A 72,089-nucleotide genomic window follows, 5' to 3' on the forward strand; every position below is an offset into this window, starting at 1 on the left:
ATGGTCTTGGTGATGGTAATGATGGTGAAGATGATGATGGTAATGATGACGGTGTTGGTAGTGATGGTGATGATGATAATGGTAATGATGATCATGACGGCAATTGTACATTATATCACTTGTACTTCACTAGAGTCCAGAGACATTGAGACAGTTTCTTCAATTCTCAGAACTAGTGAAAAGATGAAGGGCTGGCCGAGTCCATAGTCAGTTTGGTGCTCTTTCCAAACACCCTGTTGCCTTTTCCTGATGTTCATTTCAATTCTCAGCTCCCCTCTCATATCTGTTATTCCTTCAGCAGCTCAACACAAGTCCTCCCCTGTCTATCACGATTTCATTCACTCTTCCTTCCTCCGAGCATCACTGCACCTGACCTTCCTCACGCAGCCCCAGAATAATGAGGTGCTGCCATGAGGAGCAGCAGAGTGTGAATAGCCAGGCCTCTTCAAATCCTGAACATCTGGTCCCTCAGAACTCTGAGAAGTTAATGAAATACGCCAGGCTGCCGCTACAAATTGGGATTCAGAGGCCCCACCCTCCCTTCCCTTTCAATTTTCTTTTTGAGAACTTAGTTCTCCAACATCAATTTCTGGTAATAATAAATATTTAAGCACTTTGTCTGCCAGGCTTGCAGCATGGGAATGCACTAAGCTGACAGTCCCAGAGCCTCTGGCCACCCTGTCCAGGACCCCACCAGGGAAACCTCCCCCTGGACTCAGCTGGGACACTGGTGTCCTCTATTCCTAAGGCTACTACAAAGGACTCCTCCCTTTGGCTTTGTCTTCAGTGTCCAATCAAGGGACTCAACCCACCTGGCCAAGATTACTGCCACAGCCTCCTTCTTTTTTTTTCCTTTTTTTCTTTTCCTTTTATGACCATGCCTACGGCCACAGCTGAGGCCTATGCCATGGCCACAGCAACACTGCATCTGAGCCATATCTGTAAACTACACCACAATTTACAGCAATGCCAGATCCATAACCCACTGAGCAAGGCCAGGGATTGAACTCACATCCTCACAGAGACGAAGTCAGATCCTTAACCTGCTGAGCCACAATGGGAACTCTCAGCCTCCTTCTTGATTTCCATGCCCCCAACCGCTCCCCTCCCTGCCCCCCGCACACTCCTCACTATGTCAGATTCAAATCTGACCTTATCACTCTCAGCTTGAACTCCTACAATGCCCCCCTCAATACAAAGTCTAAACTCATTAACACCCTACTTCAACTTCTGTGTAACTTCTCCCACGTCACCAACTCCATTCCACCCTTCCTCATTGCTCAGCGCGTGTACGCACACACAAACACACACACACACAGAGGCTGATTGCACTTCCGGGCTTTGCCCCACTCTACCTCTGCCTGGGACCCGCACCACTGCCGCCACCCACTCTGGGCTGCCTGGCACATGGTCAAGATCCAGCTCATCCTCAGCTGTCAACTCCCCATGGAAGCATCCCTAGCCTGTCTTTCCCAGATCTGGGTACCCCTGGGCTGAGGCTGGGCTGGGCACCCCTCCCCTGTCCTCACCATCCAGCCTCCGATCATATGGCACAGTACCTGCCTAACTGTTTCTCTGTCTCTCCTACTGATTATGGCCTCTGCCATAGCTCAACAAGAGATGTAAGACCAGAGTAACTGGCTGCAAAGCTATGAGGAAGCACGCTAAGAATTAAGCCTCAGTGAAGCCTGGTCTGGGACACCATTCCATGCCCTCCCCACTTCCCTGCTCCCCTTGACTGCTCAGTGCTCCCCAGCCTGGACTTGCCACTTTTTTTTCACCTCTTTAGTCTTTCTGAAATGTAACTGCAATGCCCTAAATCTTTGGAAGATTTGTGCTCCTGGGTGTCACAAGGCTCTAAGGAGCACAGCCCATGGGCCAACAATGGATGGATATTTAATGAGGTGAGACAGAAAATGTGTGCACTCATTTTCCATGTAGTGGGTCTTCAGTCCCAGCAGCGTTCTTATTTTTTTTTTTTTTCTTTTTGAGCTACGCTTGTGGCCTACGGAAGTTCTCAGGCCAGGGATTGAATCTGCACCACCATATAGACAATGCCAGATCCTTAACCTTCCATGCCACAGTGGGAACTCCCCAAGCAGCTCTCTAGTCAATAACCTCTTGCTGTGGACAAAGGAGCCAGGATCCCAGAACAACCTATATGAAGCTCAGATCATTCAGCTCAGAGGCCAAGGTGCATCTGTCCCACAGACAGAACAGGGGTCTCTTCCATCATGAGCAAAGGAGGTGGACAGCCCCTCTTTGAGGATGCAACCCAGCCGCACTTGCTTTGTCTGGGTGTGGAGTGTCCACCACCTGTGCAGCAGGCGGAGGGCTCCATGTAGGGAACAGCAGTGTCCAGCCAGCACAGAGAGCTTTGGGACACTCTCACAGGTTGCCAAAGGTATGTGGAACCCACCCCCCTGCCATTTTGCTTAGGCTGACCACCTGGGCCCAACCTGACAGCTAAGTCAGCAAAAGTTCAAGGCCTCTTCGTCCTCACCGGCTCCTCTCTCTAAGACAGGGCAGCTGTAAATGCAGTGAGACTTGGGGAGGATCCTCCCCACTGAGAAGGGCAAGAAAGGCAGCCCAACCCCAGGAAAGCTGTGGGGCCTGGATCTCAGCTCCCCAGCAGGCCAAAGAGGACAGGGGAGGCTCTAGTGCCAAACCCCAGTCTTCAGCAGGTCAAACCAAGGTGGCAAGTGAAAAAGCTAGAGAGCCAGCCCCACAGGGCACATGATGGAGAATCCAGGCTTCCTCACCAGCTGGAAGCGGGGGAGGCAACACAGGTCAGCTCAGCCTGTAGGAAATGGACTTTGCACTTTCCACCCACATCTGAAATCATGAATGGGTGTGTTCATGGAAACTTAAAAACCAGATGGTTAAGCAGCCTGGAGCTCAGAGAAATGTTCACCCAGAATCCAAAAGTGAAACCCCAGGGGGGCAGTGGCTCTGCAGGACTTAGATGGGACCGCTGGTCCCCCTGCCCCGTCCACTGCACTGTCAACCCATCAGCAGCACTGTCATTGAGGGAGCTGTGTTATCAGCCCCATTTTAAGATGAGAACACTAAGGTTAGGAGAGCTTAAGAAACTTGACCAAGGAGCCAGACTCATGTTTGAATCAGAAATGGTGAATGGTGGGCAGTGAAGAACTGGGTCTGCCTTACTGGCCACATGGCTGGGCCTCCCTGCAGCCCGGACCTTAAGGCTGCAAGCTGTAGGCAACCTCACAGGGCTGCTGAGAGGACTAGCACAGAAGCCTACACAGTCTCCCACAACAAGTTCAGCCAAGACCCCCTTGGGCCAGCGCAGGCCAGGGTAGAGGCACTGGGGATACAGTAGCTGAATGAACAAACCAAGCCCTTGTTTACATGCTATTCCAGATCCCATGCAGGGGTGACTCAAAAATGCCAATAAGTAAATGAATATAAGCTGGACCTCAAGCAGTGTGCTCACAAGATCAGGTGGGCCTGAGGCTGGGGACAGGCTAGAGGGAGGGCCCATGGGGCCATAAACACATGTTTGAGACCTTGGGTTTCACTCTGGAAGTGGAAGCAGAGGAGGCCCCCCACATGGCTCAAGTGTGACAGCATCACTCTGGCCACTGTGCCAGGTATAGATAGCAGGGGACAGAGTGAAGGCAGCATGGCCAAGTGGACAGCCATGGTGGTCACCTTGGCCAGAGAGGCTGGACACTTGGGCCAAGGTGAAGTGGGGAAGAGGGAGGAGGGGCCCCAATTTTGGATATATTTGACGATATGAAAGGCCAGAAAGAAAGGGGGCAAGATGGCTGGAGACTTTGACCCAAGCAACTTGAAGGATGAAGATGGTTGTCTGAGATCCACAGCTAACATCAAAGAGATCCTGTTTCTTCTCTCCCAACACTAGCCGTGGGGGTCATGTGCATGTGCAGACAGCCCCAACTGGAAGCTGGGAGCCAGGCCAGCCCGGATCCACCACTGCTGCCCTGTGGGGCGTGGCCAAGACAGGTGTTGTCCCCTCCCCCACTTCCTGAGCCTCTGGGCCTTTGCATCTGAGCCTCCCCAAACCAGCAGCTGGCCAGGTGAGTTCGGAAGGACCCATCAGCTGTCCTTTTTCTCACCAGCCCCACACTGCCCACCTCGTTGAATTACATGAGATGATGCACCGAGAGGGCAGGGCTCCACGCCTATCCAGGATCTGTCTGGTGGGAAGCATGGACTGACAGTGTCCCAAGGCTGCCACCACAGTAAAGCTGAGACAATGCTGAGTTCACACCTCAGTCAGTATCGGCAAATCCTCACCTCACCTGAAAATTCTGCAGGTGTTGTGCACCGTATCATAATCAGCTTAGGGCTCTGCAGCCAGACCAGGGCATCTGAAATGCTCTGGTGATGAGCTGTGTGCCAAGACAAGAGGTACATGGTCCTGCCTGTGTTTAACGCCTCTGGATAAAGCCATCTGTGGCCCAGGAAAAGTGCAGCTTAACCAGAGCTGCTTCAGTGCCCTGAAAGCCACAGCCATCCTTCTGGAGTAGTAGTGGTATAGACAGGCTATGAACCTGTTAAGGTGGGTCACTATTGGGCCTAGTATGGAGGTGGTTTTCTTTAAAACTTTCATCCAGTTCTTTTGGTTCTAGTCCTTCCCCAACATGCCCTTTCAACTCTAGAGCCCTTCTGGAGTTTTGTACTAATAACAGATGGTCAGCTTTCAGCTTCCTTGGATGTCTGCAAAGCCACTTACCCCTTTTCAGTTCACGTGCGGGTTTCCAAAGTGTTCCGAACCCCTCTCATCTATTTTCATGGAATTTCTGCTCTTTGTACTCCTTTACTGTCATCGAAATGGAGTTTTGATGGGGACAGAATAGTGTGTAGATTCCATTTTCCTTACTTAAAAAGAAGTCCCTTCTGACCTTTTGGAAAAGTTTCCCTAAGGTTTATTTTATTTTATTTTATTTTATTTTATTTTATTTTATTTTATTTTATTTTATTTTATTTTATTTTATTTTATTTTTACAGCTGCAACTGCAGCATATGGGCGTTCCCAGGCCAGGGATCAAATCAAAGCCGCATCTGTGACCTACAGCAAAGCCAAGGCAATGCCTACATCCTTAACCCACTGAGTGAGACCAGGGATCGAACCTTCATCCTCACTGAGTTTGTGTCAGGGTCTTAACCCACTGATCCACAATGGGAACTCCTCTCTAAAGTTTTTGATTGCTGTGCTGGGCTATCTAGCCCACACACATCAGAGGTGCTGCAAGCCCCTGTGCCAGGTGTGAGGGGGAATTTAGAAGGACTCACAGCCTAGGGAGTGGGCAGAGATGGGACAGACAGCTTGATGCACATGGATGAGCCCCATGGGCAGCTTCACTCCTCTAAGTTAGGAGGTGGCCAGGGGACTGGGCCAAGACAGAGAAGCTTAGGAACCTGCCATCCAGGAGCACTGGCCCCTAACCAGCCCCATCAGGTGGTCTGTGTCAGACCCCAAGGCTGGCCCAACCTGCCTTTGGGATGTGAGCCCCTCCCTGCCAGCCAGTCCACCGTCTCCCTGGACCCTGCAACTGCCTCCAGGCCTCTGCACCTGCTGTTCCCCCTGCCCATTACCATCCCATTTCTTTCATATCCAACTCTGCCCTGCACACCCAGACACCCTCCTACCTGACCACACAGCCCCTTGTGCTTTGTCCCACCCAACCGTTGGCCAGTGGAGCCATCCTTGTCTGTCTATACCATCATACCATCCTCACCACCCAAAGCTGCATCCCCCAGGAGGGCAGTGTGGAGCTCAGTGCCAGGCTAGTGTGTCCAGAGGACAAGACACGACTGGCCCTTGCTGACTCCAGGAGATTTGGAGCCAGAGTGACTCCAGGAGATTTGGAGCCGGAGGCCAGGGCCAGCATGTAGACAAGGGGCTGGACATGTCTCTGCATGAGCCAATCCCCAGCCCAGCCCCCACACAGGCCTCAGGACCAGTAGGAGCCGGACACATGATAGCTCCCGGTCACTGGGGTGTCAACTCTCCCCTTGAAAGTCACATCATGTAGTGTGCGCTGTGCTGAGTGTTTTGTGAGCTATTTTCATTAGATGGAGGATGCAGGCAGAATTTTCTTCATTTTAGCTTCCAGACCCAGCAAGGCAGAGCTGCTGTTTTGGTAAAATAACTTGTCCACTTCATGCTGCCCAGCTCCAGGCTTCGCTAAGGTGGAGGACTTGGCCACCCTGGTCCACGAAGGAGAAGTTCTAATCCTGAGCTGCCCACCTGGCAGAGGAGCCCCATCAGGGCTGTTGCCCCCTGGCCTGGAAGCTCCCACAGAGCAATCCCCATGAGAACAATGAGGACCAGTGGCTTCATCTGTCCTTGTCCCAGATGGAGGGCCCAAGGCCACAGAGGGCGGCAGGGACTGTGCAGAGCCTCCCCCAGCTCTGCAGCCTGAGCACCCAAGCAAGGGCAGGAAGGGTCCATACCGCCTCACCCTTTCAGAAGGGGAAACAGGACAGCAGTGGAATCCAGGACTGGGCTCCTGCTGTCTGGCTGGCGAACCTTCTATTGCTGCTTCTGACCACACCCACACCCACCTCCTCCACAACAGACACCCATCACTCTCTTCTCTGCCCCTGGTTCCACTCTGAGGTTTCTTCTTGTTTTCACCATGACCTCTGGGCCAGCGGTCTCTGCTGAGCCCCGCATCCCAGGGGCTCCTGGAAGGGTCCTCAAACTCACTACCCAGGGAGGCCCTGGAGGCCAGGGTGCCTTGTGTGCAAGGCCAAGCCGGTGGGGGTCACATAGCACTGTGGGTCTGCATTTCTAGTCTGGAAGGTCTTGGCCTTAGGCTTGGCTACCCTTTGCTTTTCTGACAGCCTCCCCTCCCCCTCTTTCCTGCTGCTCCTTCTAAATTCACCCACTTGCCCGCCTCTCTTCTCTCCCACTTTCTTCTAAACTGGCAGAATGTTACCTCCATCCTCCTTGGGAAGGAAAAAAAAAGAAAAAGAAAGTGTAGGCGAGGAAGCCAGTTCCTCCAGACAGCCCAGGCAAGATGCCCGGGCTGCCTGTCAAAATTGATTTCGAAAGATGATTCTATTTTGAGCAAAAGAATAATGAAAAGACATCCCTAGCTGGCCTGGAAATAGCCTGATTCCCCTCATCTAGGGCATTTGGGCCCCACTCCGCGCTTCCCCGTTGGTATCCCTCTGTGCTCCCCAGGCGGTCACCACGCTGCTCTGCCACCTCTCCCCAGAGCCCACGCCCACTCCTCTGTCCTCTGCGAATGTGGTGAAAAATGATGGAGCCAGCCATGACCACCGGCCTCTGTGCGGGGATGTGCTTCAAGGGGCCTCAGCATAGAGCCTGGCAACTTCAGCTGGCACCTACTGAATGCCTTAGCAGACTCACACCAGGTGCGGCAATGGGAGGTGCATTTCCTGTCACACCAACCAGGCTTGCTGGGTTATTTGAGGACGAAAGTGAGAAAGCACGGGAGGCCTGGAACCAGAAGATCTTCGTGCAGAAGCCCAGTGCTCACCCTCGCCTCTCCCACGGCCCCCACCCCACCCCAACCCCGCCACCCAGCAGCACCTGATGAGGGCCTAGCCATCGCCGCCCCTTCCTCACATTGCCACAGTCTGCCCCTCCATCCTCCAGGACACTGCCCTGAGCATCGAATGCAGGGCTTGGGAACTCAAGGAAACAGTGAAGAGGCACGGGTGTGGAGGAAAAGATGTCTGGGAAAGTAGGGAAGTAGGAACTCTAGGGCAGAGGGTTGGGGGGCAGGATCCAGGCCACCACCCCCCGCATACCCAGCCCTTCTCTGTGCACTTTTCTGCACCACACTCACCACCTGCCCATACCCCACACCATTGCTGGCTTGGACTTTGCTTCTCTGCCTCCCTCTAAGGACTTCCACCTTTCTGAGAGCAGGGAGCCTTCTTTCTTCTGTTCACTGTTGCATCCCCAGGGCTGGGAATAGTGACAGCAACCTTGGGTGCCCACGTGGCCCAGTGGATGCCAGGGCTGGCAGGAGGTCATGTTCTGCTCCTTGCAGTGGGAGCCCCACTTTCTGAGAGGCTTTATCCCAGACATGCCCCCCCAACTCATCCCTCCCGTGAGCTCTGAGAGGAAGGCATTATCCTTCCAGCCTCCAGACCGGGACACTGAGGATCCCAGTCCCTGAGCCCCTCCCCCAGGCATACAGGTGAGCCACAATGGGAACTCCACTCTTCTCATTTTTGAATGATTATATTTATTTCCTGAGATCTACTTATTATTCTGGCTAATTCAATGGATGGGCTTATCCCTCTGTCTCTTGGGCCATCCACTCTGGGAGTGAGGGAAAAGTGGGCACCCCCCTGCTTCTTCCCATCTTCCTGCCTCTGTCCCCCTCTCAATTTCTTCAATTATACCAATCATTTCTTTACATGCTGGGTGGATAACATCTACATTGTATTAAGCATTCAGTGAGGTTGCTACTGACCTGAGGTTGTTTTTGGACCTATAACAGCCAGAATTGCACTAAAATTAAAAATCCCAGGAGTTCCCATTGTGGCTCAGCATGTTAAGAACCTGACTTGTTTCCATGGGGATGAGGGTTCAATGACAGTCCTCCCTCAGTGGGTTAAGGATCCTGTGCTGCTGCAAGCTGAGGCATACGTCATAGATGTGGCTCAGATCTGGAGTTCTTGCGGCTGTGGCATAGGCGACAGCTGCAACTCTGATTGGACCCCTACCCTGCCAGCACCTAAAAAGAAAAAAAAAAAATTAAAAATCCAGGAGTAGAAGGACCAATACTACACCCTTAGAGAGAAGGTGGAGCATAAACACACCCCTGCTGCATAGCCACGTCCGGTGAGGTGTGCTTGCTCAATATGGTGGGTCCAATACCAAGGGGGGGTGGCTGGGGGGGACAGTGGCCGTGTCCCAACTGCCCATTGTTTGGAAGCTCATGCTCACTGGAGGAAATGTCACACTGGGATAAGGAAGACGACATTGATCGTGGCTTTCTTCCCCTGCCCTCTCTTCCTGCCAGGGTAGAGGGCTCCTCTTTCTCAGGGGCCGTGTAGATGGGTTGGGGGCATCCTCTGAGCTGAATGCTCCAGGGTCAGGCAGGCAACTGTGTGCCCAGGGAGGGGCTCAGGGACTAATTTTAGTGGCTGCTTAATACTTATCTGGGCCATTTAGTGGGGTACTTTGTTAATTGGACATAACTTTTGCTATTGCTCAATATGAGGACTAAAATCACTAGGAAAAGGTTTAAAATATTTAACAAGTCTTATTTACAGCTGGAGAGGAAATTTCAAGAAAAATTAAAATTATAAGCGGTTAAAAGAAATGGATGGGCTAGGAAGTGGGTGCTGAAAGAGGACTTTTGCTCTTTATTTTCTTTTCTCTTGGACATTTGATCCTTTCTCTTTGTACGTTTTTACAATGTTCGTGTAGTGTTTTGATAATTGAAAACAATGTCAAATATAACAAAACTTCTTCTATTAAGTTCAGTGCTAGAATTCAGTGTCATTTAAGTGCCCTACTATATTGCCCGGATAAGATCATCTGCAGCAGCCACTGCAATTATTTTTATAAAGTTACAATAACTATGGAAAAGACTTCTGTTGTAACATAGGATTAAAAACTGCAGAATGTGAAATTTTATATGGAGTATGGTCACAACTAAGTAAAAAAAAACCAGAAAGCAATAAAATCATAACTAGGTTTTTTTTAATGGGGAAAAATATCCCAAAATGTTAATAGAGATTGTCTTTGGTAGGAGGGATTATGGGAATTCTAAAATTCCTCTTTCTGATTCTCTGGCTTTCACATTTTTGTTAATAGAAAACATGTGTTTTTTGGGTTTTTTAAATGAAGGGGAAAGGAGACATTGAACTACGAATTCATAGCAGCAGGAACTAAGGGCATAATTTAACTTGGCAGGCTTTGTCTCACACATGAGAAAAGCATGGACACAATTGGGTGATTCTGTTTATCCTCTTTGCTGCCAACAGAATTGAGATGATGCTCAAAGCATTTTGAGTCCCCCACAGTCCAGAGTCACAGTCCAGAGGAACCTCAAATGATCCTAATAATTCCTGTCGCTTATGTGAAACACTTCTTTGCGAGGGTGGAACTCTTCACAGCATAAGAACAAACATAGCCTCAGAAACCCAGAGTCGTGAGTCCTACATCCAGCTTTCCCACCACCAGCGCCGTGACCCCATTCCAGCCGCCCTCCCTCCCCAGGCTCTGCCAGCCCAGCCCTCCCTCCCGCAGGGAACTGCGCTATCTCCAGGTTCCCCTTGAGATTGAGATTGTTGCTACCCTGAGGAGGTATAACCATAAGCATGCTGGTGACTCACATCCACCACTAGGGAAAATGTATTCCCTGAAGCAAAACAACTCCATATGGCAAAATGCTGCCCAAAAAACTGAGTACAAGACACTGTTAATCTACCCATCCAATGCTCATGCCATAAAGGGATTTGAGCATAATTCAGAAATAACCCTCATGTTATGGCTTATTTCAACTAAGATACATTCCATAAAATGAGGGAGGGGAGGTGGGTTCCAGTGAGGATGAGGAGTGGGGAGTGGGGGGGTGCTATTAACACCGACTAAGTTTCCTAGTACTTCGCATATCTTATTTAATGTTTACAAAACAGGGATTGAGAGGGAAGGGAAGCTTGGCTGACATGGCCGGATTCAAAAAATCCAAATGTGCCATATTCAAAATCCAATGCACCTTTCATTCTATCTTTCAACATCCCTAACTATGATTCATTATGTGTGTGTATACATGTATTAGAAGTGAGCAGTTAAATGGATTTACAGTGTGTAAATAAAACATTTGCAAAAGCGATAATTTCTGGAGTTCTCTTGTGGCACAGCGGGTTAAGGATCCAGCATTGTCACTGCAGCGGCTTGTGTTGCTGCTGTAGCGTGGGTTCAATTCCTGGGCCAGGAACTTCCACATGCTGTGGGTGTGAAAAAAAAGTGATAATTTTTACTCATTTGTGGTGAAACCACTGGTTGGAACTTGTCATGACTCACTGACAAATTAATTGCACTAAAGGTAAAAGAAAACTCTAAGCCTAAATAAGAGAATTATGCTCTGACTTTTAAGTAATAAAATTAGTTTCAAGGGTTTTTGAAGACGAGAGCTTATTTGCAAAGGTAGGACAAGTTGAAGAGGATGGGAATTTGAACCTCTCCAACGCAGCTCCTGAAGGTAGCTTTTGTCTATTTGCTTTTTAGGGCTGGACCCACAGCCTATGGAAGTTCCCAGGCTAGGGGTCAAATCAGAGCTGCAGCTGCTGCCACAGCCAAGCCACAGCAATGTGGGATCGACCTACACCACAGCTCTTGGAAATGCCAGATCCTTAATCCACTGAACAAAGCCAGGGGTCGAACTGACACTCTCATGGATACTGGTTGGGTTCATTAACCACTGAGTCACAACGGGAACTCCTATTATTCTTTCTTAACAATTTTATTTTTGCCCCTCTTTCTTCTACCTGCTCTGTTTCTTTTTCTTTCCTTCTTTCTTTCTTTTTTTTTTTTCTTCCTACTGTTTAACAAGTCTTTACACTTTTGTCAGGACCCTATGAGTCTTGCTTAGCATTAGTGGCCCTTGGGGCTGATGAAGAATAGAGCAGCATATGGCTGATCAAAACCAGGTTGGAACTACTAGTAAGTATTTTGTGTGCATAATTATTATTTGATTTTTTGATGAATGGTCCCTATTGTGCCAGAGTTATTAGTTATGGCTTTGAACACTTACACAGCTGCAATTATATAACTTAGGGGAAGACACCCTCATATACATAGATTTGTAGGGTTCTAAATTTGAAGATTTCCCTTCAAAAAGCATATTTTAGCTGAGTCTCTGAGAAAACACACAAACCATCCTATGACATTACTGCTCAAGCTAAATATCATTAAAGTAAATAAAAATAAAACAGAAAGCAAAAACAAACCATACTTTCTGTTCTTTCTGCCTCCAGAGGCTCTTTACTGAAGAGTAAAATATCATATCTTACCTTATTTTGTATGCTTGTGTCTGTTCTATGAATGACCTACAATTGTATGTGAAACTGTAGAGGGTAAAATAATTTATTTTTCATTTTTCATATTAATGTCTGAATCTAATCATTTGTTAATAAAATATAATATGAAATGTATTTTATAAACAAATATTTAAATGTCAAAAAAAGGCAAGATAGAGATGTATACTATGAAAATTAAAGTGACCACAAAATGAAGTTAACGAAGAAGATAACATAAATTAATTTCTAAAATATTTAATAAATCCCAAAGAAGGAGTTCCCATCACGGTGCAGCAGAAATGAATCCAACTAGGAACCATGAGGTTGCGGGTTTAATCCCTGGCCTTGCTCAGTGGGTTAGGGATCTGGCGTTGCCGTGAGATGTGGTACAGGTCCCAGACTCAGCTCAGATCCCACATTGCTGTGGCTGTGGCATAGGCTGGCAGCTGTAGCTCCGATTCGACCCCTAACCTGGGAACCAACATATGCCGTGGGTGCAGCCCTAAAAAAAGAAAATAAGAAAGATAAATCCCAAAGAAGACAGAAAAATTGGAAAAAGAAAGCAGAGAATAAATGGAGAAAAAGAAAATAGCAAAGTGGTAGATTTAAACTTAATAAAATCAATAATTACATTAAATATAAATGGATAAGTATTCCCAACTAAATGGTAGATATTGTTATAGTAGATGAAAAAGCAATTCTCACACACTGCTATAAGAAATACATTTTAAATAAATAGATAAATACATTAAAAATAAAAGGATGGAAAAAAGATAAATCCTGGTAACACTAAGTAAAAAAAAAAAAAAAAAGAAAGACTGGAGGGGCTATATCAAGATCAGATAAAGTAAATTTCAGAGCAAAAAATATTACCATGGGCCAAAATGATTATTTGATAATAATAAAGCATTCATTTCATCACATGCCATAAAAATTGTACCCATTTATGCCCCAAATATAAGAGCTTCAAATTACATGAATAAAAATCTGATAGAATAGGATTGATAGAAAAAAGAGATAATTAAACCCAAAGTAAGTAGAAGAAAGAAAATAATAGAAATAGAAAAAAAAAGAAAGCAGAAAATCAATAGAAATAAATCAATGAAACCAAAGCCATTTCCTTGGGAAAAAAGTAATATTTTTAAATGTCTACTCAGACTTATCAGAAAGAGAGAGAGAAGTTGCAAATAACCAAAATCATCAGTGAGAGAAGAGGCATTTCTACAGATTCCACAGGTAATAAAATAACCAAAATCATCAGTGAGAGAAGAGGCATTTCTACAGATTCCACAGGTAATAAAATATTTTTAAATGTCTACTCAGACTTATCAGAAAGAGAGAGAGAAGTTGCAAATAACCAAAATCATCAGTGAGAGAAGAGGCATTTCTACAGATTCCACAGGTAATAAAAGGATGATAAGTATGTGCTTGTTGAATATTGGAATCAAAAATCCTGTCTAGGTGAGTTTCCATCGTGACACAGTGGAAATGAATCTGACTAGGAACCATGGGCTGTGGGTTCAATCCCTGACCTTGCTCAGTGGGTCAAGAATCTGGGGTTGCTATGAGCTGTGGTGTAGGTCGCAGACACAGCTCGGATCTGGCATTGCTGTGGCTGTGGTATAGGCCAGCAGCTACAGCTCCAATTCGACCCCTAGCCTGGGAACCTCCACATGCAGCAGGTGCAGCCCTAAAAAGGCAAAAAGACAAAAAAAAATTCCTGTTTTCCTGACACCTGTCAATGTGACCTCATTGGAAACAGGGTCTTTACAGATATAATCAAGTTAAGATAAGGTCATACTGTATGGCGTTGAGCCTTAAATCCAATAACAAGTGTCCTTATAAGAAGAGGGAAATTTGGACACAGAGAAACATGCAAGGAGAATGGCATGTGAAGAAAGAAGGAAGAGATTGGAACAAAGCACCTATAAGCCAGGAAGCACACAGGATTGCCAGCAACTGCCCAAAACATGTCCCAGAGGCGTGAGACAGAGAACCAACCTTGCCAACACCTTGATTTCAGACTTCTAGCCTCTAGAACTGTGAGACAATTCATTTCTGTTGGTGTTTGTTTTTTTTTTTTTTCTTTCTTTCTTTTTTTTTTTTTTTGTCTTTTTGCCATTTCTTGGGCTGCTCCCGTGGCATGGAGGTTCCCAGGCTAGGGGTCGAATCGGAGCTGTTGCTGCCTACCTATACCAGAGCCACAGCAATGCAGGATCCAAGCCACGTCTGCAACCTACACCACAGCTCACGGCAACGCCAGATCCTTAACCCACTGAGCAAGGCCAGGGATCGAACACGCAACCTCATGGTTCCTAGTCGGATTCATTAACCACTAAGCCAAGACAGGGCTTCCTCTTTCATTTTTTAAAGTTTTATTGAAGCATAGTTGATTTACAATGTTGTGATAATTTCTGCTGTACAACAAAGCGATTCAGTTATACATATACACATATCCATTCTTTTTCAGATTCTTACATTTCTGTTGTTTTAAGCTGTGGTAATTTGTTACAGAAACCTAGGAAACTAACATAATTTCCTAAAGTAGCCAATATATTTAAAAATGCAGAAGAGATGGACAAATTTCTTGAAAGAAACCAACTACTAAAGCTCAGTCAAAAGGAAACAAATATCCTATTTATTCTTATTTCTATTAAGAAAACAGAATCGTGGTTTAAGTTTTTCCACAGAGAAAATTCCAGGCCCAGATGGATGCATTAATTACTTCTGCCAAAAATTCAGGATACCAGTTCTACACAAATTTAATCCAGAAAATGAGAATGGAATACTTCCCAACTGGTTGTATAAAGTCAGCGTTACCCTGATACTAAAACCAGCTACGGTTTTATTTTTTTTACAAGAAAATAAAACTATAGCTCAATACTCCTTGTGAATATAGATGTAAAAATTCTTAATAAAATTTTGGTAAATCAAATCCAACAATACATAAAAAGAATAATACATCATGACCAAGTGGGATTTATCTCAGGAATGAAAGACTGATATGGCATTCAAAAATCAACCAATGTAATCCCCACATAAACTGAAACAGAAAAACCATATGTTCATCTCAATAGATGCATTTGAAAAGATCTAACATCCATTTGTGATTTAAAGAAAAAAAACACTCAGCAAAGTGTGAGTAGAAGGGAGCTTCTTCAACCTGATAAAGGGTATTCACAAAAAAAAAAAAAAAAAACCTGTAAAAACATCATATTCAATGGAGAATAACGGAAGAAATTCCCCCTGAATCAGGAATGAGACAAGGATGTCCATTCTCACAATTTCAACTTCACACTGGAAATTCAAGTCAGTACAATGATAAAGCATCCAGATTGAAAAGGAAGTAAAATCAATCTCTATTCACAGGTGACATGATTATCTATGTATAAAATCCAATGGAATTTTTGTTTGTTTGTTTTTTCTAGAGCTGCACCTGCAACATATGGAGGTTTCCAGGCTAGAGGTCTAATTGGAGCTGTACACTGGCCTACAGCACAGCCACAGCCACAGCCACAGCAACACGGAATCCAAGCCGCTTCTGTGACCTACACCACAGCTCATGGCAACACCAGATCCTTAACCCACTGAGCGAGGCCAGGGATTGAACCTGCAACCTCATGGTTCCTAGTTGGATTTGTTAACCACTAAGCCACAACAGGAACTCCTGAAATATGTTTTAATTACTGGACCTAATAAGTGTGTTTAAAACATTTGTAGGTCACAAGAGCAATATGCAAAAAACAAAAAAAAACTGTATTTCCATATACTAAAAATTTTCTTAATCATTAATAATTTAAAAATACCACTCATAATAACATCAGAAAATATTAAGCACTTGGGGATAAGTCTCACAGAAAGATTTAAAAATTGTGAAACACTGTTGAGAAAATTTAAAGGAGACACATATCATGTTCATGAATCAGAAGGGTTAATATTGTTAAGGTATCAGTTCTCTCCAAATTAATCCAACATAATCAAAATCAAAATCTCAAAAGGATTTTTGTGCATATTGACAAACTGATTATAAAATTTATACATAAAAGCAAGGGACCTAGAACACCCAAAACAATTTTGGAATTAAGGACAAAGTCAGATAACAAACACTCCTTGATTTGAAGATGGACTATAAACTACAGTAATTTGAAGACAGTGTGGTGTTGTCATAAACAGACAAATAAGTCAGTGGGGCTCTTGAGAAGCTGGGAAGACAGCCTTAGCAGTGGGTCATGGGATAAAGATGCAGGTGCAACTCAAACATCTCAGCACCTGCTTCTACCAAGCTCAGGCCTTTCCACCCAGAGGCCAAGGGCAGTGATAAACTCCCTTCTGTATTTAAAGAGTCACCTCCCCAGGGTCCCAGGGACTTGATTTCCCAATGCCACTGACCAGATGTTTGGTCTTAAAGTCCTATGTACTCATGTGGCCAAGAAATGTCCCTGGCCCCACAGGAGTCACACAGCTCTGGGTTGGACTGGCTTGACCTTCCAGAGTCCTTGTGGGTGAGCATGAGGGTGAGCATGGGTTCCTTCCCCACACACCCCAATTTGTGTAGTAATGCACAGACAGAGGAAACTGTCCACTGCGATGTGACTGGAAGCAGGTAACTGACCTGCCAGAGCCTCCAATTTAGTAAGGGAGACATTTCAACAAGCAATGCCAAGATTGACAACCAAAGCATTATAGAAGGGGAGGTGTGGACACTGCCACAGCCACCAATAAAGGACCAAACCTGGCCGAAGTGGGTCATGAACTCCCTAGAGGGGTGGCACTAACCTGCGTCTTCAAGAACAAGTCTGCTCAGGCTGCATTTAAGCCCTTTGGACAGAGTGCTGCTTTTTGGGAGCAGTGATGGGAGGAAGCTGAGGTAGAAAGAGAGGAGTGGTCAGTGGAGCAGGGTGGCTTTGTTCCAGAATAAAAGGCAGGGTGTTGCAATGTCACCTGAAGAAAATACACAACGTGAGAGCAATGAGTTAAGTTTTCTCCTGGGACATTACAGAGGACTATAGCCTGGGAGACTATAGCCTTTCAGTAGCTCTGGGGAACTTCTCCAACGAGTTAGGGGACAAGTCAGGATATACAGGAACTGTTTTCAGCTTGAAAAAACATGTAATTAAGCATAAAAAGATTAGATTACTGCTGATCACAAAGAACAGATATCTCAAGTTAATGATTTTAGTGCTTTACTAAGTACAGGAGGATACAAGATCTAGAGTCATTGAAATTCTTCCTGAGCTATGTATTAAATTAGCTAGGGGCTCCATTTATCCAAAGCACAGGGTGCTTCCCGGATTTCTCTATCCTGACCCCCCCCACACACACACACACAAGAGCACACTGTTATAGGGTTGGTGAGAGCAGTAGGGATTGACTTGACCCCTGTAGCGCTAGGTGGCAGGAAACCTTTTCTTCTTTATACCTATGGGAGATGTGACAGTAAAAGCAGAGAACTAACTGCCCATAGAAAGACACACAGTAGCCTGCTGGGCCGTCCAGAAAACTCTCAAAGGCCACTCTTTCATACCCTGAGGTCTGGTTGCAGCCCCCCACGCTGGAAGCCACTCCTCCTGGCCACCCTGTCCCCCCTGCTATTGGAATTGAGGCCAAGATGGGAGCCTGAGCTTGAGTTAGGGGAGCATGGCCTCTGGCAGCTCACAGCTAGTACAGGACAACTGTGAAAGCCCGACCCCTCTTCAACACCCCGACCCCCGCCCTGGAACCTTGGGGAAACCAAACTATGTCCAGAGAGCTTCCTGCATGGAGCCCACCCTTGAAGTTTCTTGGAGCAGTGCACTCCCTGTGGACCATGGCAGGGGGTGGGGGGTTTTCCAGTGGAGCAAGATTCCTTGATTCACTACCTCCTCAGTTCAGACACGAAACAAATAGGTTCTTGCAGGAGTCTCGAGACAAAGAGCAGCAATGAGAGAATGCTTAAAAAATAAAAGCAGAACCCTTTGCCTCTCAAAGGCATCAACCTCCATCATCCATCTACAGCCTTTTCCCTCCACCAGGCAAAGGCGTGAGGTTAGGCTGACTCCAGCAGAGAACACTGGCTCCCAACCCCATATATTTTCCTGGACTTGATTAATGGTCCTATTAGTAGTTTATTTGATTTTCATTAAATTTGGGAATTGAGTTTACCAATTTGGCCAGAAATATATATTTTTTATATATTTCTAAAGTTCTTTATGATAACAGCCCAGAACTGAAGTCTCGGATTCCCTCCCCATCCATTACTCTTACTAAATTTAAGTTTTGAGAGGAGTTCCCTTGTGGCTCAGGGATTAAGTATCTGGCATTGTCACTGCTGTGGCTCTGGTTATAGACAGCTGTGGCGAGGTTTTGATCCCTGGCCTGGGAATTTCCACATGCCACAGGTAGCGCCAAATACAGTATTTTTAATAAATAAAAAAAAATTATGTTTTGAGAGAGTGAGTTTATTTGCTTGTCTGCCTTAAAGCAGTAGACATTCTTCACGTCTAAGTGTTATGAAAGAGTGAGAAGGCTTCTCTTCCTCAAAGACTGTGCTGCTTATGCCTTTTTGTAGACAAATTTTGTGTAAGATTTTTGGGATCCTTCTTGACTGCTGATTGGTAGAATTATTGATTCTCAACTTGCAGAGGTGTCTAGAGCAGATGAGGCTCCCACTATAAATTACAAAGCGACCTTGGAACAATTACTTGCCAAATTACTACTAGCACTGAAGAGATCTGGAGATGGAACCCACACACCCATCCTCTTTATTTGTCAACTGAGGTGGGGTCCGGGTGGGCACCTGACCCTGGCTGTCCCTGAGGCCCTGTAGTAGAAACATAGCTGCTAGTGACCATGTTAGTGACATGAACCAGGTTCTGGGTTCAAGGCTAGTCTGTAACCCATCACTGAGTCCTAGAGGAGGGAACAGGGTGGGAGTAAATTGATGGGATGTGGAGGGGGATTGAATGAAGAAATCCCCATTCAGTCAAGAGAAAGCCAATAATAAGTCCAGATTTCTACAGTGAACAACAAGCAATGAGGACAGTGGACTCAGGCCAACTGAAGAAGACAATGGCTCCAATTTTGGACACTTTGGGTCTGGGCTTCTAGTGACATATCTCATGGATGCCAGCTGGTATATGAGCCATCAAGAAGAATAGGTCATGTTTTAACAATATAGATTTGATGGAGTTTCCGTTGTGGCTCAGTGGAAACAAACCCGAGTAGTATCCACAAGAATGCAGGTTTGATCCCTGGCCTCAATCAGTGGGTTAAGGTTCTGGCATTGCCATGTGCTGTGGTGTAGGTCGCAGATTTGGCCAGCTTAGATCTGGCGTTGTTGTGGCTATGGTGTAGACTGGCAGCTATGGCTCTGATTTGACCCCTAGCCTGGGAACTTCTATATGCCCTGGGTGTGGACCTAAAAAGCAAAAAAAAAAAAGAGAGAGATAGACTTGAGAGCCAATAGTTCTCTCTCATTAAACAAACATTTATTGAAGGCCACTGGAACATGAGGATAAGAATAAGAAATTCGGGTGGGGGGGGTTGTTTTGTTTTTTTGCTTGCCATGCCTGCAGCATGTTCCTGGGCCAGGGATCAAACCTAGGCCACAGCAGTGACAACTCCACATTCTTAACCCACTGTGCCACAAGGAACTCTGAGAAATTCTTGTATAAAATTAGCCCTGAGGTTCCCATCATTGATCAGTGGAAACGAATCTGATTAGTATCCATGAGGATTTGGGTTTGATCCCTGACCTCGATCAGTGGATTAAGGATCTGACGTTGCTGTGGTTATAGTGTAGGCCAGCAGCTACAGCTCCAATTCTACCCCTAGCATGGGAACCTCCATGTGCCACAGGTGGGGCCCTAAAAAGAAAAAAAGAAAAAAAAAAGAATAAGCCTTGAATAAGAAATTAATCCCTGACCTTCCAGAGCTCATACTGTGAGTAGTCAGGACAAATGCACATGTGGCGCTGAGTGGAGATGGGCACCTCACCCCCCTGAGAGGCTGCAGGGATGAGGGTGAATGTGATCTGGGGGAAGCCCAAGGGGGAAGAGGGGGAAGATGCACATGCATGTGGGTCATGGTGTCCTCAATTAGCACAGTACGGGAGGAGAGCAAAGTCTCGGAAGATGTTTGAGGACACAAGGAGAAACAGCTCAGGAACAGGGTCGGAAGGGGAGGGTGAGACACATGGGGGCAGGCGAGGAGAAGATCAAAGAGGAGGGCCAGAGGAGCGGGGTTGGCCGTGGGGGTTGGCAGTGGCCGCACATATGGAATGGAGTGCACTGGGAAGCAGGAGTCACTTCTCATTTCTCTGCCTCACATCAGCTGGAAACTAGGCAACCGTTGTGGTGTGGTGGTGGGGGGATGTCTTCTGATGGGAGGTGGCAAGGAGCAAGTGAGAAACTCCCTTCCTCTCCCTACCCCCCTGCTTCTCCCCAGCTGATGTAGACAGCAAGGATTTTTTCTCTGGCTGATTGGATCTCTTATTTTTATACAGATGTGGTAACATCCTCTTAGCACAAGACCAAGATTCATAGGTTAGATTTGTTCTTGCATGTTTAATTTGAAGAAAAAAAAAAACTTTCAGCTTATTAAGTAATAACAAAATATTTACTGAGTCAATCCAGTCAAATAAAATTAACTATTAGTTACCGATAACAGGATGACACATTATCTAATAAAGGTGAGGTTTTTGTTTTTGTTTTTGTTTTTGTTTTCCCACCTCTTATCCTTGATTGCAAAAACAAATTAATTCAGGAGTATTGCAGAGAAAAAGAAAAGGTGCTTTTCTTTCAGACTTTGCCAGGATACCCCTGGAAGCACCCACACTCCTCAGGAGCCTTAAGGCACAGGAGGGTCCCCAGACCTGCCCCTGAAGGGAGGAAAGGAGGGAGGGAGGGTCTACCTGTGACCTCAGCCAACCGCAATCATCACCCAGACGGGACCCCAGGTTGGGGGTGGGGGGGAGAGGGAAGCAGTGGAAGAGGTCCAAGTGATCAAAACCTCACTGCTGCTGCTGCTGCTGCTGCTGCTGCTGACCAGACCTGCCTCACCCAGGGGGCTGCTTAGAAATGCAGGTTCCCAGGAGCCCCAGACCTACTGATCAGAATCTGCATTTCAGTGCGAACCCAGGAGATTCTTATGCACCTTGCAGTTTGAAAGTTTTGGACTAGAAAATGCCCTATATCCCCCAAACAAAGCCCCTGTAATTTCAAGGCTCCCAAGAGAAAACTAGCCTCAGAGAGGAAACCTAATTCTCAACAGCTCTCAGTAACAGTGCTCATTTAAGATAAACTGGGTGATATGCTGACCGTGCCTGCAGTATTCCAAGCAACCCTGAGACTGAGTATATTACTATGCCCTCCTCAGCCAGGTGGAAATTAGGAGGCTTGTAGAAGTGAAGGAACTTGCCGAGTTCACACAGCTTGTATTCCGTAGATGCCAGGGATTCCCTCAAACTCAAATTTATTCATGTGGGTCCATGGCATTAGGTACCTAGGTGATTCTCCAGAACAATGCTAGACCACACCATTAGTGGTTAAATAAATTTTACTGCATCCATTAGATGGAATAAAACTCAACATTCAAACATGATGTTTTTAAGACTTGTCAATGATATGAGGCAATTTTCACTGTAAAATAGTTCTTGAAAAAAACCAAAGTAAAAAAAAAATTATATAGATACACATATAAAAACTCATATATCCACTACTCACAGAATTGATAAATGAAACATTAATATCTATTCAATAAAACACTATTCAGGAGTTCCCGTCATGGCGCAGTGGTTAACGAATCCAACTAGGATCCATGAAGTTGCGGGTTCGATCCCTGGCCTTGCTCAGTGGGTTAAGGATCCGGTGTTGCTGTGAGCCGTGGCACAGGTTGCAGACGCGGGTCGGATCCCGTGTTGCTGTAGCTCTGATTAGACCCCTAGCCTGGGAAGCTCCATATGCCACGAGAGCGGCCCAAGAAATGGCAAAAAGAAAAAAAAAAAAAAACTATTCAGCACGTAAATAAAACTAGATCTCAGAGTTCCCATTCTGGCTCAGCAGGTTAGTAACCCAGCATAGTGTCTGTCAGGGTATGGGTTTGATCCCTGGCCTCCCTCAGAGGGTTAAGGATCCAGTGTTGCCACAAGCTGTTGCAAAGCTTGCAGATGCAGTTCCCATACCACATTGCTGTGGCTGTGGCATAGGCCTCAGGTGCAGCTCTGATTCCAGTCCTAGCCCAGGAACTTTCATATGTCCAAAGTGTGGCCATAAAAAGAAAAAGAGAAAAAAAAAAATCAACTAAACCTCTATGCCATTGGTATTTCTCAAAAACATAGTGTTTAATCACAAAAAGTTGCAAAATGAAAATTTTAGTATGATATTATTCACATACATTTTTGAAGCATAGAAAACAATATTCTACATTACTCATAGATACCAGTATGTATACAAGCCCACAAAAAAAAAAACAAATTGAAACAGTACTCATGGGGAGTTCCTCTGATAAGGATGGAGTAAGCACAAGTAGTTGTAGAAGTCCAAATAAGGGACCATGGATAGAAAAACCTAGGGAACTGTGGGAGATCACTGCAAGTTAATAACTGCTCAAGAGGACTATAAGAACAAGGCAGGCTCGCTTGACTAGTGGAGGTACAAAATACGCCACAGGTCATTGGGTGGGAAATGGGTTGAGGCCTGCATTCAGATTCAGACCAAGGCAGGAGTTTAAGGACAGCCTTTCTGCTGATTTGAATAAGCACCACGACAGTCCTAGTTTGACCATATAGGGTCAAATACTCTCTTACCTGATACCAAGGAGGAGCTACTACTCAAAGAAAGAGAAACAAGGTGTCTTTTCCCACCCCCACTCCCCTTGGATGATAAAACCATAGCCCCCTACTCCTCCGGGCAGAGCCTCTTTGCCTGGCCCCTTGCATCTCTCCAAGTATCCTATCTTAATATCTATTTCTTGCCTATCACTTTGTCTCTTACTGAATTACTTCTGCATGGAGGCATAAAAAAACCTGAACCTCAGAAAGTCCAGACACCAGGTGAGTGATTCTTATTTAAAATGTGGGTTCATGGAGTTCTCGTCATGGCGCAGTGGTTAACGAATCCGACTAGGAACCATGAGGTTTCGGGTTCAATCCCTGGCCTTGCTCAGTGGGTTAAGGATCCAGCATTGCCGTGAGCTGTGGTGTAGGTTGCAGACGCGGCTCAGATCCCGCGTTGCTGTGGCTCTGGCATAGGCCGGTGGCTACAGTTCTGATTCGACCCCTAGCCTGGGAACCTCCATATGCAGGAAGCAGCCCTAGAAAAGGCAGAAAGACAAAATAAATAAATAAAACGTGGGTTCAAGTCCAATCTGGGTTTTGTCTGGGTTTGAGTCCTAGCACAGGTGTTCAAGTCCCATTCTGGGTTTAGGCTGGGTTCAAGTGCCAGCATGTGGATTCAAGTCCCAATCTGAGTTCTGGCTAGGTTCAGGCCATTAATGCTGTCAGTTTCACCTCCATGGCACAGTGAGTGAAGAATCCCACTGCAGTAGTTCAGGTCACTGCAGAGGTGTGGGTTTGATCCTCAGCCCGGGGCAGTGGGTTAAAAGATCCAGCATTGCCACAGGTGGGGCATAGGTCACAACTGTACCTCAGATTCAGTTCGCTACCCAGGAACTTCCATATGCTGCAGGTGCAGGCATAAAAAAAGAAAAAAAGAAAAGAAAAAGAAAAAGATACTCAAATCACAATACTTGTTGCAAAGAGCCCAAAGTAGGGGTCAGGGAGACCTGTACACTATGTTTTAACTCTTCAGAAATTTAAAAAAAAAAAACAAAAAAAAAAAACCACAAAAAATGTGATCTATATTGACAGCTGCTGATTCATTATGGTGGATATATGAGTGCTTGTTTATTTGTAGTTTTCCGCAATTTTAAGATTTCCATATTTAAATTTATATGCCACAGAAAAGTTTAAAAGGAAGCACATAAAATATTAACAACACTTTCCTCTGGAGAGTAATGTTACAGGCAATTTTTATTTTCTTCTTCAGGTCTTTCCGTCCTTTAAAATTTTTCCTCATTAAAATATATGACTTTTATAATCAATAGAAAAATATACTCACCTCCCAGTTTTCCAAGAGCTAACCCATTTCATGCCTCTGGGCTTTTGTAGAAAGCAAAGCATGCTATTGAAGTTCAGGCATAGGTGAAAATCAAGAGTGAATAATGAATGTTGGGATTTGGCAGCAGTGTTTCTTAAAAAAAAAAAAAAAAAAGAACCAGACTTTCAGGAAATGCAACTTTTGAGATTAAATGATGTGAGAATCGCATTTCTACTCCTATTTTATTCTATGTTTATGTTTGTTTTTTATTTAACTTCTAGGGCAAAACACATCCAGATACTATGTCACATATCAAGCGGCATCCTGCACATGGCATATTTCATCAGCATCAGAGATTATCTAATGAAAACCCTCATTTTAGCAACAGGGAATCAAGGCTGAGGAAGGTCAAGGGGCTTGCCCAGGGTCAGAGAGCAGGACCAGAAATGAGTCTGAGTCCTCTCTGGTGTTTTCGCTGCCACACCACGCTGCTTGGAGGTTTATGGACAAGGGCGATGCCCAAATATGAGAAGGAAGGTACAAGCATCCACAAAGAGTGCATTGACATTGATTTTTTTTTAAGTAAACATAAATTGTGTTATATATAAAAGCTAACAGAATTATCTTCACTTGGGCCCAGATTTATATTCCTATCCTCCAATCTAATTACTTAGTTTGAGGGTCTCTTTCTTTATTGAATTCACTACATCCTGGAGAAGTGTATTTGGATCTTGGCAGGCACGTGTGCCCTTCTAATCTTGCCTTTTCTTTCTTTCCCTTTTTTATAATTAATTATTTTTTGTATTGAAGTACAGTTGATTCACAGCGTTGTGTTAATTTCAGATATACAGCAAAGTGATTCAAGTTATATGTATTTTTTCCAGATTTTTTTTCCCTTATAGGTTATTACAAAATATTGAATATAGTTCCCTGTGCTATACCCTAGATCCTTTTTGATTATCTCTTTTATATATAGTAGTGCATCTCTGTTAATCCCAAACTCCTGATGTATCCCTCTCCCCACCTACTTTCCCCTTTGGTAACCATAAGTTTTCCTATGTCTATGGGTCTATTTCTGTTTTACAGATAAATTCATTTTTATCTTTTTTTTTTTTAGATTCCACATACAAGTGATATCATATGGTATTTGCCTTTCTCTGTCTGACTTATTTCATTTAGTATGAGAGTCTCTGTGTCCATCCATGTTGCTGCAAATGGCATTATTTAATCATTCTTTTTCATGGCTGAGTAATATTCCATTGTATATATGTATCACATCTTTTTTTGTCCATTCATCTCAAATGGACACTTAGGTTGCTTCCATATCTTGGTTATTGTAAATGGTGCTGCTATGAACATTAGGATGCATGTATCTTTTTGAATTATGATTTTCTCCAGATAGATGCTCAGGAGTAAGATTTCTCAGCTTGACTTTTCCATCACCTCTGGCCCTTTCCAAAGCTGACCCTTTTCAAAGTAAGAGACCTCGTCAAACCTAAAAAAAAAAAAAAAAAAAGAGTATCCCTCACAAGCCGAATATAACAAGAGACCTGTTTCATTGATTTGGTGATAGTTTTCCTCACTGGGCCACCCATGAGCCCTGGTGCCCTGTGGTCCCTATGAGGAATGAGCCTCCATTACTCAGCATCATCCCATTATCTTCCCTGCCCTCTGCAACTCATCTCTGTCCCTCTTCCATAGTCAGGGAGGAACCAATTCCATGTTTACCAGAAACTGGATATCCCATGCTGCCCGGAGTCCAAGTGGCCCCATGTCATTTCTGAACCTGCATAGCCCAGACCCCCATGAAAGACCAGGAAAGGACCTGACTCAAGTTCATGTCCTCTGACATTGCCCTACCCTCCAGCCCAGCCACCCTGACCCTGTCATGCCCTCTGTGACTGCCCCACCCACAGGAGCCCAGTCTGAGTTACAAGGTCCTTCCAGACACATGCACACTTTTTCAGCAAACACATGCACGCACATTCTCAGGCAACCCTCCCCCCAACCCCACCAGCCACATTCTCACACACACACACTCCTGGAGCCTGCAGTTCACCTGGCCCTGACATATAGGCTGCTCTGGAGTCTGCCCGCAGCACCCCCTGCCCCCTCAGGCCCCACCCAGCTCTTCCCAACCTAACATGACTTCCAGCTCCCAGAGGGAGCTCACAGGGTGGGGACCCCCTGTGAGTCCTTCCAGCCCTTCTAGCACAGGGCCTGGCCCAGAGGCGACATGAAATAGAGTCCAACTTCTTGAACGAATGAGTCAATAAGGTGCATGAGGATTTAGTTTAAAAACGGGAATTCCCACTGTGGCGCAGTGGATTAAGAATCCAACTGCAGCAGCTCAGGCCATTGTGGAGGCGCGGGTCTGATTCTCAGCCCAGCACAGTGGGTTAAAGGATCTGCGCCTCATATTCAATCCCTGGCCCAGGGAACTACCATATGGCTCAGGTGTGGCCATAAAAAAAAGAATCAGAACTCACAATCGCAAACAGAGCCCAAGTAGGCTCTCCTGGCCTTGCCAGCCACCCAGAGCTGGCTCATCGAAGTACCTGCCAACACCCTCCCCAGGGATCTAGGGTGAAGGCACCAATATCTTTACTTTTGAACATCATGCAAGGTCATTCCTTCTTGATCCCTTGGCTACTTGCTGGAATCAGCATCCTGATGGAGGACCTCAGAGTTGAGAACATTCTGCATGCAAAATTCCAGGGTCATGCTGTTGTGATGGGGTGGGAGTTCCTGTTGCTGGTCCTTCTTCCCAAACCTAATCCCATGGCAGGCACTTAAAGCATTTGGAGCTCTGCTCCCATGTCACTGAAGCAGGGAGAGTGATGAGGACTCATGGTTCTGGGACCACTTCCTCTGGGGTCTGTCACAGAGGCCTAGACCAGGGAAGATGCAGGCACCCCTCCAGAGCCCCCTCTCTAGCTAGGCTCACTCCTTCTCAAGACCTCCATGGTTGGGGCCCAAGAGGAGGGAACAGACCCTCTGCAGGACCCGGCCCCACACCCTGTCCATTCAACAGGCATGTGGATGGCCCCTTGAGCCACATCCCGAGGTGCTCCTGGCAGACAGGAGTGAAGGGGATGCCACCCCTGTCACCGCTCTGCTCATCCCAAATAAGATGACCTGGGTGTCTACTGCTCTGCCCCGGGCCATGCTAGGGAATCAACAGTGAATTACCCTGGTCCTGGGCTCACGGGCTCATAACCTAGCAGGGGCCACACAGCCATCCAGCAATTCAGTGACCTGCTCTGCTGCCCTGGCCTCTTTGCCCCCCACCAAAAAGGGCTCCAGGGCCTTTTTACTTAAATGAGGGAGGAGAAAGCATAATACTTCAAGAATATGAAAAATTACAAGGAGAACTACAACTGCCTGTGTACCCACCACCCACAATTAACAGATGTCAACATCTCCATAAATGCCTACAAGATTTCTAAAGCACTAAAACCATATAGCTACGATTGAGTCTGCAGGGTACCTGCCCCCCAGCCCCGCTTCCTCTCCCTGGCCCACCCAGCAAACCCTATCTAAAGTTGGTCTATGTTCTTCCCATCCTGATGGCCCTATTTTGCTCCATGAATACACACAAGATAGGAGTTGTGGCTCATAAGGTTAAGAACATGAAATAGTATTCATGAGGATGTGGGTTCAATCCCTAGCCTCACTCAGTGGGTTAAGGATCCAATGTGGCCACAAGATGCAGTGTTGGTCACATATGTGACTTGGATCAGTGTTGTTGCGACTGTGGTGTAGGCCTGTAGCTGCAGCTCCGATTCGACCCTTAGCCTGGGAACTTCCATATGTCACAGGTATGGCCATGAAAAGAAAAAAAATTTTTTTTTAATCAAAAGGACAGTATAGCAAAGTTTTATTGTTTTTACCATCTACATAAAGCCCTACTGAATTTATTATTCTGAAACATGCTTTCTTCATTCACTGTATTCATACAACAGCTCAAAGTTCTCTGAGCTTAATTCCTAAAAATCTAGCTCGTTTATTTTAATTGCTGTTAGAATGTGTGTATGTGAATATAGCATGATTTATTCAGCCAATTCCTGTGGGCATTGTGAATTTTCACTGCTGTAAACAGTGTTTAACTCACGGGCTATGTTTACTTCTTTGCACGAGGTTTTCCCAGAGGAAGAGTACCTTGCAGGAAAATTTCTAGATTATAGGTTTGATGCTTATTCAGTTTTATTAAGGTCCATCTGGCCTCCAAAATCAGAACAATCCTCCTAATGGGGAATGAGGTTCTGTGTCACCCGCCGTGGTCACTCTTTCCTTGTCATGCTCTTTCCAGCAGAGTTCTTTGGTTAAGTGGCAACTCTCCAGAGGTCACAGTTGAGCCACTATTCTGCGCCCATTGGCCACTGTAGATGTTTTCTTCTAAGAAACACAAGGTCCCGTCCTGTGACCATTTCTCTCTAGAGTTGCTTGTCCTTTTTTTTTTCTTTTTGCATTTTTAGGGCCGTACCTGCACCATATGGAAGTTCCCAGTCTAGGGGTCCAATCAGATCTGCAGCTGTGGGCCTACGCCACAGCCACATGGGATCTGAGCCATGTCTGCATGACCTACACCACAGCTCATGGCAATGCTGGGTCTTTAACCCACGGAGTGAGGCCAGGGATGGAATTTGCGTCCTCAGGGGTTCATTACTGCTGAGGCATAACAGGAACTCCTAGATTTGCTTGTCTTTTATCTCACGTTGACGCTTTCCTGGGATGAGACCCCCACCTGAGCTAAGGACAGTGCTTTCTCTTCCCCTTTTCTTCTCTGGCATGTCCCCTTGTGAACCGAAATGGCCTCCTGAGTGGGCTGAGAAAGACCCTCCTTCAGAGCAGGGGAGGAGGGCAGTTCCATCACCGTCTGCGCCCAGGGCCGGCACCCCAACTCCTGGCTCTTCAGAGGTGGTGAAACAGTGGACCATCACCCATGCTCAGGAGCCTTGTGGTGCTGGAACAGACAGGGTGAGCAGTGAGCTCACTGGCCATCCCAGCCTCGCTCCTATAGCAACCAGGTATGTTTATGCCACATCTAAGAACTACTAAGTGAATAAGACTTAGTTTAATCTATTATGAATTTGAGATCTGTAAGATCAATTTCAGAAAGTAAAGGGGAAAAGGAAAGATGGATCATGAGCTGGAATTGGCATGGTAGCACAGCTCCTAGGGGCTAAGGCACCAACTGAATAATCACAGAAAGTGTTATGTGAGGCAGGATGGCAGGGCTGACACAGAAGGAGAGGAGACTCAGGAGACGCTGAGTGCTGGGGTGGCACCCCTCCCCAAAGCCAGGAGGGGGCACTCTGGGTGCAGCTCTGCCCAGCAGTCTGGAGGGGACAGCTCTGCCCAGCAGGCTAAGAAAAAACTCAAAAATAGACAACTCTGCTAACACATTGGGGTGTAAGGGGGAGTGTATTGATGTTTGCAACTTTGAAATGCATCCGAAATTAGAAGGACTGATGGATGGAAAGAAGGACGGATGGAGAAACAATGATAAAGCTAGTATAGGACAATGTTGCTGGAACTTAGGTATGCCTAGATGAAATTTTTTTTTTTTTTTTTTTTTTTTTGCTATTTCTTTGGGCTGCTCCCGTGGCATATGGAGGTTCCCAGGCTAGGGGTCCAATTGGAGCTGTAGCCATCGGCCTACACCAGAGCCACAGCAACGCAGGATCCGAGCCGCGTCTGCAACCTACACCACAGCTCACGGCAACGCCGGATCGTTAACCCACTGAGCAAGGGAAGGGACCGAACCCGCAACCTCATGGTTCCTAGTCGGATTCGTTAACCACTGTGCCACGACGGAAACTCCGAAAATTTTTATAATAAAAAGGTTGGGTAAAATAGTAAATACCTGCTCTTCCAAATTACCATAATAATTACATGAGATAATGAATGTGGAAGGGCTCGCTACACTACAGAGGAGTTACAGATGTTTTAAATGATTAAAATAGTGTAATGGCATAACAAGGGGAGGTTAAAGAGATAAGGAAAGAGATGAGTCCTTTCAAGCCAATAAATAAACTAGAAATAACAAAGGAAAGGCAAGGTGGATTTCTGGCAAAGAAGAAATACTGAATATAATCAAAATGAATGCAGAATGAAAAGAAAAAATGATTAATTTTTTTAAATCAGTGGGCATGTAGAGCAAACAAATAGCAAAGTTATGGATAATTGGTATCCCTAAAATAGCTAACCTACCAAATGGAAATAAAAAATATTCAAAGGTAAATGAGAAGGAAGTACTTCTGGAAAAAAGGGAGAATTGTATCTGCAGATTGAAAGGGTACTGCATATTTCAGAAGAAAATGATATAGGAAAAGCAATACTAAAACATATTCTAGTAAGCTTAATCAATGAAAAAAAAAAAAGAAAAGAAAGTCTTGGAGTTCCCACTGTGGCACAGAGGGTTAAGGGTCCAGTGTTGTCACTGCAGCAGCTTAGGTCACTGCTGTGGCTGGGGTTCAATCCCTGGCCCGGTGTGGTGGGTTAAGGATCCAGTATTGCCACAGTTGGGGTATAGGTCTCAGATGCAATTCAGATTTGATCCTGTGAATTTCCATATGCCATGGTGCAGCCAAAAAAAAAAGAACTTCTTACAAGGAAGGAAATCTGGTTGCTTTCAGATTTTTCCCACCACCACTAAGTTCCAGAAAACCACAAAGGAATGTACACTAAGCCAAGTTGAGCAATAGGCAACCTCAAATATGCAAGTATCCAAACTATTGCACACATGAATTTTTCTCGAAAGTCCTAAAAACATCCAGGCAGCCAAGGCAAACAGGGAGATGCCGGGTACAAGAACTAGAGATGGCCTGGCAGTGGGTAACTCACACAACCAGGGCTAAAGAGATTCAAAATACGATTCCAGCAGGTCAACATTCTGACATTATAAACTCACCAGAGCTGGAAGTATGAGCAGGAAAGGCATTTGAAAAAAAAAAAAAATCTAAATCTTTTCTTTTTCTCATGTTTCATAATGGGTTGTAATTACTGTCTGAAGGTTGACAAAGAAAGAAATGGAGTTTTCAGTATTTGTATAAACATAAAATAGGGAGTTCCTATTGTGGCTCAGCAGGTTAAGAACCCCAGTAGGATCCATGAGGTTTTGGGTTCGATCCCTGACCTTACTCAGTGGGTTAAGGATCCAGCGTTGCCATGAGCTGTGGCTTAGGCTAGCAACTGCAGGTCCTGTTGGAACCCTAGAACGGGAACTTCCATATGCCGCAGATGCAGGCATAAAAAAGAAAATAAAATATATATATAGCTAAAAAATAAGACAATTAACTTCTATCTTACTGGCAGAAAACATACAAACTACACACACACACAGAAAACATTAGCACAGTAACATAACATAAAAAAGACAATAGAACTGAGATCAAACTTGACAGATATATCCATAAGTGTAATTAGATAACCGCACACCATAAAGATTATATTTGAAAAATCTACTTGCTGACAAAAAAAAAAAAAAAAAAAAAAAGCTGTATTGAAAGCAAAGTCACTGAGAAGCCTGGGAGTAAACGGATGGGCAAGACTGGGGCTATGAAAATACAATCCATCAAGACAATTCAAGGGAAGCATTCTGGAGCAGAAGACGCTTTATAATGATAAAGAGGATAATATGCAATAAAGCTCTAACTGTCAGGAAAACGTATGTGCCAACGAATCCGGTGCCAAATGCATAGGAAAAACTACAGTAAATACATGGAGAAATAGAAACACAACAGTAGCAAAAAGACAGCACTCACTTCTCTCTGCCTTTCACCAATCCACCACAGTAATGCAATGACAAACGATTAAGGTGAGGGGAGGCCAATAACAAAAAATGAATCACTATGTTTTAGACTCTGCCCTGCCAATGGGACGTTCCCATCTTTTCAGTGCCCATGGGACATTCACAAATGGTGACACTTGCAGATCTCAATGGCCCACTGCTCACAGAGGCGTGGACAGGGTACAGGGAAGAAGGGCACCTGGGGACCAACTCCTGGGACTGGAGAAGTGAGGGAAAGATGTGCTGTTAGAGGTATGAGCCCAGGGAGGGCAGGTGCTGAGGTGGGCTGGGGCTAGAAAGGCCATGACACTGTGTGCCAGCCAGCAAGGCTGCTCAGGAGACACACAAGTTGGCCTCCTGGAACCAGATGGGGCAGAAGAGGGCAGAAAAATAGATGGGGAGTAGCAAAGAGAAAATTTGCAACACACGAATTTGATCAAGAAAAAAAGAAAAAGCAAAATGCCCTAAGTTAGAAGTGAGAATGGGAAATAACCACAGAAAAAATTGATGTCATAACAAAAGCACGTTACTCAAATCCATGCAAATGCATATGAAACCCAGAAGAAATCAATGAATTTCCAGGAAAATATGAGTTATGAAATTTGAATATGGGGAAATATGCAGAACATAGAAAAATAGCAATGAATTATTATAGGGAAATATTTTTGTATGTCAATTCCATAATCAGACATTTTATTGAATTTCCTATTTTTCTTCTTTTTTTTTTTTTTTTTTTTTTTTTTTTGCTTTTTAGGGCCACACTGCGGCATATGGAGGGCCCCAGGCTAGGGGTCTAACTGAAGCTATAGCTGCCAGCCACGCCACAGCCACAGCAACGCCAGATCTTTACCCACTGAGTAAGGCCAGGGATTGAACCTGAAACCTCGTGGTTCCTAGTCAGATTCAGTTTCCCCTTCGCCATGACAGGAACTCCTGAATTTCCTTATTTTTCAAAAAGTTCTCACTAGATTCTCCTGCTCGTGTCAGGTACACAATTAAGTCACACGACAATAATGACAATTTTGCTCCCTTCTTCCCAATTTTTTTGTTAATGGATGCACCCACAGCACATGGAATTTCCTGGGCCAGCGATTGAATCCAAGCTGCAGCTGTGACCAGGAATCAAATATGTGCCTCTGCAGCAACCCAAGCCGCTGCAAACAGATTCTGAACCCATCTCACCACTCTGGGAACTCCCCCAATTTTTATGTCTTACCCTTTTTATTTCTAGCTCTATTAACTAGTCCTTTCAGGACAGTTTTGGAAAATCCTGATGAAAATGACCATCTTCACCCCATTTCTACCGTTAATAAATGGCATGCTTTCAGCCTGCCCTTGTGCCATGGAAGCTGGTTTCTGGTTTGAGTTTCTTTGTCTCCCTATATGAAGGAAGTGTTTACTCCTATTTTAGATGTGACTGTATACTTTCATCAAATCCCATCTTGGCTTTAATGGAGATAATCACAGACAGCATTTTATTTTCCTTAGAACTCTTTAATATAGGAAATTATTTCCCAATTCTTTTTTCTAATATTAGTTGTTTCCTGGCGGTAAAATATTACTGCATTCTTAGAATGCGCCCCTATTGGTTGTATTGCATTATTTTATTTTACTTGTTGTTGTTGTTGCATTATTTTAAAATTTTGTCAAAAGGAGTTCCCTTTGTGGCTCAGCAGGTTCAGGACCCTGGCCTCACTCAGTGAGTCAAGGCGTTGCCGTGGCTATGATGTAGGCCTGCAGGTGCAGCTCCAATTCAACCCCTAGCCTGAATTCCCATAGGTAGCAGGTGAAGCCCTAAAAAGAAAAAATAATTTGTCTAGAATTTTATTTGCTGAAAGTTTAGGAATTTTCACTTCTGCACTCTCTTAATCAGGTTTTGGAGTGAATTTTACGCTAGCTCCATAAAATAATTTTGAAGCTGTCTTTTTTTTAAATTCTAAAATAAGCTTACACATGCATTCAAATTCTATTTTCTTCGATGACATAGAATTCAATCTGGGCCTAGTGGCTCAATATCAAAATTGGGAAGAAGAAAGCAAAATTATTATTTGTATACCTGGAACAAACCAGGAGGATGCATTGAAAAGCTTATTTGAATAGGATGAGAATTTAGTTGTCTAAACATAGAATTATATCCAAAAATAATTAACTTTTGGTAGAAAGCTACCAGTTAGGGAATACGATGGAAAGATAAAGAGAGCCTTTGCTCAGCTAACATCCTCCCACATCCATGTGACCCACTCAGAGCCACCTCGACCCTCAGAAGATACAGAGGGGCCTCCCTATCCAAGAATGCTGACCATGTGCTTCTCTCTTAACCTGCTGGGCCAATTACACCCACTGAGAATATCGTCTTCATAGGTGAGATAAACATTATACAGACAAGTATTTTAAAATTACGTAATTTTAAAAATTTTATTCATGATACAAATACGTAATATCTAAGCAGCCCAGCAATGTTTTCACTCCATAATATAGAAGAAAATGTGCCCATTCTGACACTTTTTATGTCTTCTATTTTCATTATTACTATGCTCACCAATCCAGAATTTCTTAGCAGAAATATTTTTAGAATACTCATCAACGTTATGAGGAAACTTAAAACATAGATAAACCCATCTATAAATCCACCTGACTCAGCACCTAGACTCTAGAATATTCCCTGAGTGGCCCCAGAGCCCCTAGAGGCCTTGGAACCCATCCCCACAGAGAGGGCAGGGTCGGGGGGAGCCTGTGTCCATTTGTCCAAGAATTATCCAGAACATTATTCCCAGTCCCCTCGCAGAGGGGCCCCATGGCTCAGCATCAAGGCCTACATGGGTGCCTTGAGTGGGGTTTGGTGAGGCACACAGGGGCCACTCGATGTACTCCACTTACTCACAGAGGATTCAAGGCTTTCACGACTGCTGGAAGGTTGGGAGCAAGGGGCCAGGAGACCACATAAACTGTCCAGGCGCCAAATTCCCCGAGCACCTGGCTCTTGGAAGCTGTCACCCACTGCCACCATGCAGGCACAGGGTCCCTTTCTCTTCTACCTCCAGGCCTCACACCAGGGCCTCCCTTCCACCGTCTCTGCCAGACCTTGAGAAAGGGGACCCTAGGAAGTGTATTTCTGGGCACCTTTCCTGCAGCGATGCTGACAAGAACACGGGTGACTCGGGACCCATGACCAACAGAACAGTCTCCGCCTTTACCCGCTGGGATGCCTCCAAACCACCAGGGCTTCACCTCCCCACACACCGCCCTCATGGGCACAGGAGGGAGGGGGCAAGGCAGTGGCTAGACTTCAAGCTGACTTTCCCTGGTGCTGTGCAGTGGGTGTGAGCACATGCATGAGCATGTGTGTATGGGGGGGGGGGCGTCCCGGTGCCTGGGTGGTACAGAGACAACACCAACAGTAGGGCTCCGCCCTCTGCTCCCCCGAGCACTCTGGGGCTGGATCTTGAATCGGGGAGGGACATGGAGATTTGGAACATTTAAAAAGAAAGATTAAAATAATAGCTCCTCTAAGTGACTGAGCAGAACCATTATGAAAATCTAAAAGCCATTCTTAAGTGAAATTCTCTGACGTTAAAGTGGGCAATGGACCTCCTAAAATGAAATCTATTACAAATAACAGGCTTAACAGGCAAATAAGACCGGCCAGTTCTGCCTAAAGGTGAGCTTTATTCCTCCTATTCCAACAGACCCCGTGCTCCCTTAATAGAGGCTGGAACGTCCCCAGGGACTCCCCATCATGGACAAATGTGCTGCTCCCATGTCCTTCCTGCCCCGATTTAATCTGGAGGATCACTTCAGAACCAAGGACTCATAGCATCTCTTTGAGGTCAAATATTAACTCACAAGGGCAGGAAGATGAGTTAGCACAAGTTTTCAGGGAAGCAATTTGCAAATTTGTATCAAGAGCCTTGGTAATAACCCACAGATGTTGCTTCTACATAATCTCACAGAGATGTAGATACAGACTGATACAGTAAAGATGTCTGATAAGCATTCACATCAGAGCAAGAAATGGTAAAGCAACCCAAATGTAGGAAGTGGTTAAGTAATAAATGATCACATGGATGGGACACAATGCAACTATGAAAACTATGTTAACAAAAAACTCTTTTAAGGATGTGGGGAAATGCTTTTGATTTAATATTGAACCAAAACCGGAATGCAAAACTTTGTTTATATTATGAGCTCAGTTAAGGAAAAGAACAAATCATTAGGCTGTACACCCTAAACTTATACAATGCTGTACGTCAATTATATCTCCATAAAACTGGAAGGAAAAAGAAAAAGAAAAACAAGCGGAAAAATCCTGGAAAGAAAAATATGATAGTGCTAACAGTGAATGAGAAAATTGTGGGTGAATTTTCTGCATCATTACGCTTTTGATTTGCCAAATTGACTACAGTGAGCACGGCATCAGATAAAATTTAATTTAAAACTTTTTTTTAGAAGACGTAGGTAAAGGTCTTTTCCTTCAGAGGTGGAAGCTCAAATGAGAAAGGGAAACCAAGGTGTCTCCAACTTTTTACCGGGAAACCAGGTGTAAAGGAAGTGGGGAGTCAGGTCTGAGCGGCAGCTCTGAGATCCAGCCATGTAGCCTAGAATAATGGGGCCAGGGCCTGAGGACACTCACCCAGGAGCAGCAGCACCTGGAATGCTACTCCAGCTCTTGCTGACACCCCTCTGGGGACTGCAGGACACCCAGGTCTAGAAGGCTGTCTAGCGTCGGGGTAGGAGCTAGTGTGGGGCCAGCAGGCCTCATCTGAAAGCTGGCTCTGCCACCCTCCAGCCATGGCATCATGAACCAACCTCAATATTGCTGTCTGTATAATGGAGCTGATGGCCATTCCTAACTCACAGGGTTGCAGAGGCCTTGCACATAGTAGGCACACAGTCAAGGCAAGTTCTACCCTTAGGCAGCAAGATCACTAGCTGAGGGAGTGAGGTGACACTGTCAAACATCACGGATGTCACACTGTCTCCAAAGTCTATCTGATGAGGCATTCTCCTGTCCTGGCAGTAGATGCCAAAATGCCACCCTGCAAGCCAGCTCAGCCGGTGGACTCAGAGACACCTGAGAACCTTCTAAAAGCTATGACTATCCCATCCCACCTCCTCCAAAGGCTCCAGTTCAGTGGTCTCCTGGGCAGAGCCTGGGAATCTCCATAACACCACTCCCAGGTGGTTCTGACTGGCATCCTGCCCTGGGAGGCCCTTGCTACCAGGGGGCCACCTTAGTATGAGCTTTAAGAAGAATGCTCCAAGGAAAAGCTGACATTCCCATTGGAGGAGTTCCCTCTCCTAACCCCTGTGCAATGCTTGTGGTCCTTTGTCAAAAGAATCCATCCTTTTCAGAGTTCCCACTGTGGCACAGGGGGTAAAGAATCTGACTGCAGTGGCTCGGGTGGCTGCAGAGGCTCAGGTTCTGGTAGCTGCAAGCTGTGGTCTGGATTCAATCCCTGGCCCAGGAATTTCCATATGCCATGGGTGCAGCCATTAAATAATTAATTAATTAATTTAAAAAGTCCATCCTTTCTTCCAGTTTGCAGAGAAGCAAACTACCCATCATCAGAGGGTTCTGGGATTCACTGTGTTTCACCATCAAACACAAGTTTAAAACACCCACGATACTTCACTTGGTCAAAAAGGACCCCAGCTTTTCTGTGTGTATGCTGTTTGAGTATGTCCATCCAAACCAGCACCACTAGACCCATAAAAAGGGATCTTCAGGCTGGGTCCCAGGTATTCTAGCCCCTGACCCCTCACTACACCCCCATCCTGTATCACCTCCCTCCCCATGATTCAAAATTGCTCTCAGAGCAAGTTCTGCCTTAGATTCCCCTCCATGTAGCATTTTGTTAAGCCTCCTGGATTATCATTGTCTCCACACAACTCAATTAAATCCTGCATATAGTCACACTAAGATTAGAAGGTTAGAGTGCCTATCTGGCGTCTTGAAAAGTCATTTGTCCTAGATTTCAAGTCACTGAAACCCTCCGCACTCAGAAGATCCTGCAACATAAATGAACGACATGTGTAGGGCCTGATTCAGAGATGATGGATGTGGCAGCTGACCATCTCAGACTTTTGGGGCTGCTGTAACAAAATACCACTGGCCAGGCAGCTTATTAAAAGCAGAGATGTATCACTTGCAGTTCTGGAGGCTAGAAGTCTGAGATCAGGGTGCCAGGGCCCTCTTCTGGATCACAGACTTCTAGGACCCTCATTTAGCAGAAGGGATTTGGGGCACTTCAGGGGTCCCTTTTATAAAGGCACTAATCCCATTCATGAAGGCTCTATCCTCACAACCTAAGCGCTTTCCAAAGGCTCCAAACTCATAGCTTCCAGAGACAAAGAGCCAGAGTAGGGAGCAAACGTGGCTTAGGAGGATATTGGGGCGGGGGGTGGGGGGGCAAATCACCAGAACAGACCACTGTGAGAACATGGATATGCCCACAATGCAAACTGGCGTGCCAGCAGTTAGGCCCATGTGTGCTATGAGCTGGGCTTTCCTTGTGCAATGGGGACAGGTCCAGCTGCTGTGCATTGCAAGGGCACCCAGGCCAGCCTGTCCCCCACAAGCCCCCACCAAGGGTGCTCCTGATAGCAGGAGTGTGCTCTGCCAGACCCAGAGAGAAAAGAAATCTGGGCAGGCTGGCTGTGAACTAGGCAGAAGGGACTTAGTTAGGATTGGTGAGGGAAGAGGGCAGCCCAACCCCCCTCCCCCCACTTCCTGAGATGCTGCCCAGGAGGCATCTAAGTCTGCCTGAATTTAGGTTCAAACATCAATACACAGAGTGAGAGAGAGCTGGCTTGGCAGAAGCCTGGGAAAAAGGCGCTTGGTTTTTGTTTCTTACCAATCTGTTCTTTGATACCAATACCATCTTCATGCACCTTCCGGGATTGAGCAAGCATGCGCTATGCACCCACCATGGGGTCTAGGAGCTGAGGGCTCTCAAGTGAGCAAAACGTGCAACCCCCCTGCTCTGGAGAGTGGGTTGGGTTCAAATTCAGGTCAGCCTCCTCCCAAGGGCTGGGCTCTTTCCATCTCACTGCACCACCTCCCTCCCAGGCTAAGCCAGAGGACACTGAAGGACAAAAACAGGCAGCTTTGGTAAGAAGATTGCAGTCCAAATCCAAATGCCTTCTACCAAAAAAGGTGGGGAGGGTACTGACCCAGACCTGACATCCTGGGCAGGAAGCCCTCCCACCGCCCCTGAGGGGAGACTTTGGTTATTCCAGGTCTGAGCAGGGAAAGCTGAGTGACCACCAAAGTTCAGGTGGGCAAGCTGCAGCCCCGACCCTGTTGGTCCCTCTGCCTGAGCCAAGAATCAGAGACATCTCACCTGGGCAGTGAGGATGGTCCTGCCCTACTCCAGGGGGTGGCAGGTTCTCCATAGAGACCCGGGAAGAGATGTACAGAACACACAGGGGAAGGGGCACCCTGGCTGCTGGTGCCCCCACTGAGAGTTCAGCCCTGCCAAGCCCAGACCCACCCCTTGATGGTGCCCAGGGAAAAGGAGGCCTGGCCTTCTGAGTGCTTTGATGGTGGGTCATGCCCTTCATCTCAGAGCCTCAGCCCCAAAGCCCCTCCCAGAAGGAAGCCTGGATCCTGGGACTGCAAGTCTGGGAGGCTAGATGGCAAGCCAAGCTCCCAAAGAGGGGAGTGGGGGACCTTGGGGTGTCCCCCTTCTGAGACAGGAAGGTCCAAAGTCAGCCAATGTTGAGCTGGTCCTAAAACCTGTGGCTTTGGCCTTGGAACAAGAAGGAAATCAGGATGTGGGAAGGAAACAGAGTGATGGTCTCAGGTGGGTCCTGAGAAACTGTCTCCCCAGCCAGCCATGTGCAAATGCTGGGCCCCTGCCCATTCCTGTCATGGACTAATGGTCCTCAGGAGGCTGCAATTTAGGAAAGGAAGGAGGAGCTTCCTTTCTGAATCCTAGAAGAGGAAAAAGAAGAAAAAACAATAATAATGGCCCAGATGCTGAAGGCAAAACAGTTTCCTCTGAAAAGGAATGGTGTTTTTAAGACACAGAGAAAGAAACAGAAGAAGCAGAAATAGACTCACAGACTTTGAAAAACTTAGGGTTACTAGAGGGGACAGGTTAGCGGGGGTAGACTGGGGGTTTGGGATGGAAATGTTCTAAAACTAGGTTGTGATAATGGTTGTACAACTATAAATAGAATAAAATTTATTGAATTTCTTTAAAAAAATTAAAATAAAAATACAGACAGGCAGGGTGATGTTCACTGGGCAGAGCTGGAAGCAGCCAGAACCCTGTTGGAGAGACACACCAGGAAAGATGTGGCTTCTCTGACTTCTGTGCATGCCCCAGCACCAGGACAGGGTCCCTCTAAGTGCCAGGCTGAGGTCAAGGGTGAGATTCCAAGCCTCACCCCCAGGCCAGCATCAGTCTAGGGCTGGGAGGGAGCCTGCCCCTCACTTCTCCCAGCCCCTAAGCCTGGAGACTGCTTGATTGCATGCAGGTTGTTAAGCCTGGGATGGGTCCCTAGGTCTGTATTTTAAACAATGCCTCAGGGAGTTCTGATGAGTCATCTTCAAGCAGGTATAAATGCCAGCATAAGGAGAGTCCCACCCTGACAGGCATCTCCCACTTGTGCACAGAACTGGCTGGCACCACTGCTTCTTACCCATAAGAAACTGGTCCGTGTGAGGTATGGCCTGGAAGGCCTGGAGCTGGTGACTTGCCCCAAAAGTGAGGCCTCAAGGAGGAGACCTAGGCTGCCTGGGCCCCCTGCACTGAAAAGCAAAGGAATCAGTGTTCCCACTGTGGCCCAGCAGGTTAAGAACCTTACTAGTACCCATGAGGATATGAGTTCAATTCCAGGTCTCGCTCAGTGGGTTAAGGATCTAGCGTTACCACAAGCTGTGGTGTAGGTCGCAGATATGGCTGGGATCTGGCATTGCTATGACGGTGGCATAGGCCAGCCACTGCTCTTCAGATTCGACTCCTAGTCCAGGAACTCCCATATGCAGCAGATGCTGCCCTAAAAGAAAAGAAAAAGAAAAGGAATAACAAATTCAGTTCTCCCTACCCCCCACCCCCCTTCCCAGGACTAATGATCCAGAAGGAATAATGAAGGATAAAACCCAGCATGAATTTGATGCCCCCTTCTCCCCCTATGCCCCTGACCCAAACAGCGGGCCCCCGGGGGTTCCTTCGGAAAGTCCCTGGAGTTCCAGGAACATCCTATCAGTGGATCCAGAGCAGGAAAGCACTCAGCACCAGATGAGACCACTCTGACATGGGAGAGCTGAGGCAGTTTCAGGCACTCCTGCCAACCAGGAAAGGCCAGCCTCCGGAACCACCCCCTCCCCCAGCCAGTCCAGCTCTTCTGTTGATGGAAGCCTGATATGTTCTTAATTTCCCTTCAGCTGATCATCTTTTGAGAACCTGACCCTGGACCATGTCCTGGTGACAGACTGCGACCCCCTTCGCCCAGTCCTGGGGTCCAACCTGTGAGGCACCTTCACCGAGCACTCTCTCATCTGTCCCCAGTCCCCCTCTGCTCTGGCCCTCCCACCCTCCTGTGTCTGGGACCCCACACTTCCCCACTGGACCTGCCCCTCGTGGGCACGGCCTCTGTGTCTGCCTCCAGCCGGGACCCCCTTTTGACTTTGAGTGTTACCCCTGCTCTCCATTTCAGCCGGCCCTCCCACTCCCCCCATCGCAGGGGCAGCTTTGTTCCAGCACACACACCTGGCCCTGTACTGCACATCCAGCTGTGTGGGTGCTGGTGTAAAGGTTAGCAGAGCAAGGAGAAAGCACCTCAGATTGAGAACAGGACCCGAAGGAACCCTCAGGAAATGCTGGAAGCCATAGTGGAGGAGACTGCACCCTCACCATCACAGAGCTTCCAGAAAGCAGTGCCGGGGCTCCAGCCACAGAAGCACCCACCATACGCAGGAGGCCCCAGCGTGCTAGAGCCAAGTGCACTGCCCATTCCTCTTGCAAAACATGGCCCAACTGGGCTCAAGATCCTTCAGGTCAGCTCCACAGCGATCTGCTCACCAGTGAAGTGGGGCAACCCAGACCAGAGAGAACACCAGCCTGTGCGTGGAGGCTGAGTTGGACAATCCTTCCTTGCCCTCGGAGAACCAGGCACAGGTGGCTCACCACCTGGTGGGCAAACATCCATTACCCTTCCTTTGAGGATCGGATGGAATGGCCATATGCGTTTCTGTACAGAGGTGCAAACCTAGGCTGGGAGGTACTCTGACTTTAGATCATTCGTGTGTGCCTGGGGCAAGTACCTCCCAGCCTCAGTCTGCTCCTCGGTAAGACAAGAGCAACAACCCCTGGCCTCCTGCTGACAACACTGCTCTCTCCTGAATGACTCTAGCCAGGCTCCTCTGTGCCCATTCTGACCAGTCCTCCACCTGGGCTGAAAAGAACTGGCCCGTGCACACTGAGGTGTATGGAATGATGGGCCAACAATGATACATTGTGTATAGCACAGGATAATCTACTCCATATCCTGTGGTAGTCTATATGGCATCAGAAAAAGAATAGATATGTGCACATGTGTAACTAAATCGCTCTGTTGTACAGCAGAAATTACCACAACATTGCAAATCAACTATACTTCAATAAAACTTAAAAATGAACTGCAACTTTCAACATAAATGATTTCCTCCACCCTTCCACATGCACACTAAGAAAACTGAACAAACACCAGTGTGGCTTCTAGGAGTCTAAGATCATGACCTGTCTCCTAAAAATGCTGCTAAAGAAGTCTTAGTGCCACCAAAAGGATCTGCCATTTGTTTCAGCCAATATCTGACTGTGGGCTCCTGAACCCCAGCTCTTTTATAAAACTTAAAACCGTAAATCCTTCCTCCGTCCATCCTTCCATTGAGATAGATGTGTCTCCTGCCACCCAGGAATGTCTTTTTCAAGGACCTGGAACCAGGACTTTAAAATGAAAGAAGATGTGGTATATATACACAATGGAACACTACTCAGCCATAAAAAAAGAAGGGAATAATGCCATTTTCAGCAACTTGGATGCACCTAGAGATTCTCATACTAAGTGAAGTAAGTCAGAGAGAGAAAGACAAATATGAGATGATATCACTTACATGTGGAATCTAAAATATGGTATAAATGAACTTATTTACAAAACAGAAATAGACTCAAAGGCATAGAAAACAAACTTATGGTTCCCAAAGGGAAAAGGAGTGTGGGGGGAGGGATAAGTTAGAAATCTGGGATTCACATATACACACTACCATATATAAAATAGATAAACAACAAAGACCTCCTGTATAGCAAAGGGGACAATACCAATATTTTGTAATAACATGTAAGGCAAGAAGAATTCATACATATATATATATATCGCTGTGCTGTATACCTGAAACTAACACAATTATTATAAATCAATAATATTTAATATATTTCAATTAAAAATAAGATAAATTTAAAATGTAATCATCAGGAAGGACAGGGCCCTTGTCCCAGTCTCTGTGGGAGGGAAGCCTAATGTGATGAGCACCAGTTTTCAGACACAGAACCAACACTGACCAGTCTCTCACCTGCTTCTTGTGATTTTTCACTTGACTCTGCTCAGACTACACTCACCCCCTCCCTACTCCTCCATTCTCCCTTCAGAGCCCCATAAGTCACCTCTGCTGAGTCAGAATGAAGCTCAGCTCTCCCCCAACTGCAGTGATTACACAATAAAACATTACCACCATTTAATCAATGTCTAGCTGTATTTATCTTGGATGCTATCTCAGACTTTATGGGTCATTTCCTAATGATGGTGCAATGCCTGAAAGGAAGGGTGTGTGGGAGTTCCTGCTGTGGCACAGTGGGCTAAGGATCCGGCATTGCCACAGCTGTGGCATAGGTCACAGCTGTGGCTCAGATTCGATCCCTAGCCCAGGAATTTCCACGTGCTACAGATGCAGCCAAAAAAGGCAAAAAAAAAAAAAAAAAAAAAAAAAAAAAAGAGGGGGATGTGTATAAGGCCTCTCTGAACACACTAGAGAAGCTTCAGAGACACATGGGAGTCTGGGCAATACTGTGGGCATTTATTGGGCATTTATTGGGCATCAATTGTGTGGAAATCTTCATGTCCTCAATCTACTAAAAGGAAGATCTGGAAACATAGCCCAGGCCCAGGTGACTCCAGAAACTCCATGGCACTCAGCCAGAACAAGGTAGCAAGGTGTAAAGAAGCCACACATGTCAGGTATGCCATCTCAGGGACTGAAACATTTTGCACCAACAAAATGCCATGCTCTGGCAGACAGTGTGGTAATGGAGTCCCCAGGTTTTTGAACAGTAACGCCACAGCAGCCACAGACCCTGTGAATGCGGTGGCAGGGAGGAGAGACAGGGAGGTGGGGGAAGGGAAGGCAGGCCTGAAATTTTCAAGTGGCCATCTCCTGCCCTCTTCCTTCCTTAGCCTCCACATCCTTCCCCCAAAGGAAACCGTGGGGTAGGGGACAGCCCTGGAAACTGACTTCATGCTAACTTCAAGAGGAAACTCCTTTCTAAGCTGAGGACCTCTGCGCCAAGCTTTTGTCTGCAGGGAATTTTTCTGTGGTTTATTAGAAACTGAAGAAATGCTGACAGAGCAGTTTTGCCCACCCTAGCAGGCAGCAAAGTGCACCTCATTAGACCAGCTTCCTGCAGGCGACAGAGAGGGACAGAGCAGAGGCTGAGGAGGGTGGGAGGAGAGACGGAGGACCGGTCACTGCCTGGGTCAGCGGCGGGAGCACTGGCAAGACGAGTGGGAGTGACCGAGGGGCCCTGCACAACCACCTGCCTGCTCAGGCACACCCTGCTCTGGTAACAGGAGCCAGAGGACCGACTGGGCAGTGCTGGGAAGAGGTGCAGGCCCCCTGGGCCCCAGATCCCAAGTGGCTGGTTCTGAGAACCTCTCCCCACCTCCTTCCTGTTCCTTGTGCCCCAGAGGAGCACAGGAGATGCCACATGGAAGAAGGGACCCCATTCCCCTTTTCTGGGATTCCCCTACAAGACCCCAGATTTTCTGAATTTTTCCTGATTCATAAAGTAATCACATTTTCTCAAACATCTTACTTCCACACACTTTAATGTCTTTTTAAAAATAAGCCACTGAGGGCTCAGGATGATGCAGCAGGGCCCAAGGAAATCATGTGGCTACCGGTCACAATTAACTGTTATGTCCCCCATCCCTCATCACAACAATCCTCTGAAGTATTACAGAGGAGGAATCCCAAGATCAGGGACACTGAGCAAACTGCCAGAGTTACACAGCCAGCAAATTGGGTGGAAGCCTGGGGCCCACATTTAATCACGGCTCTAGAGTGTGGTTTAACTGAGCAGACTGTTTTCATATTCATTCTCTCATGTGATTCTCATAAAACATGATGACATAAGCACAGCCAGAATTATACCCATTTACCAGATAGAGAAACAAAGACCCACATAGGGCCTTGAACGAAGCTACACACCAGGTAGATACAAAGCCAGCAAGAACTTAAATAGTCCATGTCTTGGCCTATATGTTATTCTACCATGCCAGGTAAACTTTCCTATGAAGGCAATTTTTTTTAAAGATTTAAAAATTTTTTTGTAGTTCCCATTGTGGCTCAGTGGTAACAATCCTAACTAGTGGAGTTCCCATCGTGGCACAGTGGTTAATGAATCCGACTAGGAACCATGAGTTTTCAGGTTAAATCCCTGGCCTCGCTCAATGGGTTAAGGATCAGGCATTGCCATGAGCTGTGGTGTAGGTTGCAGACGCGGCTCGGATCCTGCATTGCTGTGGCTCTGGTGCAGGCCAGTGGCTACAGCTCTGATTCGACCCCTAGCCTGGGAAACTCCATATGCCACGGGAGCGGCCCAAGAAATAGCAAAAAGACAAAAAGACGAAAAAAAAAATCCTAACTAGTATCCATGAGTTTGCGGGTTCAATCTCTAGCCTTGCTCAGTGGGTTAAGAATCCAGCATTGCCGTGTGCTGTGGCACAGATGAGGCTCAGATCTGGTATCACTGTGGCTGTGGTGTAGGCCAGCAGATACTCTGATTTGGCCCCTAGACTGAGAACTTCCACATGCCACAGGTGAAGCCCTAAATTAAAAAAAATAATAATATATATATATATTATTTTCTTTTTACGGCCACGCCTGCAGCATATGGAAATTCCCAGGCTACAAGTTGAATTGGAGCTGCAGCTGCAAGCCTATGACACAGTTTGCAGCAACGCTGGATCCTTCACCCACTGAGCAAGGCCAGGGATTGAACTTGCATCTTCATCAACACTATGTTGGGTTCTTAACCCACTGAGCCACACTGGGAACTCCAGAAAAGATTTAAAATTAATAGGGATCACATGATCTTGTGACTGGATGGAGCCTGGGGTAGAAGAGGAATCATTTGGCCAAAGGGAGTGGTAGGAGAGGAAAGGTAAGGATGCTGAGGGGTTGAACTTGGAGGAAAGCAGGAAGGCTGCCTGGAATGGGTGCAAAGGCCACACAGAGAGAAAAGAGGAGTCCTAGCTGCACAGACTCAGGCACTGGGGGCAGGGGAGGTGGTGTCTGCACAGCTGCCTGGATGGGGACAACCCTCCCAGACACAGGCAACTGGATGTGGGTCTGTGCATGCCTCCACGTGGTGGGGCGGTAAGGGAGAGCCTCAGCACTGAGTGGGCCACATCTTCCCATGGCCCTTGATCCGCCTACACCCAAGTCAGGGCATCATCACCCCTGAAGCCCTCCTAAGGAAGAACCCAGAAGCCCTCCTGTGATGTTCTCAAGCTTAGGCAGCTTTTACAGACAAGCCTGACCTCCTCTAGACGTTAATTACTCATTCTTTTGGAGTTCCCACTGTGGTGCAATGGGTTAAGGATCCTACATTACTGCAGCTGTGGTGTAGGTGGCAGATGTGGCTCGGAGTCAATGCCTGGCCTGGGAACTTTCATATGCCATGCCTGTGGCCAGAAAGAAAAATAAATAATTTGTAATTTTAATCCCACAGTTGCGATGCAGTGACTTTGGTCCATCACGTCTGCATGTGCACATATGCACATGTGTATAGGCATAAGCCTGTGGCATGTGCATGTTTACGGCGCATGTGTGCGTTTGTGCATTTGTTCCCACCTCTGCACCGAGGTGTGGGGCATGAGAAACAATTAGGGGCACAGCCACCCCAGCAGCAGCTCAGCAGCAGCCCTGCTCAACATTTCACCATCTGCTAGTACGGGAAGGATCACTACAGCTGGGTTTTGCCCACAGATTTTGATACTAAATAACATTTCCAGCAAAAGTCATGTAAATTGTTTTGTCCAAAAGGCAGGAGATGGAGAAAAATGGGAGGCTGCAGACATTGAATTCAATACAAAATAATCTAATATGCCCAATTTCATTTTCTTTTCCTACCTTTGATGTTTGCAAGCAAATCGTTGACACTTTAAGTTTGTACATATATTTCAATACAAAATGGTCAAGTGGCAATAAATGAATGCGTTATCCAGTTAAATGGCTACCAATCAGAGTGAAGCTGCAAAGAATAGTCTAGTCTGTGCTCTTGGGAGGGATTTTGATTTACAAGCAGGAAATTCACTTATTCTCCCCTGACCCTTGGCTGTTGTCAGCTCTCATAATTCTAGAAAAGGGAGGGGCGGGTCCGGGGAAAGCAAGGGTGGTATAAAGAGGAAGAATTGAAGAGTACTAGGTCTGGGGAATAAGGGAATTCCATTTATCAGCAATAATGATGTCTGAGCCTTCAGAGCCCTAAACTGCCCAGAGCCTCAGCCTGATCTTGCTTCCACACTATATAGTGCCCTCTTTGACTCTTTTTTCTCACACACATGCCCATCCATAAATAGGCTATGAGCTCTTTAAAAGTGGGAGCTGTATCTAATTAATCTGTTAGCACAGCAGCACCTAGTACAGCGCATGAGTTAGAGCAAACACATGGTGGACACTGTATTTAGGAGGATGGGTAGATGGACAGGTGGGTGAGTGGGTCAGTAGGAAGATGGATGGGTGAGTGGGTTGGTGGGTCAGAGGGTGCGTATGGATGAATGGAGGTGGGTGGGTGGGTTAATGGGTAGATGGATAAGTACATGGGTTGGTGGGTGGGTTGGTGGGAAGATGCATGGATGAGTGATTTGGTGAGAAGGTAGATAGACAGGTGGGTGGGTAGATTGGTGGGTGGATGAATGCATGGATGGATAGAGTAGTAATAGATAATGGACGGGTAGTTGGATAGATGGGTGGATTATGATTGTGTAGCTAGATGGATAGGTAGTTGGGTCACGGGTAATGAGTGGGTAGATTGGTGAATAGATGGCAATGGAGACATGTTCAAGTGGGCTAATGGAAAAGTGAGTAGGTGGTGAGTGTGAAAGAAGACCCATCATGGAGTTCCTGCCATGGCTCAGAGGAAATGAATCTGACTGGTATCCATGAGGACACAAGTTCGATCCCTGTCCTCACTCAGCGGGTTAAGGATCTGGCATTGCCATGAGCTGTGGTGTAGGTTGCAGACATGGCTCAGATCCTGTGTGGCAGTGACTGTGGTATAGGCCAGTACCTAGAGTTCCAATTCAACCCTTAGCCTAGGAACCTCCATATGCCGTGGGTTCGACCCTAAAAAGGACAAAAAAAAAAAAAAAGACTCATCAAGAACCCTCTAAATTAAGTCCTCTGAGACCCTGAGGAGGATGTCTGTCATCTAAGCAGCAGGATTGATTATAAAATACCTTAAACATTCTGGGAAAGTTTACATTTCACGTCATAATCCCTGCCTCCAAGCCCCATGATAAACCATGCCTTAGCTTCCATATGGGCACAGTCAGGCCTATAACCCTGCTTTAGAGACCTACCTTCCTGGTGCAGTCACCTTCTAGTACCCCTGGGAACCCCTCATTCAACATAGTAGCTCTTGGGAGTTCCTGCTGTGGCGCAGCAGAAAAGAATCCGACTAGGAACCATGAGGTTTTGGGTTCAATCCCTGGCTTCGCTCAGTGGGTTAAGAATCCGGAGTTGTCCTGAGCTGTGGTGTAGGTTGCATATGCAGCTCGGATCTGGCATTGCTGTGGCTGTGGCGTAGGCCGACAGCTATAACTCCAATTAGACCCCTAGCCTGGGAACTTCCATATGCCGCTGGTGCAGCCCTAAACAAGGACAAAAGACCAAAAAACAAACAAACAAAAAACATTGTAACTCTTTTCCCTGTTTTTTTTTCCATCTACACAGTACAAGTGAGCCTGCCATGATTTAGGTCATTGATTAAAATGAGCAATCACAGACACAAGCTGCAGCTTCAGTGTAGAAAATGCCTCTGAGCAGAACAAGACTCCTCACTCAGGCAGAGGGCATGGAGCTCTGCCCACCTCACTGAGGTCACCTCCTTCAGGCCCGTGTTCCCATTTTTGTCCATAGTAACATAATTTAAAAAGCTATCACATGTTTTATAGAATTCACAATGACCTTTATTTAAGAGCACCAGGTCTCTGGATTTCCCTTCATGGCTCAGCGGTTAACAAACCCAACTAGGATCCATGACGATGCAGTTTCGATCCCTGGCCTCACTCAGTGGGTTCAGGATCTGGCGTTGCCATGAGCTGTGGTGTAGGTAGCAGACGCAGCTCAGATCCCAAGTTGCTGTGGCTGTGGCATAGGCTGGTAGCTGTAGCTCTGCTTCAACCCCTAGCCTGGGAATTTCCTGCAAATGTCGCCCTAAAAAGCCAAAAAGAAAGAAGGAAAGAAAGAGAGAGAAAGGAAGGAAGAAAAGAAGGAAGAAAAAAAGAAGGAAAAAAAAGAGCACCAGTATCCTGTTTAGTATATCTGCCCAGTGATTCTGAATGTCATGAGGCCATGACTTGGTTTTAATAACCCATCATAGGCTCCCAGCAATCACTGTTTTCTTTTCAAAAATACCTCCCTTTCTGAATGTTTCTTCAGCCAGAGAATAAATGCTGACCACAAGGATAACACAGAAGAGTTGGGTAAAGTGCCTAAAATCATAGGACATCCCTCTCCACCATCTATTACAATCCCACCCATGAAAACCCACCCCCACTACTGTGGTGCAGCCAATGCCTCTAAGTTGTTTCCAAGATGGTGCAAAACTCTGAATGTGAAATTAGGACGATGGCACTTACACTTCCCAGATCTGTACCATTAGACACATATTGGCCCACATGTCTTAGCCAGAACTTCCTCATCTTAAAGGGGAGTAACTGTTTCTGACTTACTTTACTTAGTATGAGAGTCTCTTTACTTAATATGAGATATCACTTATATCTGGAATCTAATATACAACGTAAATGAACCTATCTACAGAAAAAAAACCAAACTCATGGACATGGAGAACGGACTTGTGGTTGCCAAGGGGGAAGGAGTGGGAAGGACTGGGAGTTTGGGGTTAGCAGATGCAAACTATTGCATTTGGAGTAGATAAGCAGTGAGATCCTGCTGTACAGCACAGGGAACTCTATCTAATCACTTGTGATGGAACATGATGGAGGACAATGTGAAAAAAAAAGAATGTGCATAAAATGTGTAACTGCGTTACTTTGCTGTACGAGCAGAAATTGACAAAACATTGTAAATCAACTATAATTAAAAAAAATTTAAATATAAATAAAATAAATGGGAGTAACTGTACCAAACTCATGAGGCTATTGTGAGAAATAAGTGAGAAGACGAGGGGACACGCAAGTATTGACCAAGAAGCACCAACTACGTATATACGTGGGCTTGTGGTCTGCAGTTGAGGGCACTGGATCACTACATAACCTTCTGCAGCCCCCTCCTGGGGAGTCTCTGAACCATTCCTACTGTTCAGACCATTCTCCACCCCACCTCCCTCCCCCTGGCTAGAGGTATCCCTCTACTAGCGTCAAGTGTAGACACCATCAAAAGGGGACCACACAGCCCTTTCCTGGCCCTGGAGGCCCAGGCTGCCACTGGACCTACTTGGCTCACAGAGAGAAAACAGCTGCCTTGAACCTGCCACTCCAGAGACACAGCACGCATGACCCCCATGCTCTCCCAGCAGCTGGCTGGCCTCTGGTGGACAAGTAGACAGGGAGAATTCTGACCTAAAATGCCTAACTGAGCACACAAACCAAACTCACCTCCTCCCAAACCCATCCCAACTTTTTTTTTTAAGTGAAAATTTTTAAAAATCAGGAGTTCCTGTTGTAGCTCTGTGACTTATGAACAGACAAGTATCCAGTAGTCCAATTCCTGGCCTCGTTCGGTGGGTTAAGGATCTGGCGTTGCCGAAAGCTGTGGCATAGGTCACAGATGCAGCCTGGATCCTGCATTGCTATGGCTGTGGTGTAGGCGGGCAGCTGCAGTTCTGATTTGACCCCTATCCTGGGAACTTCCATATGCCACAGTGCATATGGAAAGACAAAAAACAAACAAACAAACAAAAATGCATACATTCATAACGACAAAGGGAGCCGGAGAAGATGCAACAAGAAAACAATTTTAAAAGTGGAAAGCAGGAGTTCCCGTCGTGGCGCAGTGGTTGACGAATCCGACAGGAACCAAGAGGTTGCGGGTTCGATCCCTGCCCTTTCTCAGTGGGTTAACGATCCGGCGTTGCCGTGAGCTGTGGTGTAGGTTGCAGACGCGGCTCAGATCCTGCGTTGTTGTGGCTGTGACGTAGGCTGGAGACTACAGCTCCGATTCGACCCCTAACCTGGGAACCTCCATATGCCGCGGGAGCAGCCCAAAAAATAGCAAAAAGACAAAAATAATTTAAAAAATAAAAATAAAAAAATAAAGAAGGGATGTTGTCAGGAGTCGTATTAAAAAAAAAAAAAAAAAGTGTAAAGCAAGAGGTTCCTGGTGGCCTAAAGGTTAGGATTCAGGGATTTCACCACTGCCGCCCAGGTTCTATCGGTGGTCTGGGAACTGAGATCCCACATCAAACTGCAGCATGCCAGCAGTGAAAAGTAAACAACAAGAAGGCAATGCCTAAGCTAACAGTGCGGAAAGTGAAGAATCAACCCAATTTACATTGCAGAATTTTTTTTTCTTTTTATTTTAGGGTCGCACCCATGGTTGCAGACATGGCTGGTATCCCACATTGCTGTGGCTGTGGTGTAGGCCAGCAGTTGCAGCTCTGATTTGACCCCTAACCTGGGAACTCCCATATGCCGCGGCTGCCCTCAAAAGCAAATAAGTAAATTAAATAAATAAATAAATAAATAAATAATGATATAAAAATTTTAAAGTTAGTAGAAGTAATGGAATAAAAACTCAAGAACATCTCCTGGTAAGAAAAGGCAGGGAAAAAAGAAAATAGGGCAGACCAAAAAAGAGAAAGAAAGTAAAACAGAGAGGCTGTCCAGGAATGTCCATTCCAAGTGTCCCACCCACATGGGCTCCCCTCCCAAGCCTGAGAGTATTTTTCCGTCAGGGGCTGCAGAGCCACTTTACTGCATCCCAGGGGCCAGAAATGCCAGAGGTCCAAATCCCCTGGGTGGCCCTGGGGCAATGGGGTGCAGGAGAATATAAAGCCAGCTCCCTTGCCTTAGGGTAGGAAAGTCCTAAAAGTGCAACCTACAGTGGAATATTACTCAGCCACAAAAAAAATGAAATAATGCTATTTGCAGCAACATGGATGGACCTAGAGATTCTCATACTAAGTGAAGTAAGTCAGACAGAGAAAGATAAATATAATATGAAATCACTAATTTGTGAATCTAACAAAAAGTGATACAAAAGAACTTACAAAGCAGAAACAGACTCAAAGATTTTGAAACCAAATTAATGGATACCCAAGGGGAAATGTGGATAGGAGGAGGGATAAATTAGGGGGTTGGGATTGACATATACACACTGCTATATATAAAATAGATAACAAGGACCTACTGTATAGCACAGGGAAATCTTCTCAATAGGTTATGTGTCATAACCTATATGGGGAAAGAATCTGAAAAAGATGGATATATGTATATTGACTTTGTTGTACACCTGAAACTAACACAACATTGTAAGTCAATTATACTCCAATAAAATTTGTTTTTTAAAAAAAGTAGGAGTTCCCATTGTGGCTCAGCAGATTAAGAACCCAACTAGTATCCATGAGGATTCAGGTTCCATCCCTGGCCTTGTTCAGTGGGTTAAGGATCCAGTGTTGCTATGAGCTCTGTAGGTTTCAGATATGTATACATACACACACACACACACACAATGGAATACTACTCAGCTCTGATCTTCATTGCCACAAGCTTCAGTGTAGGTCACAGACATGGTTCAGATCCCGCGTTGCTATGGCTGTAGGCTGGCAGCTGCAGCTCTGATTCGACCCCTAGCCAGGGAACTTCATAGGCAGCGAGGACAGCCAAAAAAGAAATAAATAAAAAATGAAGTCAAATATACATTTTTTTTCCTCTTACTCATTGTGCTTTTTGGTGTCATGTATAAGAAATAATTTTTCCTCAGCCCAAAGCTACAAAGACTTTCTCCAATGCTTTCTTGAAGATTTATCACTTTAGGTTTTACAATTAAACCTACCACCCTCTTTGAATTAATTTTGTAGTGTGGTGTGACATATGAATGAAAGTTCTTTTTTTCTTTTTTGCATATGGATGTAATGTTTAGTTTCCAAATGTTGAGGGATTTTCCATATTATCTTCCTGTTACTGATACGGTCTTGTTTAATATACTTTAGAGTTTAAGTCTTAAAATTGGGTAGTGTTAGTTATCCAGCTTAGCTCTTGTCCTTCAATAACGTGTTAGGGCCCCTACTCTTTCCTTCCACCTCCGCTGCCTCAACCAGAGCATGGGCAAAATCCTCCCAATAGGCACACCTCTCAGGCTACCCCTGATCTTACACCTGACACTGCCCCAACAAATCTTTCTTTTTTTTTTTTTTTTAGAGTATAGTTGATTTACAGCGTTGTATAAATTTCTGCTGTACAGCATAATAACCCAGTCATACATATGTATTACATTCCTATTCTCATACCATTTTACATCATGTTCTACCCCAAGAAATTGGTCATAGTGCTGTACAGTAGGACCCCATTGCTCATCCATTCCAAATGTAATAGTTTGCATCTACCATTTTTTTTTCTTTTTAAGGCAGCGTCTGTGGCATATGGAAGTTCCCCAGCCAGAGACTGAATCCAAGCCACAACTGAGCAACTGAGATCTACTCTGCAGCTGCAGCAATGCCAGATCCTTTAACCCACTGCCTAGGGCCATCTCCCCCATCTCACCAGCATCTCCCCAGCGACCTGAGCCAACTGCAGTTGGATTCTTAACCCACTGCACCATGGCAGGAATTCCTTTACCTCAAATCTTGAGCCCACATCCCCTTCCCCACATCTCCCCATCCCTGATGGCTCATTCCAAATGTCACCTCCTGCAGGAGGCTCCCTGCCCCTCTCCATATCTGGACTGAGTATTCTTCCTTAGACTCTGCTCCTACAACCCCTCGTTTTCCAGTGTCATAGTTCCCAACACATCACACCATGTCCATCTGCTTAGGTCTGTCTCCTCCACAGACAGGAAGAGCCCTCACCAGAGTCTAATCCTGCCATCCCTGTATCAGAATGAAGCTGAGACATGTTTACAGTGTAAATGAGCAATGCAGGAAAGCATCTCTGAATTCACAAGAAAGAGCATCTGAGTTGGAAGAAGGCTTTCTGAGGCAGAAAGTGTCTTTGTCCCCTCAGCCGCTACCCATCTACCTGTGAAGTTACTCCCCACAGACCATCCACCTATCCACCCATCCTTATGGGGGCCTCCCACATGAGTTCAGTCCCAAACCTTCCCTCCGCTTAACATAATTAGCACACATGCTTGGACCAGTCTCTTTGGCACCAGGAGGTGCAGAGAGGTACTTAGGAGAGTGGCCCCAAGTTTGAATCCTGATTCTGTCACTTGACCCTTGGGGCCTCAGGTGAGTTACTCTCCCAATGCTCAATTTCCTTATAAAATGGGGGAAAGACTATCGGGAAGCTTCAGTAACATAATTCACATAGACACTGAGAAGAGTGCCTGCAGGTAGGAGTCACTTGTGTAGGTGGGTTCTTGTCAGCATCACCCTGCACTTTCTCCTTCATGACAGCGGGAGAAATCCAAGACCCTGGAGGGTTGGGGCCAGGCCTGCAGAGGGGTGTGCACACAGTAGGTGCTCAATAAAATCTACAGAGGTTTGACAAGAGACAAAGGGAACTGTGACTCCACATGCCCACCCTGTGCCAGCTGAGCTGCAAGCTATTGCTTGTGATTTCCCCGAATCCTCACAACCTTGATAAAAGTGTAAAAGTTCAAATTAACCAATAACCACTCAGGATGGTGATAGGGCCCATTCAACAGAAAAGGGGACTGTCCCAGAGAAGCCAAAGGGCCTCTGAGAGCAGGGAGAGGGCTGCGGGAACCTGACCACCTCCCATCCTGGGCTGATCCACCGCCACGCAGTGACCACAGAGCAGGCTAGACTCAGAGAGTCCTCAGGAGCTGGGGACAGTCTCTGTGACAGGAGGGCCCTTGGCCACAAGGGGAGCCCAAGTCCTTCTCATCCCAGGGCAGGGCACCCGGAAGAGCCTGCCTCTCTGTCCAGAATGGCTTCATCTCAAAAGGCTGTCATTCCATTTGATTTTTTTTTAAATCCTACAAATTCCAACGGCAAACCTTTGATAATGAGCCTTGATAAAAGTGTAAAAGTTCAAATTAACCAATAATTTCTTTTTTTACCTGGAAACAGAACAAGGGGGAATTGGATGAAAATACTTTCTCAAAATACAATTTTATGATCTGCAAATGTGTGGTACAAAAGTCCAATCTAGCCCCCATCCCCCACCCCCGTTCCCTTCCTATGTTGACCAGCAGCAGTCATCAGTCCACGGTGCCACCATCCTTCTATCGTCGAGATGGCTCTGTGCCTGAGGTGACTCTGTGCTCAAGCCCACTTCTCCTCAGAGGACCTGGGTGAGGACTGGTCATGGAGGGATAACCTTCACCTCCAGGGTCCAGGACAACCCTGGCCCCAGAGCATGTGGGACGTGGCAGCCCCTCAGACTGCCTGCCAGCAGAGGGCCCACCTTCATCCCTTAAGTTACCGTGCGCGTGCGCACTCTCCTAGCCACCTGCTGGCCTGCTTCTTGCTCCCACTTTACAGACAAGGGAGCCGGGTTTACCTGGAGAATGCTGTGACGGCCTCTACCCAGTATCCTCATCGCCATACGTCTGCATCATCTCTCTGGGAAAACTTACTGTGTGCTGGGCTCTAAGCTGAGGTCTCCGGAAGGTTCTCTGGGTCAGAATCACCATCACTACCTTATGCGGATGGAGAGGCTGCTGATGTAAGTGACCTCCTGGGTTGCCCTAGAAAGGCAAAGGGAGAATTTTGAACCCCGGCTGCCTCACCCTTTGAAGCCACATTCTTCACCTTCTGTTCTGCTGGGACCCTCAGCTGCAGGGCTGCTCGGCACCTCCCCTGCAAAGGGGTCTGTCTCCAGGCATGGGCATGTGAGAGCACATCTGGGTCTTCTGGTCCTGGGTGTGACCCCAAACTCCACACAGCTGAAATGGTGATGGAGAATGACCCATGCCTAGCCACCTCGCCTCTCTGGGCCTCTGTTTCCTCATCTTAAAAATGGACAATTTCGGACTTCCCATTGTGGCACAGTGAGTTATGAACCCGACTAGCATCCATGAGGATAGAGGTTCAATCCCTGGCCTCGCTCAGTGGGTTAAGGATTGGGCATTGCTGTGAGTTGCAGAGTAGGTCACAGATGCTATGGCTGTGGTGTAGGACAGCAGCTGCAGCTCCGATTTGGCCCCTAACCTAGGAACTTCCGTATGCTGCTGGTTCAGCCCTAAAAAGCAAAAAAAAAAAAAAAAGGCAATCTCCATAGTCCCTTCTGGAGATACATTTGCTATTTAGATTGAGTTCTCACAGAGGCAGTCCCTGAGACCAGGTTCTGAGTGGAAGGAGCAGGGACCCCAACAGGAGGGAGGTAGAGTGAGATGGGAAAGGAAAGACAGGAAGATGTGCTGATGTGGGCTAGAGCCAGCTCATACCACCTTCTATTTACACCTGCCCTTAGGCTCAAACCTGCCCTCAGGCTCACACCTGCCCTCTGCTCACACATTTTTGTATTAGAATACAGTGAGAGGAAATTTATATCATGGGCAATAGAGAGAAATTCGAGGATAAATTAGGACATATACAGAATGTAAAATAAAGAACAATTATTAACTCCAGGTAAAACCCCCCAAAAAATGTTGTGCAAAAAAGGAAAAGAAAACCAAGCAAATGAAAAATATAGAGCAATCATTAACTCTGGGTAAAACAAAACAGTTATGCAAGAGAGGAAAAGAAAACTAAGCAAATGAAAAATACAAAGCAATCATTAACTCCAGGTAAAACAAAAAAGTTATGCAAGAAAGGGTTTCCCTGTGAAAAGCCTTAGCACAGTCACATGGTAAATACTGAATGTTCATCTTGTCAAAGATGATGAGGCTATTCTTCAACCCTAAAATAAACCACAAAGCTGAATTTACTGCTCACCTGAGCAGAGGAGAGCTTTGCTGTTCAGGCAGTCTCACAGAGCACAAAGCTAGGGCTGCAGGGATTGGCTAGCCATCCAGACTGGCAGTGATGTATTTTTGTCATCCCTGAAAAGTGACTGGATGAGACACAATATGGTCGATTGGCTGGCACAAAGAGGCTGCCTAATTGAGTGTGTCCATCTCTGATTGGCTGAGTTTCAGCTAGCGGCTAACACTGACTGGTTGGCTGCAAAGCATGTTCATTGAAGTCAGCTGTTGTCTAACCATTGAAAAAGTCTAAAACCGGGTCTGATGTTATTTGTTACCATGACTACAGGACAATGGGTCTTTTCCTAGGAGTGTGGGAACTTCCCTATTCTCAATCCATGCAGAATTAGGATGTAACTATGCTGCTGATAATGGGGGATGGAAAGTGTTGGAATATGTGTGTGTGTGGTGTTGCCTGGAATGAGTGTGACAGAAAAGTAATTCTCCACTTTCCATGGTAAGAAGTAAAAGAATAATGCCCAGAACTGGAAAATCAAAAGTTAGCTATGGAAGCATTTTATTTAGTGTTGTGAACATAACATCAAAAGAACTGTTGAAAATTGGTTTTCTCTGGGGAGCAGGAAACTATGGGGTGGAGCAAGGGGACTACTGTTTTGCATAAGAAAACTTGCTGGGCTGTTAGACTCTTTAAACCCCATGTATTCATAACTTTGATAAAAGTTGTAGGGTTTTTGGAATAAGATTTTTTTTAATTTTTACTTAAAGTTTTCAAAATCTGCATTTCAATGTTTTTGAACAACAACAAAAAAAAGTTCTGTTTCTAGCACATCAAAGCAGATAGCAAGATTTTGGTACCTTGTCTGTTCACTGTTAATAAATGAAGGCTGCAGCATTACTTTCCAGGCACAAATATTTCTCTTAACATCTCTCGTCTCACTATGACATCTGAGCATATGGAAAATCTTCGGGCACCTCCCTCAAGGTACCACACAGTTGGCGGGGGGTGGAAAATGAGAGAAAGAGAGAATAAAGTGTAAGAATGAGTGAGAGGCAGCCCCAAGTCTTAATCTACACTGGATCACAAGCTTCTTGGGTTTTATGTGGCTTCTTGATGCCACTCGGGACCCTCCCAGTGCTGAGCTCAGTCAAGGCCACCCCTGAGTCTCACCCTCTCCCTGGAGCCCTCCTTGTCTCCTTCCCTGCCCCCTAGACAAGGGTTCCTGGTAAGGAGAGTGACCCAGCCTCAGAAGGGGAGGGAACTGGCAGACACAAAAGTCCCCATCCCTGCAGTAGGCTGCCTCAGGATGGCTACTTCAAGCTCTTGGGTCTAACGGGCCCACATGCTTAGCCAGTGGTCCATTGCCATGGGGACCTCAGAGCACAGTGCCACCCCCCAACCTGTGAGCCTCAGGCACCACTACTGGGCAGGAGAGGGGAGGCAGCAAGGGCACTGGCCACTGCCTCTCTCTTTGTTCAGTGTCCTGCCTACCTCAGTGCTTGTCCCCCTACCTCAGTGCTTCCCAGAATTAACTGAGTCCAGGCTACTGGACAGCTGCTTCCCTACACTGCTCTTGGCTCTCATCCACACCTGCCAGGTGAGCATAGTTCTCTTCAGCTTACAGATGAGCAAACTGAGGCACAGGGGAAAGAACTTGCCGGTCCTGGCCGGAGGGAGGAGCCGGGGCACCAGATTTCAAAGTCCTTCCCCAGAAGCCCAAACTCACGGCTCTGAAAGCTGTACCTCCTCCAAGGAACCTTTCCAGGCCACTGGGATCCTAGCCTGGCTGAGGCTTGAAGGCCCAGGGCCCCTCCCAGGAGCGGTGTCGGAGGGGGGCCAGGAGGGGTCCCCACAAAGAGGGCAAGTTTCCGGATTACTCACCCATAAAGGCCCTGGACTGCAGGGAAGCCATTGGCTCTTGACAAAGTCCAGTCTCCCAGCCTGGACTCAGATTGGGTCGGGGCAGTCAAAGTGGCTATCGAATCAATGAAGGGTGTGGGCTCTCCTCCCCCATCCCCACCCTCACCCCCAAACTTGGGGCCCCAAAAGAAACACATGGTGGCCTAGACAACCCCCACCCAAAACCCTTGTGTCTGGATTTTAGGTATAATGGACGGCTCTGTGGGTGAGTTAACTTCTTGAATCTTCCCCTAACCTGATTCCCTGTCAAAGCCTCTCAAGCCTCTTCGCCCCTGCTCTGAAATCCCATTTTACTTTCTACTTGAAAGAGCCAGGTCTCAGGGGACAAATCCTGCCATATTAGCTGTGTTCATGAGAGTGGGGTGAAATCCAAGGGAATTGGCACATTTGAATTCGAATCTAGATGTGCCAGCCGTTAGCCCAGGCCCCAGAGAATACAGCATTAATAAGTCAGCCTGTTCCCTGCTCTGGCACATGGAGGGGTGCAGGGGGCCCAACATTCATTCATGCATTCATTCTTTCCACTGAAGAATGGTTACCGGTCACCTGCCATGTGCCAAGCCCTGTCCTAGGCACTGGGACGCAGGACAGGAGGCCTCACTCTGCTGGCTGAGATGCATGCTAGGTAGGAGGGGCAAAGCAGACAGGAGAGATAGGAGGTATGCCATGGGAGATGTGAAGTTTGGCAAGGCCTCACTAGGAGGAGTCTTTTAGATAAGAAGGATGTGGTGGATGGAATTCCTGTCATGGTGCAGAGGAAACGAATCCGACTAGGAACCATGAGTTTGTGGGTTCAATCCCTGGCCTCGCTCAGTGGGTTAACAATGTGGCATTGCCATGAGCTGTGGTGTAGGTTGCAGACATAGCTCGGATCTGGCATTGCTGTGGCTGTGGCATAGACGAGCAGCAACAGCTCCGATTGGACCCCAGGCCTGGGAACCTCCATATGCTGATGGTGTGGCCCTAAAAAAATAATTAAAAAAAAAAAGAAGGATGTGGTAGAGCTGCAGTGTGGACACCTGAGGAAGAGGTGTCCTGCAGAGTAACCAGCAAAGGACAGAGGCCCCTAGGTGGGAGGATCAGGGGCTTGCAAGGAGTGGGGTAGGGGAGGCATCAGGGAGGTCAGAAGGCTTCTGGGAGAGCCAGGGGACATGGAGACGCTGCTTGGAGGGAGGACATGGGCCAAGCTGGAGGATCACTATGCTGCTGGGATGGGGAAGGACTATGGGGGGCAAGGACAGAAGCAGTGTGACCCTCAGGGGACCATGGTGGTCAGCTCGGCTGCTATGGCAAACCCTGTGGATGGACATCCTCTCTCTGTCTCGAGGTGGTGGCCTCTCTTTATGTGTCTGTGTCCCAATCTCCTTTCTTATAAGGACCCCAGTCACATTGGGCTAGGGCCCAACCCCAACGGCCTCATTTTCCTCCATCTCCAAATACAATCACATCCTGAGGCTCTGGGGTTGGGACTTCCGTGGATGAATTCTGTGGATGGTGTGGGAAGGTGACCACACCAGGACAATGATGAGAGTCAGGTGTGAGATCAGGGCTGGGACCACCTCAGCATAGGGAGGATGAGGAAAAAGGATCTGGTCCTGCAGCAGTTGCCCAGGTAGGTATAGGAGCTATCTGCCCCAAGTGAAAGGAAAAAGGACACATCGCTGCAAGAGAATTTAACATCCAAGAATGGGCAATTCTAAATATCATCACTGAGAAATGGTTCTCCTTAAAAAATATTTTATTCATCCATTTTTTTTTAATTTTTTTTAGAGGTGTACCTGCAGCATATGGAAGTTCCCAGGCTAGGAGTCAAATAGGAGCTACAGCTGCCAGCCTATACCCCAGCCACAGCAGCACAGGATCCAAGTCGCATCTATGACCTACATCACAGCTCAGGGCAACACGAGATCCTTAACCCACTGAGTGAAGCTAGGAATTGAACCCAAATCCTAATGGATACCAGTCGGATTCATTTGCCCTGCACCACAACGGGAGCTCCCATTCATCCAATCTTTAAAGAATTGCTACATTTGCTATTATTTCATTAGTGCATCTGTATACTTCAAATTTGTGCATTTTATGATGTATTATTTAGTCAATAGTGTTTGGGGATTTTTCTTTGTTTTTTGTTTTGTTTTGTTTTGTTGCCACACCCACAGCATGTGAAATTTCCCGTGCCAGGGATCTAACCCATGCCACAGTAGCCACTCAAGCCATAGCAGTGACCATACCAGATCCTTCACCCACTGAGCCACCAGGTAAATCCTCAACAGCATTTTCTATGTGGATGTTAATTCAGAGAACTGTCAGTTGCAGGGTTGACCCCTCCATCCCCACAAGGACCAGGTCACACATGATTTCCCATGGTTCTGAGCCACACAAGCCTACCTAGGGCCCCGGATCAGGTCTCCAGAATCTGCATTTTAATGGTAGAGTTGAAACAATATTGACAGAACAACAATTATGCAGGCAAGGCCACAGAACCCGAGTTATTTCAACTCTGTTATTCTATATGACCACTTGGGACATTTATGTTTAAAATTTGAAACAGTGGAACAGTGCAAAATGCGAGGTGTGTCATTTTTGTTTTCCAAGAATATATTTTAATTCATACAAAAACTGTTTGTTACTGATTGTATATCATATATTTAAAATTGAAATGCAGCCTCTCATAATTGTTAAGGGATGTTTTTAAAGCCAAAGAATTAATAAAGGAAATAAGATGTTACTTCAGTGAAGTCTTATAGCAGTTTCCTAAACTGAACCTCTTTTGGCTGATTCTGTTTTATTGAAATTCACTAATTTTTTATTGGCATGATTATATGTGCAGTATTCAATTTCAGAAAGTTTGCACTCTGCATTTCTTTTCTTGGACCTTATTACTTGTTTAATTTCATGATTCTTCCTGGAAATAATTTTGAACAAGCAAGAGGAATGTCAGTTCATGCTGCCATAACAGAATACCGTGGACCTGGTGGCTTAAACAACAGATGTTTATTTCTTACTGTTCTGTAGACTGGGAGTCCAAGATCAGGGTGCCGGCATAGTCAGGATCTTTTCTTTTTCTTTTCTTTTTTTTTCATTTTTTTTTAATTGAAGTATAGGTGATGCACAATGTTGTGATAATTTCTGCTGTAAAATATTGATTCAGTTATACATGTATGCACATCCACTCTTTTTCAGATTCTTTTCCCACATAGATGATCACAGAACATTGAGTAAAGCTCTTGATGAGGGCTCTTTTCCTGATTGGGTCCTGGCCTTGTTTGGTGAATACATGCAGAGAGAGAAAGAGGAAGGAAAGAAGGAAGGAGGGAAGGAAGGAGGAAAGAAGGCAGGCAGGCAAGAAAGAAAGAAAGAAAGAAAGAAAGAAAGAAAGAAAGAAAGAAAGAAAGAAAGAAAGAAAGAAAGAAAGAAAGAGAAAGAAGGAAGGAAGGAAGGAAGGAAAGAGAGAGAGAGAAAGAAAAGGAAAGGAAAGGAAAGAAAGAAAAAAGATTACTGTCTCTTCCCTCTTCTAGAATGTCACTAATCTTGCTACAACCACCCCTAAGACTCAATCCCTGGCCCAGGAACTTCCATATGCCTGGGTGTGGCCACTAAAATGTGTGTGTGTGTGTGTGTGTGTGTGTGGGTGTGGGTGTGTGTCTGTGTGTGTGTGGGTGTGGGTGTGTGTCTGTGTGTGTGTGTGTGTGGGTGGGTGGGTGGGTGTGGTGAAATGGCACTAATCCTATCATGGGGAGCTCCACCCTCACAACCTAATTATCTCCCAAAGGCCCTGCCTGCAAACACCATCATCCTGGGAATTAAGGGCTTCAACATGTGAATCTGGAGCAGATACAAACATTTAATCTGCACAATGTTTTTAAAAAAGGGCAAGGTTTAAAAAAAAAAAAAGATTATCACTCAGTGTCAAAGGTACTGGGATTTGGATGTGCTTTAAAGTAGAGCCAATGGGTAAAACAAGTGTGAAAGCAGGAGAGAGCAGGGGTGGCCTGAACATTGGAGGGCTTCCCTGGGAACACTGAGGGAGGGGCGGGTCTGGCCCAGGTGGGATCAAAAATTTGGTTTTCAGGAGTTCCTGTTGTGGCTCAGCAGGTTAAGAACCCCACCTAGTGTCCATGAGGATTCAGGTTCAATCCCTGGCTTCCTTCAGTGGATTAACCAGTATTGCTGAAAGCTATGGTGTAGGTTGAAAATCTGGCTGGGATCTGGCATTGCTGTGGCTGTGGTGTAGGCTGGCAGCTGCAGCTCTGATTCTATCCCTGGATCAGGAACTTCTGTATGCCACAAGTGCAGCCCTTAAAAAAAAAAAAATGAATTTGGTTTTCAGACATGTTCTCTGTTGAAACACCTGATGGACATCCCTGTGGAGGAGGAAGTAATATGGGAAACACCAGTACTTCCATGGAATTGAAAACCAGGAGACTGGAGGGTATGGCCTCAGGCAAATAACAAAATCACAGTATACTCTTTAAGTCAGTCATGGACTCGCTTCAGAGAAGCAGAGCCCTGACCTAGTCTGAGGGCACAGCAGGTGACCTTGGGAAGCTGAGGCCAGGTGAGCCAGCCAAAGGAAGGCCTGGAGCAGGGTACAACACAGGACTTGCAAGGATCAGCAAAAGGCTGGTGGTGTGTGGATTCAGAGAGTCAGGGCACCGTTGTGAGAAAACACACCTCAGACCTGGGATTTTTATCAGCAGAGCTACAGGCAAAGATTGAAGAGTTCTAAGTAGCAAAGTGACATGATCCGAGGTGAGTTTTTAAAGGCTTGAATAAGCTGCTTTGTGGAGAATGGATTAGAGCAGCAAAGTAATCCATCCAGGTGAGAAATTACATGTTTGGACTAGAGGGATATCTGGAGAGATGGGAAAAGTGGTTAAGTCTGAGAACCGTGAAGCAGGCGATACAGGAGGTGATGGAGTATATAGAAAGAGAGGGAACAGGTTAAGGATTCCTGGGTTTGGGGTGGAGGATCATGCATGCCCTGAGCCTGGGGGAAGATAAAGGTGTCAGATTCAGGGAAAAGTCCAGCTCAGTTAAAGCACATTCAGCACCAGCACCAGAGACCCCATGTATCATAATGTCTGGTTTGGAGCTTAGGAGAGCAGGTTGGGCGAGAGGGAGAGCTGGCTCTGGACGCAATGCTGACTGGATGGCAGGTGAAGTTATGTGGGTGGATGTTGTCTCCCAAAGGAGTTACCCCTGAGTCAGGAAGGCTGAGAGCCTGGGAAACAGATGCCAGTGCTTAGGGGCCAATGGAAAAAGGGGAGTCAGGAAGGAGAGAGAAGAAAAGGAAAGCTGGGAGTATCCCAGCCAAAGAGGGGAGGGGATGCCTCAGGAAGGAAGGAGCAAGTGTTCTATGAGACCTGGTAAGATGCAAGGACCAATGAGCTGGACTAATGGCCATGGCCATTCCTGATGACCCCAGGGAGCAACACGTAGCAGAGGGCTGGGAGAACCAGAAGTGAGTGGGCTAAGGAATGAAGGGAAGGAAAGCAAACCAGCAAAAGTAGACAGCTCTATTAAGAAACCTATTGCTGGACTCTTTAGTAGACAGTAACCATGGCGAAAAACACCCTACCCTGGGCAATCAGTGTGCAACACAGTGGTGGGGGTGCTCCATACATGTGCTCCCTTTAACCCCACAATGAACCTAAGAAACAGTGACAAGTGTTCCCGGACCACAGCCAGGAGACTGAGGCATGACCAATGGCAAGGTTAAAGCCTCACAGTCTTTAGGAATATAGGGAGGGTGGTGTCTGAATTTGAACCCTGTGCTGAGATTAAGGCTGTGTGACTGTCCTGAGCTCATAACAAGGAAGGTGGTGGCAATGTGCAAAGGAACAGAGGCTCTGGCCTGAAGCAGGATCCTGGTCTCGGGTCTCTCTGTACCACCATTTCTAAAATGAAGGTAGTAACCTCTACTCTTCCTGTTTCAGAGTTCCTGGGTAGATTAAATGAGTTCAGGCATTGATTTAACAATTGGAGCTTACACCTCATGGAAGAACCCTAACAGGAATGGGTAGATGTGGACAGATCTGAGGCCCATGTCTGGGCAGAACCAATGGGATCTGCTGGTGGGTCAAATGTAGAATGTGAGATTAAGAGGAAACAAGACCTTTCCTAAGGGTTGGGATTGAGGAGCTGGCCAGACAGAAGTACCATCTACAGAAATGAAAAAAACAGGAGAGGAGAGGTTTCAAGAAAAAAATCAGTGGATGAGTTTGAGGCCTGTCAAGTTGGAGAAGTAAAGGGTACCCCCTGAGTTGTGACCCAGAGAGGGGCCCAGCCACAAGAGTACACATGCCGTGGGGCTGGGGCCATGATGATGTATGCGCTCCAGTGAAACATGGGCACAAGCAGCAAAGAGGGTCTGAGAAAGGCAGACAGAATGGGAGCCCAGGAGCCAAGAATGGGGAGGATTCCCAGGAATCCATCCCTTTGGTGGGATGTTGCTGAAAGGACAGGGAGCCTGGGTTGGACAACATGGGGGCTCAAGGCCAAGTTCAGTGGAGGTGGTTGGGTAGCAAGGCCAATGAGCAGGGTACAGGATGAAATCAGTGGTGAGGAATGAGTATCAGAAACATCTCTAATCAAGATAAATATAATAATGAAACCTAAATGGAGCCCAGCCAACATGGAGCCCTTTTCATTCTCAGTGTTCAACTTCCCTTCTATATGAAATGCTGCTGCTTACAAAGAGGACACCCAAGACCAGCGAGAACAGTGAGCCCAAAGCAGGACAGGAGATTGAGTGTGAGCCCAGGAGCCCACCTTCCATTCAGAGCTGGCCTTCTTTCAGGGTTGCCCTGAGATAAGCACCAGGGTAGCTGAAAAAGTGAAATCCCCAGGGCATCTTCACAGCCAGAGGGGACCCACCAGCTGTACACAGCTTCAGCTTTCCCTGACTGAACTGGCTGCCCCTTATGGCTCATCCACTGCCTCACTGACCCATTCATGCATCCATTTGTTTAAAGAGCCATTCTGGGCTCTGCTCAGACCTGTACTGTATCCAGAGACTTGGGTCTAAATCAGAGCCTGATCTTGCTCAGGAGGGCAGACAAAGAGGCAAAGCAGAGAGTGATGAGCTATGGGGTGAACAGGGCATGGGAGTTGGGGCAGGAGCACAGGGAATGTTTCACCTAATCTTTTTTTTTTTTTTTTAATGGCTGAACCCAAGGCATATGAAAGTTCCTGGGCTAAGGATTGAATCCAAGCTGCAGCTGTGACCTACACAGCAGCTGCAGCAACATCAGCTCTTTAACCCACTGCATCAGGTGGGGATCAAACCTGCACCTCTACAGCAACCCAAGCCACTGCAGTTAGATTCTTAACCCACTGCACCACAGCAGGAACTCCCCTCACCTAATTTTGTTGAGGGGAGATGGGAGGACTCCTCAGGGAAGGTGACACATGTGCAGACTCTTGGCAGCCAAATACTGTTGAAACTGACAGCACTACGAGTTCCCGTCATGGCTCAGTGGTTAATGAATCCGACTAGGAACCATGAGGTTTCAGGTTTGATCCCTGACCTTACTCAGTGGGTTAACGATCCAGTGTTGCCATGAGCTGTGGTGTAGGTTGCAGATGCAGCTCGGAGCTGGCATTGCTGTGGCTGTGGTGTAGGCCGGTGGCTACAGCTCTGATTCAACCCCTAGCCTGGGAACCTCCATATGCCACAGGAACGGCCCTAGAAAAGACAAAAAAAAAAAGAAAGAAAGAAAGAAAGAAACTGACAGCACTAATGGCCTGCACCCTGCCAGAACACAGATTAGGACTTGAACCCCTGTTTTTAAATTAGAATCACTCACCCTGTGTCTGGACTCACTGAGATCCAGGTTCTTCATATTTCTGTGCATTTCAGTGAGAGACAAAATGATAGGCAAGAAATAGATTTATTATGATAGGATGCTTGTGAAAGGTGCAAGCAGGAAGGCAGGATCCAGTGGGCTACAGTTTTATCATTCAAGGAGAGTGGGGGTCGGAAAAGACCACCTCTTCCTTTACTAGCTCCTCTTTGGTGTCCGGTAAGGTGTGTATTCAAATCAGCAGAAGGGCAGTCCTCAAACTCCTGCCCTAGGTCTGAATCTGAATGCAGGCCTCATCCCATCCCCTACCCAGTGACCTGAGGCAATTCTAGAACCTCCACTAGTCAAGCAAGCTGGCCTTGTTCTGATGGCTTCTTTGAGCAATTTATTAACTTCCAGTGCTCTCCCAAAGTCCCCTAGGTTTCCCTCTCTATATATGATCCTTTATTGGGACTTCCACAATGACCTGTGCCTACTCCATCCCTATCACTGTCATCTTAGTAAAGAGCACAGTGGAGTCCAAGGGTACAGAAAGTGAAGAGGAGAAACCCTGCTCAGGTGGGTTGAGGGCCAGGGCCTCAGGCCTGGATTAAGCATTTTTCAAGTCTGCCCTTTGACTTATTTCTCTCGGTAGTGTTGCCAAAACTCAGCCTCTGTCCACCAGGACCAAATAGAAGCATGGAGACAGTTTGAGGTGAAGGAGAAAAAGATAGTTTTATTGCTTTGCCAGGCAAAGGAGGCCACAACAGGCTAATGCCTGAAACACTGTGCCCCCATTGGAAGGGGCTAGGTAGTGGTTTTATAGTTTGAGGAGTGGAAAGCAGGGCCACAGATAAGGATCAGTGTGGGGACAAGCCTACATTGTCTTTCAAAGCTGCTATTTAGTCATCCCAGGACTGGTTCTGGTGGTCCTTCTTCTTCCTGGAATGAAGCTTCATCAAGTAGTTCTTCCGTTTGGGGGGGTTTTAGTTTTACAGAAAGGCTCAAAGAAATTTTTATGTATATTCCTTGAAGAGGAACCAGGACCCTGCCCCAAGGCTGCTCCTCCCTGGCCTCTGCATCCCCTCCCTTCCCTGCTTAGCAACTGCCCTTTGGAACCCAGGAAACGTCATGGAGGCTTAGGCTTATTCCCTAAAAACAAGAAATGCAGGACCCAGAAAAGTTTGTGTGCCCAGGAGCCCCACAGGGCACTAGCTCAGTTACAGTAGTCCTAGAGGTTGGAAGAATGTGAATTATTGACTCTGCTCAGCAAATGATCAAAGGCCCAGGGCCTCCCTCAACTGTGATCACAAGCAAAGGTGGTGACAGGAGAGAGAACAGCCCTTAGAAAACAGTCACTGTGCATCAGGCTCTCCCCCAACACTTTGCACACATACTCTTATCCATGGTCTTGGCTTCGCAGAGGAGGCACCCCTATGGGATAAAGAAGCAGATGAGACTCAGGGAAACTGAGCACCACTCACCTGGCATGCCCAGGAGAGCCAAGGATTATCCAGTCAGTTTCCCATGTGGGGTTGAGGCATGGGCTTCCATGCATTCTTTGATAGGGCTGTTGATTAACATTTGTGGTTTAAGGGCTCCAGATTTTGCAGGGGCTGTCAGCAGCCCAAGGCCAGAGTGTATCAGCTCTGGTGGCAGCCCTATGACTGCAGTGTACCAGCTCCAGCAGCTCTGTGACCACAATGTACCAGCTCCAGCAGCTCTTTTACCAGGCGAGAAACCAAGCGAGCACTCGGAGAGTTGGAGGACTCGGGTTTATTACGCCGGCGGGCCCAGAGGAGATCGCTCTCCAGAGTCTGAGCCCCGAAGAGGGGTTTCACAAAGCTTTTATAGGCTAGTTCTTTTGGGTCCATGCTTGGCAGACGAGAGTGAGAATTGGCAAAGTAATAGATGTGGGAGCAAGTTTACTGAAGATGTGTGGGGGAGAGGTGGTTAGGGGTAGTTGGCCGGGTTTTGCTTAGTCATCATGGCCAGGGTGTCTCCTTTCTACCTTTTGTTGGGACATTTTCCCCTACACAGAGAGTAATTCCCCATAGACTTTGCTTTATTATATGAAGGGTACCTTCCCCATAGGCCTTGTTTACTATAGGAAATTTGCCTTCCCCCAATTGATAGAAAAGGAATGAGAGGTAGGGTGGCTCAGTCTAAGGGAAGAGAAGGACAAAGAAATCATAAAACTTATGGAATATTTCCACCTGTAAAACCCCTATTGGACAAGGACTGATATAGTTACCTGGGCAAGGCCAATGGGAGAAAACCACATCTTTCTGGACCCCACATTGGTACCCCCCAACTTTAAGGGATGAAAACCCCTATAGGACAATAGAGAGCAGGGGATCTTCTCCCCTGTCTCAGCAGCCCTGGGAGCTCTGTGCTTTCCTGTAATAAAGACACACTTGCTGCCTGTGTGTTCTTGGAGTTCATTCTTCAACTTCATGAACAAGAACCCGGATTCTGGTAACATCTTTCCGGCATCAGGGTCAGGCCATCCCCTGGGACAGCTGTCCCTAGGGCATGCACCACTTAGAAGGGAGGCCCTGGGTCTTTTGAGCCTGCTGAGCTGAGAGGAACCACAGTAAAACTCTGGCACGCTGCAGGCACTAGACTCTGAGTACCAGTGAGATAAGGCCTCAACTGAAGCAGTCACAGGTCAACAGAGGAAGAGCTGTCCAGAGCCTATTTCCAGGGCCCTTCTATTCCTGCCTTTGGGGTCTGTTGTCCCTCTGAGCTAGGCCCCCTCCTCTCCTGCTCTGCCAATCTTAAGCAACCTAGGACTCAACGATCCTCACTTCATCCTTGAGCTTCTCCCTCAAAGCCTCCCTGTGCCAAGGAGTTAAGCCCACCTTCCTGCAGACCCCAAAGGTACAACAGCAGCAGGGAAAGTAGATTGTGTCAGGGGACCAGGTGAGGACATGCCCCCAGGCTCCCCTGATTTCTCCAAGGATGACACAGGGCACACAGAGTCTGGGCCCTTCCCCAGCTGGGATCCCTCCTACTCAGGAACACAAGCATCACATGAAGCAGGCTCACAGCCCTGCAAAGCCAAGAGAGACAACCAAACACCCAGTGTCAGCCTCGGTGTTGTTCTTTCTGATGCAGCCAATCTACCTGAAGCCTCCAGCTCAAAACCGCCCCATCTCTGGCAGGAGCTGGAGGAAGAAGTGACATCAGCGAGGGCTGCTTCCCAGATGGGAGAAGTGACAGCACATTTGTATGCTCATGGGAATGATCCAATTGCGAGGAGGCGATGATGATGGGAGAAAGAGAGAGAATGAGAAGCCCTGCCCCAGAAGCAGCCAATCCACCTGCAGTCCTGGCACAGACACTGAAGTTTCATCTTCCGTGGCAGGTAGTCAGGCACATCAGCACACACCAGCCAAGATGCTTCCCAGCCTGTAGAATCCTTGAAGGGCCCTGAACAGCAGGTGCTTTTTGGAAAACACACACGCACACCACTGGAAGATGCAGTAACCTCAGCACCCAATGAAATGACTCATCGAAGCATAAGGCTTACCCTTATGTAGTTGGAGAGACAACTCATTTCTTCCCATTGAAAAATTTCTTGCTGTGTCCTTAATTAAGAGAAAAAAGGAGCAGCCACTGAATAAGAATATGAAACAATAATAACAATGATTAACATGGTAAACACAAAATAAATGGACTTAAAGGATGAATAACGACATGTCCAGTTAGCATTGTACTGAGCCCCTACTATGTGCCAGAAACTGTGCTAGGCACTGTGAGTAGAGCAGAAACCCAAGAAACCTAGCGAGATGAGAGAGATGACAGGCAATAAGTAGTAAGTTAAGCAGAGAGAGAAAACTAAATACCCAGTGTTAGTGTCAGTTCTCTGGGAAGAAGCAGAGCTAAGGAGGGTACCCTATGGTCCCTGTGGAGGGTGCAGGGCTGATCGATTTTAGACTTATTGACTTGTTAAAAGTTCCTGTTGTAGCTCAGCAGTTTAAGAACCCATCTTGTCCTTGAGAATGTGGGTTTGATACCTGTCCTTGCTCATTGGGTTAAGGATCCAGCATTGCCACAAGCTGCGGTGTAGGTCATAGATGCAGCTGCAGCTCCAATTCAACCCCTAGCCTGGGAACTTCTATATGCTGCAGGTGTAGCTGTAAAAAAATGAATAAATAAATAATTTTTTAATGAAAATAAAGGACTTCCTGTTGTGGGTCAGTGGAAACCAGCCCAACTGGTATCCACGAGGATGGGGTTTCAATCCCTGGCCCTGCTCGGGAGGGTAAGCTCTGGTCTCCCCATCTCCTCTCATAAAGACATTAATTCATCAAGAAGCTTCCTCTAAATCTCATCACCTCCAAAGACCCATGTCCAAGTACTATCACATTGGGGGCTGGGGCTTCAACACATGAATTTTCAGTTTGTAGCACTCGCCCAGTTTTCTGTGCAGAGGTGGACAAAGGACTAGAAGCTGTGAGCTGACTGTTGGCATGCTCGGATGATACAGCATCTTCTCTAGCATGATAGGGAAGTAGGAGAGGGTGGAGCTGTTCACAGTCAGTCTGCTGCATAGTTGAATCCCTGCCCCAACTCTCTCAGCCAACACGATGCAATTACATGTTACACACACATGTTGTAGCAGGGCCAGGCACTGCGTGGATCGGGGTACCATGTCTCCCCCATCAGAGCACAGTTAATTTATTTTTTCCTCCATCAGGACTCAGAGCCATGGCTCCCTGTCATGGTGCTAATCAGAAATCATATCTTTAATCCACCTCCCTCTGCCATTTGTCAGGATCACATTCAGGGTGGGCTGTAGCTTCCAGCTGGAATACTGGGCCCACGGATGGATGGGCTGAAACGTAGCCCAGCACTGCCAAGCAACCCCCAAGGGGAAGTGAATTTTGCATTTTCTCAGAGAATGATTTCCAAGAATCCTAAAGTGGGATGCCACTGGCCCTCAGGGAGGCACTGAGGCCTGGGTGGGAGCCTGATGTTTTTACTTCCATTCCAAACT

The 72,089-nt window shown here is 46.5% G+C and overlaps 1 long non-coding RNA gene across 1 annotated transcript; it reads right to left on the reverse strand.

Annotated features, from left to right (window-relative positions):
• Positions 25,428–57,518, reverse strand: LOC106506245. The gene is made up of 3 exons (XR_002339493.1): positions 57,390–57,518; positions 56,090–56,200; positions 25,428–25,578 (listed from the first exon to the last, which is right to left on the reverse strand). It is a non-coding gene; the product is annotated as an uncharacterized LOC106506245 (long non-coding RNA).

This window comes from Sus scrofa, chromosome 15 (assembly GCF_000003025.6).
Source record: "Sus scrofa isolate TJ Tabasco breed Duroc chromosome 15, Sscrofa11.1, whole genome shotgun sequence".
Taxonomy (NCBI): Eukaryota; Metazoa; Chordata; class Mammalia; order Artiodactyla; family Suidae; genus Sus; species Sus scrofa.